Source organism: Nicotiana sylvestris, chromosome 2 (genome assembly GCF_000393655.2).
Source record: "Nicotiana sylvestris chromosome 2, ASM39365v2, whole genome shotgun sequence".
NCBI lineage: Eukaryota > Viridiplantae > Streptophyta > Magnoliopsida > Solanales > Solanaceae > Nicotiana > Nicotiana sylvestris.
The window spans coordinates 116,115,254-116,187,342 of NC_091058.1; the positions used below are offsets into that span (position 1 = coordinate 116,115,254).

Here is a 72,089-nt window from a genome sequence, read left to right on the forward strand (position 1 = left end):
GTCACCCAAAGAAGAAAAGAAACACATGAGTGCAAGAAACAGTGGCACGAAGAAATAGTTTGGCAATAAGGAATCCACTCGAAAGGTAAGTTTCCACGAAATTCTCTTTTACCTTTTACTAAAACAAGAAAATTCAAAAAAAAAAGAGGGTCAGTTAGTAAACTGAACTTTTTCTATTTAGTCAGCATTAGGGCTCCAACCCTAAACTGAACTTTTCCGTTTAGTCAGCATTAGGGCTCCAACCCTGAACTGAACTTTTTCATTTCCGCCAGCATTAGGGCTCCAACCCTGAACTGAGCATTTGTCTGTTAGTCAGCATTGGAGTTCCAACCCTGAACTGAACTTTTCCATTCGGTCAGCATCAGGGCTTTAACCCTGAACTGAACTCTTTTCATTTCCGCCAGCATTAGGGCTTCAACCCTGAACTGAGCATTGTTCTGTTAGTCAGCATTAGGGCTCCAATCCTAAACTGAACTTTTCCATTTAGTCAGCATCAGGGCTCCAACCCTGAACTGAACTTTTTCCATTTAGTCAGCATTAGGGCTCCAACACTAAACTGAACTTTTTCATTTCTGCCAGCATTAGGGCTCCAACCCTGAACTGAGCATTGTTCTATTAGTCAGCATTAGGGCTCCAACCCTAAACTGAACTTTTCCATTCAATCAGCATCAGGGCTCCAACCCTGAACTGAACTTTTTCATTTCCGCCAGCATTAGGGCTCCAACCCTGAACTGAGCATTGTTCTGTTAGTCAGCATTAGGGCTCCAATCCTAAACTGAACTTTTCCATTCAGTCAGCATCAGGGCTCCAACCCTGAACTGAACTTTTTCCATTCCGCCAGCATTAGGTCTCCAACCCTGAACTGAGCATTGTTCTGTTAGTCAGCATTAGGGCTCCAACCCTAAACTGAACTTTTCCATTTAGTCAGCATCAGGGCTCCAACCCTGAACTGAACTTTTTCCATTTAGTCAGCATTAGGGCTCCAACCCTAAACTGAACTTTTTCATTTCCGCCAGCATTAGGGCTCCAACCCTGAACTGAGCATTGTTCTGTTAGTCAGCATTAGGGCTCCAACCCTAAACTGAACTTTTCCATTCAGTCAACATCAGGGCTCCAACCCTGAACTGAACTTTTTCATTTCCGCCAGCATTAGGGCTCCAACCCTAAACTGAGCATTGTTCTGTTAGTCAGCATTAGGGCTCCAACCCTAAACTGAAATTTTCCATTCAGTCAGCATCAGGGCTCCAACCCTGAACTGAACTTTTTCCATTCTGCCAGCATTAGAACTGAGCATTGTTTGTTAGTCAGCATTAGGTCTCCAACCCTAAACTGAACTTTTCCCTTTAGTCAGCATTAGGGCTCCAACCCTAAACTGAACTTTTCCCCAGCTAGTCAGCATTAGGGCTCCAACCCTAAACTAAACTTTTTCCCTTTAGTCAGCATTAGGGCTCCGACCATAAACTGAACTCTTTCCATTTAGCCAGCATTAGGGCTTCACCCCTGAACTGAGCATTGTTTGTTAGTCAGCATTAGGGCTCTAACCCTAAACTGAACTTTTCCCTTTAGTCAGCATTAGGGCTCCAACCCTAAACTGAACTTTCCTCAGTTAGTCAACATTAGGGCTCCAACCCTAAACTGAACTTTTCCGTTTAGTCAGCATTATGGTTCCAACCCTGAACTGAACTTTTTCATTTCCGCCAGCGTTAGGGCTCCAACCCTGAACTGAGCATTGTTCTGTTAGTCAGCATTAGGGCTCCAACCCTAAACTGAACTTTTCCATTCAGTCAGCATCAGGGCTTTAACCCTGAACTGAACTCTTTCCATTTAGTCAGCATTAGGGCTCCAACCATGAACTGAGCTTTTTCATTTCCGCCAGCATTAGGGCTCCAACCCTGAACTGAGCATTGTTCTGTTAGTCAGCATTAGGGCTCTAACCCTAAACTGAACTTTTCCATTCAGTCAGCATCAGGGCTTCAACCCTGAACTGAACTTTTCCATTCAGTCAACATCAGGGCTTCAACCCTGAACTGAACTCTTTCCATTTAGTCAGCATCAGGGCTCCAACCCTGAACTGAACTTTTTCCATTTAGTCAGCATTAGGGCTCCAACCCTAAACTGAACTTTTTCCATTTAGTTAGCATTAGGGCTCCAACCCTGAACTGAACTTTTTCCGTTTAGCCAGCATTAGGGCTCCAACCCTAAACTGAGCATTCTTACCTTGTGGCAATATTAGTGATCCAGTCCCGGAATTGGCATTTTGTAGACTGAAATTTTCCAATTCCTTCATCAATTCTATAACTTCCTGGCAATTAACTCACGAAATTTTCCTAGTGAAACTGGGGCAGAAAATTTCGTTCGTTCATTTTTCCCCGCAGGTCTAACCTCGAGGCGCATGGATCGAGACGACCCACGAGATGAGTCTCAACCCAGAATAAAGAAAAGAAAAAAGAGAAGAAGAAGATGTCACGAGATACTGGAGAAAACGAAAGGCGGATCGCTCCAAGATTTGATCAAGGTCCCGAGCTCTGCCAATCCCGTCTCACTCAGTATCCCAGAAATAAGCGGGCACCTACAACTTGCAAGCATCAAGATTCAGATCGAAGTCTACAAGCAAAATCAGCTAAGACCCTAGATCAAGTTGCAAAAGAATCATAGATAGGAATCTTGTAACTAGCGGTTGACACACTTACGTAGTTAGTTCAGTTTCAATTTTCTTTTGGTTGTAATAAGGGAGTCGGTAAGCAGCAGCGGCAACGGCAACAGCAGTAACGGCAAGCATTGCAATCCAATGGTAGTCCTAGCTACCAAAGCTTCCCGAACTACATTGACCTGATTCCTGTTTAGCCCAGGATATGTAGGAAATCTTTGAAGCAAAGATTCGGTCAAACCTTTCAAAAAATGTGCTTCACACGGAGTAGTCCAATAGGCAAAAGTCGCTCATATCCGCTCACTTTATCTTTGCATGAAAACTCTTCGTGTTTCCGAACAAAGAGGGGCAGCTGTGAGCACGTGATTTTTGTTTACGCGACGATCACTCCAAAAGAAATAAAGACCAATTGTAAGGCAATTGGTCTAGCCTTACAATTTTTGGATTTTACGTGGCATTTTTGTTAGTTATCTGTGGTCTTGTCCATGTTTATTTTTATTCAAACAAAATATAAAAAAAAATATGTCGTGTGAACCGTAATCCGTTTATTAAAAGAAAAAATAAAAAAAATGCATCTTTCATTCTATTTTTGTCATTAAGTGATGTTAGTGTAATTAAATGTTAATTGTGTGATAATCGTTGTTTAATGTTTTATATAGTATTATTTGGCAATTTAATTTAAGAAATTAAAAAGAAAAAAAAAGAAGAAGGATTTTCGGATCGGGCCAGTCCAAATTAAAACAAAACAGGCCCAAAACTGAACCAAATCAAGCCCAAAACCTATGTTTTGCCCGGTCCAAACCAGCTGACCCCAGGGGCGTCCAAACGACGTAGTTTCGATATTTCTTGATCTGGGCCGTTGATCTCAGAGTGATCAACGGCCAATATCACATACACCTACCCGTTGTTTGAACCCGACCCATTCCACCCGGACCAACCCGACCCCAGTACTAAACCAAATGGCACCGTTTGGATTAACCTTTAGATCCAGGTAGTTGATCTCGAGTAATCTAACGGCCAAGACCCAACCATCTACCCCGTATAAAAGCCTCCACACCATACCCCACCCCCTATCCAAACACCCCTCCTTCGTCATCATCCCTCCACAGACCCAAAACCTTAGGAACCCTAGCCGCCCCCTTTCCCCTCACCATTAATCCCGACGGCATGGACGCCGGTGACCCCCACCTTCACACCATAGGACCGCCTCACCACCCTGAACATAGATTTGTTGTCCTTTTGCCTTGAATCAAACCCTAGCTTCTCGAATCTTCATTTGAAGATTTGAGCAGAATTTGTTCTACACCGATCTACCCCAGGTTAACACCAGACACTCCCCTGACCTCCCTCGTGACCAAACCATGCTTGGTTTGGTCCGAATCTAACCAGGGGAACCCGGATCCCAAATCCGCCCTTTAAGAACCCTAGGAGTCCTCATGTCTGATCTGTGTCCATTGAGCCAAATTATTAGGGTCTAATGGACCTTAATCGAAGTGTTCTCAGTTGAGAACACTTCGATTAAAGTCCGTTCAACCTTAAGAAAGATCGATTCAAATCCGAGCTAGGGTTTGCTGATTTTTCAAGATTTCAGGTATTTTTGTTTTCTTTTCTATCAGTTCATGAGTTTTGTTGTAATTAAATGTTTGTTTATTGCCCCAAAATGTTAGTTGATTTTATTTCTGAATTGTTGGTCGACTGTGTCCTGTCCACCTTGCCTGGACCTCTCTGTTTGATCGAGTCTTTCTTTCATTTACTGATAATATGTGTATGTGTAAGCTGTACAATCAAACGAATTTGAAATGGGTCGATTAATTAGTTCACAGGGTCATTTCTGTATTGACAGTACAATCTGAACCCCTTGTTCAATACTGCTCGATTCCAATCATTGGTTTCAATTGTATATGTTACAATTAGTATAGTCGAGTCGATATACGTCGCCAATTAGTTTGGCTTTGGAAGGATATCAATCTGATTCATATTGTGGATTTTCTGTTGAAGTGTGTTTGAATCCAATTAGGAACTGAGTATAGTTGTCTGTCAGTTGTTCAATTCAGAAACCTTTAAGGATGTTTGTTTATAGTTGCAGTTCAAACTTTGGTCTGAATTGGTGGCATGTGCACTTGTGCACAACATGTGCATTAAGGCCTCTTTAGAGACAGGATATATTCTTGCTGCCCATATCTTCTTTTAGTTTAATAAGGTGATTAAAAGGGCTGTCAGGGAATCTTATGGGAGGGTTTCTAATTTTAAATGTTTGAGTGGAAAAATAGCTGAAAAGGAATGGGTTCTGAGTTGTTTAATAGGCTGTGAAAGGCTGATGCTAGGCTATAAATAGGAGAACTTCCATTAGAAGAAGGGACGAAATTTGAAAAAAGAGGGATACCACAAAAACAGAAATACAGTAATACACATATACAAAGAGAACACACACAGACTGATAAGGGGGGAGAGATAGAAAACACAGAGACAAATCAGAAATTGTTCTTCCCTTTGCTGGTCTTGATTTCACCTGTTCGACCTGTTTTAATCAATACTGATCTTCCCAAGTTCCCAACTGAGTTTACTGGTTGTGTGTTTCATTGGTTTGTTCCCGGATTTGGTCTAGTTCGGATTTTGATTCTACTCCAATTGTTCTGCTGTTATTTGTTGCTACTACTGCTGCTCGTCGCTTTTACTTGTGATCACTACTGTCCCTTGAATTTGTTGCTGACTTGTTGCTTCCATTTTCCTCTTTGCATTTCAGCATCCAGGTACACATTTTGAATCTCATATTGATGTAACAATAGCAATGAGTTGAAATGAAAGACGCAAAGAATTTTCAGTCCTTCAGTATTGAACTTATAGTCTTATAAAGTGTTAATAAATTCATGCAAATCTTTAGATTGCAAACTCGATAGGAAGATACAGCAGGTAGTTTTGTATTTAATTGAAAACTGGGTCTGTTTAACTGTCTTAACTTACAATGGTTTATCTTGTTTAATTGTGTGTGTGATGTGATTACGCAATTCGTGGAATGCACGAGTAATTGGTATACGCACATAAGTCATTCTTAGTTATATCCTACATGTATAAAATGGATTGCTATTAACCTGGACAGATGCAACATTGGTTTCAAACTGTTCAATTTAACTCCGTTACATACAAACTTCATTAGGCAGTTTTGAATTCAATTAGTAGCAGTTTTTTTCTAATAAATAGTCGACTTCATTAATCAAGCCCAAACAAGCTAGTTTTAAATTCAAACTTGAAGGTTGTTTAGTGTAAGTTTAGTATATGTTATTAGTTTGCTTGCAATCTCCCTTAGAAAATTAACAAGCGTATTCACTCGTTGAAGATAAGGCATGAGACAATTCTCACCTCATAAACAACCAATCAGGTAATTAAACAAAATTCGTATTCGGCGAACATAGCAGAGATTTAGTATGTAGTCGCTTAAACAAGTAAATTTGGTATCTTCTTTCTTTTATTTTTAGAGACAAACATAATAGAAATGTAGTCACTTTAGGATATCCCTTTTAAAAAAAATGAGACGAGCCTCGTCAAATAAAGATACACATTGCGGGGCCCTCAATAATTGATCATAATAAACACATAGGATTTGGGATGGACTGTCTAGTAAAATTCACTCCTTCCCCAAAGATAATAACGCGTTAGGCTCTTTAGGCGCAACTTAATCGAATTACATTCTTAAACTCGGGTGCACATTGATGTGACCCAAATCCAAATCTCAACGGAGTCGAGATGTGTTAACAACTACGGGTGTATTGATTGTGACGTGGTTCGAGATGCATTTTCACGACGTTGCAATTCTATAAAAATAAATGATAATAATAAAAGCGGTTTAAACTTAATAAAAGCACATAAGTCATGACATGTATTTAAATCAGATATTTAGCCATTATAACAATTTAAGCGACCGTGCTAGAACCACGGGATTCGAGGGTGCCTAACACCTTCCCTCGGGTCAACAGAATTCCTTACTTAGAATTTCTGGTTCGCAGACTTCATTTGGAAAAGTCGAAAATTTCCTCGATTTGGGATTCAAGATAAACCGGTGACTTGGGACACCAAAAACCAAACCTTTCCCAAGTGGCGACTCTGAATTAAATAAATAATCTCATTTCGAATATTGTCACTTAAATTGGAAAAACTCCCCTCGCGCATTTTACCCTTCGGGGCGGGGCGCGCAAAAAGGAGGTGTGACAATGGGCCCTTGGGGAATGTCGGTCCCTCCAATAATCATATGAATGACATGCCGAGGAATCTTTTTTTGAGCCCAGGTTGGATTTTTCCAGGTTTTTCGTGGAACTTTTCGGTGCACTTTCTGGTGAATGTGAGGAGAGATGCCAACGCATTAGGCATTGCATGAGATCGTACCCTTGGAGGTTGGCCTCGATGCATTCACAGGGTTCTGTGGTGGTATATCGACACTTGGAACAGCCACACCATTCTCTCCTCGGTTCTCGAGGTAGTAGTTTTCATCTCTATTTACTAAGTTAGGCATTTTGACCTGAAATTTGATGATCTTGGATAAAAACAGGTGTGAAAGATAACTTGCGTTATGTGATGAAACCAACAAGAAATAATCACTATTAATTTTAGCCCCACGGTGGGCGCCAAACTGTTTACGGTGAAAATGGTAATAACAATTAAATTTGATTATGGGACTCTAAAAATATGCGATCTATTTTTATGCTTGTTGTTAAGAAGATGATGCTATGTGTGAGAATTAGAAACGAAATAGAAGTTAAGGATAAGGTGATAACCGAACTGATAAGTTAACAATCGGGGCCTCGAGCTCGTCGATTCGGGGGCCTCGAGGTCGATTCCGGAGCTCGGCTGTGAACTATCGAAGGTGGTTGAAGTATGGCAAACAATTATAATGAAATCAATGAAGGCTCTTTATGGCCAATGCTAAGCAATAAATGATGAACAATAATGAAGATAGCAAATGGAAGTAATAATCTCAAGAGAGTATGTTAGAGAGCAGAGAGAATGTTCTTATTTATTTACTATGGAGCAATCAATCCTTACAATGTGGTAAGACCCCCTTTATATAGAAAAATGTGGGATCCTATCATAGTACAAACGCATTTATTACAAAGATATGGAGATGGGATAGCTAGTCGACGTCATGATGTGGGCTTAGACTAGCCTGACAGACTTTGGGAACTCCCATTTTTTCCAATATAGTCGTTGATCTGCATTGCCCCGAGGTCGAGCATCGACAGCCCTCGAAGGTGAACCTCGACCCCAGTCTCGAGCCTTGGGAAAGTATGTTCGCGGGTCATCATAATGACGAGGAAAGTGGACCCTCCGATTTCACCGTGCACAATCACTTTCTTGCTTACTGTTCATGAGAGTTGCCTTATAATTTACTGTTCTTACTAGCCCACCTCGAGGCTGTCATAACTCGAGGTCGAGACTTCGCTTGCATACTGGTTTGACTTGCATTATATCTTCAATTTATATATTTAACTCCTTGTTTATCAATTGGTATTGGATTAAATCACATATATTTAAAACCACAATATAAGTTTATTTGTTACTTGGATTTTAGGGTAAACAGTTTGGCGCCCACCGTGGGGCTAAGGACAATAGTGATTGTTTCAATGTTGATTCTGATAACACACGTTATTTTCACACTTGTTCTTGTCAAGAATTTTTGTTCTCAGGTTAAAACATGTCAAATTCACAAAACCCGCACTTGGTAATGATGGTCTTAGATTTCACGGGGAAAATGATAGAATAATTGCTCCAGGAGCCGGGATGCCACAGACTAATCTCGGGGGAGTGTCGGTCGATCCAGTCGATATTAGTTTGCATATTGCTTTGAATGCGGATTTAGGTGCAGACCCCGAAGAGAGTGTACGTAGAGAAGGCTAATCTGGTAGCTAAGGAACATAGGGTGTAGGAGACAGGGGAGTTAGCCTTCAGGTAATATTCAAGATGCTACAGGCTCACCAGATTCCTATCACTCAGCTTTAAAGTCAACATAAAACTCTGAGTGTAGCCGAACCATAAATCACTCGACGTACTAAGCCGGTGCCAGAAAGGTCGAATGGTAATGGATCGGGGACTGATCCTGTAATTATGAAGATGCTCGAGGAGCTCAACAAAAGAATCGAGTCGGGAGAGAAAAAAAAGCAAAGATAATGACAAAAAAGTAGAAACATATAACTCCCGAGTTGATCAAATACCGGGGGCACCCCCAATATTAAAAGGTTTGGATGCAAAAAAGTTCGTGCAAAAGCCATTTCCTCAGAGTGCAGCTCCGAAGCCCATTCCTAAGAAGTTCCGTATGCCGGATATACCTAAATACAATGGGACAACCGATCCTAATGAACACATCACCTCATGCACATGCTGGATTAAATGAAATGACTTAAATGATGACGAGATCGAGTGGGTTTAGTTGAAAATTTTTGGGGAAACTTTGTCAAAGAGAGCAATGATTTGGTATCATAACCTGCCACCGAATTCCATCGACTCGTTTGCCATATTAGCAGATGCTTTTGTGAAGGCGCATGTCGGGGCCATAAAGGTCGCAACGACGAAATCAAACATTTTAAGATAAGATAGAGGGGTGATGAAATGCTGAGAGAGTTTGTATCCCGATTTCCAATGGAGCACATGGAGTTGCCGCTGATCATACGTAATTGGTTCGTTCAAGCTTTCACCCAAGGGTTGAATGAGTGGAGTTCGATAGCATCACGATAGTTGAAACAAAACTTGGTTGAATATACAGATGTAACCTGGGCAGATGTGCACAATCGATATCAATTGAAGATTAGGGTCGAGGATGACCAATTAGGAGCCACTTTTGGTTCAGTACATCCAAACAGATTAGTAGTTAAAACCCAAAGGGATATCGACAGGGATCCAAAGTCGAATAGGGAGTGATATCAACCATATACCTTGAATCGAGGGAACAATGGCTTGGGACACAACCCCCCGGAACGATCGAAGGAATGATCGAGGACAAAATTCTCGGGGACTTATGAGTAAAAGTGGCTTCGATAAGCATGTCGATCCTGTGGAGGCACCTCGATTGTCGAAATATAACTTTAATGTTGATGCATCAGGCATTGTATCGGCAATCGGAAGGATCAAAGATACTAGATGGCCCAGACACATACAAACAAATCCTTCCCAAAGAAACCCAAATTTGATGTGCAAATATCATGGCACGCATGGTCACAAAACCGAGGATTGCAGGCAATTAAGGGAGGAGGTAGCTCGTCTATTCAACGAGGGCCACCTTCGAGAGATCCTCAGCGATCGAGCCAGGAACCATTTCAGAAACAGAGACGTTAACAGGAAAGATGAACAGGAGGAACCGCAGCATGTCATTCGTATGATCATCGGCGAGGTCGATATTCCACAAGGGCCCGTATTCAAATGCACTAAGGTGCCGATTACTAGGGAGAAGCAAACCCGGGACTACGTTCCCGAGGGTTTCTTATCATTCAATGATGAGGAAGCAGAAGGCATTTCTTAACCACACAATGACGCTTTGGTAATTTCTATCCTATTGAATAAAGTTCAAGTTAAGCGTGTTTTAATGGATCCAGGTAGTTCGGCAAACATCATCCGATTGAGGGTTGTGGAGAAACTCAGTTTACAAGATCAAATTGTGCCCAAAGCTCGAGTCTTGAATGTCTTCAACATGACCAGTTAAACAACTAAAGGCGAGATTACTCTATCGGTAATCGTGGCTGGAACCATCCAAGATACCATGTTCCACGTGATCGATGGCGACATGAGGTACAATGCCCTATTCAGGAGGCCTTGGATCCACAACATAAGAGCAGTTCCTTCGACTCTGCACCAAATGATGAAATTCCCGACATTAGACAGCGTGAAAATAGTGTACGGGGAGCAGCATGCTACGAATGAAATGTTTGCAATTGATGAGGTAATACTGGTATCAACATTATCAACCTCGGAAATATTAAGCATCAAGGAAACCAAATAGAAATCACAACCACCAGCCTCGATAGAATCGGGAAAGCAGGAGATAGAAGAAGAAGAGGACTTTCTGACTCCTTAAACCTTTATTGTACCCAAAGACTCCGACGCCACCAAATCAACGGTCGAGGAGCTGGAATAGGTTATATTTATCGAGTATCTTCCCGAGCGAAAGGTATACCTAGGAACAAGGTTAACCCTCGAACTCAAAAAAAAGCTTATTCAATTTCTTATCGATAACATGGATTATTTTACTTGGTCCTATTTAGACATGACAAGGATCCCACCGGAGATAACAACGCATCGGTTAAGCCTTGACCCCAGGTTCAAACCGGTGAAACAAAAGAGAAGGCCCTAGTCCAAAGTAAAGCATGCATTCATCAAGGACGAGGTAACTAAACTTCTCAAAATAGGGTCCATTCGGGAGGAAAAAACCCCGAATGGCTAGCCAATGTAGTCGTAGTTCCTAAAAAAGGGAACAAACTTAGAATGTGTGTAGATTACAAGGATTTGAACAAGGCATGCCCGAAAGAATCTTTTTCACTTCCTAACATCAATCGCATAATCGATGCCATGGCTGGCCACGAGACCCTTACCTTTCTCAATGCCTATTCCGGGTACAATCAAATTCAGATGAACCCGAAAGACCAGGAGAATACCTCATTTATTACTAAGTATGGAACATATTGTTACAATGTAATTCCCTTTGAGATAAAAAATGCAGGAGCTACTTACCAACGCCTAGTGATGTTCTAAATGTCAATACCACACAAGATGGGGGGGGGGGATTTGTGTGGTACCCAATTTTTCGATCTAGAAGAACCTGGTTCTTCTAGGTGTTCTAACTGCTACTGTTGCGGAATTAAAAGTACAGAAAATAAAGAACACAGAGATTTTTACGTGGAAAACACCTGGATCAAAGGTGAAAAAACCACGATCTACTACTCAGTAGGATTTTCCCAAACATCCACTAAAATCACTGAGCCAAAACAGCATTTACAAAACTCTTTGTAAACCTAAGGATTAACCCTAATACCTATGTAGCACACAGCCTCAACTGTTGCGACACCTTCAAGTTAGCCTATAACTTGAACACTCAAAGTACCTATTACAAATGCTTCTATGAAAGCTGAAAAGGTTCAACTTTAAACCACCTACTACAATTGAACTAGAATAAGAATAAACATAACGGAACTAGTTCTTCTATCTCGTTCAAGTAGCTTCAGGTTTGCACACTTGAATTACACACGAACTGCTTGCAAAAAGCGTTGCTATTTTGCTCCCTATTCAAATTTAACTTCTGCATATGTGCAACACCTGTAAAAGAGAACAATCACTATTATTTAATGAGTTAGTAAATCAGAGTTTGATTGAGACTAAATTGCTGATCTTTCATCGAAGTTGAGTCCTTGTTCAATACAAACTCCAACCCTATCATTTATCCGGATTGTGTGATTGTGTCCTTTTCCCATAAGGAGACTTTCTCTCCTCATCCAATATGCAATCTTTTCAATCAGTTCAGGAGATATTGTTGCTTGATTACTGAGACTTATCTCTTTCACATGTATCTCACATGTCTAGGTTGATAAATACTATGCCTCACATGATGAACCTGGTCTATGACTAAGTTCATTTGTCATTCTTCAAAACATCACCTGAACTTGGGCTAACAAATTCCCCCTTTTTGATGATGACAAACTCTGTACTTTTACTAATCAAAGATCCTGTAGGAACTCAGCTTGACCATCAACACATTAACTTAGAATTTTAACTTATCATCAAGGACTAGATTTAATTAGGTTATAAATAACACATTATTCAGAATAAAGAGTAAAGCGCAATATCTCTTCCCCCTTTTGGCATCATCGAAAAGTTGCATGCATTGTGAATCCCAGATTTTAGTAATTACTCATGGCCACTTGGGCAACTACAAGTGAAAACATGGATGGAATCATCAATAATCAACAAACATATTCAAACTATTAAGAGCAAAATCTTCATAGAACAAGAGAAACAGCAGCTATCATTGATAAGATATATTTCCACCAACAAACCACAAAAAGAAAGAAAAACTTCCAAAGCATGAGCAAAACATCGCAAAAGTCCCTAATCTGGGTCACTGGGGGTACTAGTTTGGTTCAGAAGACAACAACTGGACATCCTAAGGCTTGGAGGAACTAGAGGGCTGGGTTTGGAGAAGGTTGAGCATATTCTGAAGCATCCCATCACTCTTCTCCTTTTCTTTTGCTAGCTCAGTTCTAAGGCCATCTCTTTCAGTTTCTAGTTCAGCTATACGAGCCTGGAGCCAAGCAATTTTAGCATCCTTAGATCCACTCTTGAACCAAAGCCCTAACCTTGCTGTTCACAGGTGTCTTCAGGGATGAACCAGGTTCAACTGGGGTGGCATTGACTGGATAGTCACAAGCCAGAAGAGTCTTGACGCCAAAGTGTTCCTTGCTTGATGCCATCTCCAATTTCTTCAAAGGCACATTCAGCCTATCCAGAATAGTAGTCAATATGAACCCATATGGGCTGGCATGAGTCTTGGAGCCATTTATGACCCTGTCCAGTAATTTGACAATAAAGGCAGGCCAATTGATCTGCATTCCTCTCACAAGGCACTCCATAAGAACCAGGTCCATGTAGTTGGCAGTGTGCCTCCTCTCATGTCTGGGCAGTAGGCACTTGTTAACAAATTCAAACAAGACCTTGTGCTCAGGTCTCATCTCACTTTTCTGCACAAACCTGGCTTCAGGAACATCTTCAGCAGTTGTGTCATCACAAAAATTCCTAGTGATTTGAAGAACAATAGGGAGAGAATCTAGACATGGCCACCTTTGCCTTGTATAATCATCATACCCCTCACTAGGTATATCTAGAATCTTACCTAATTTGAGTGCATCAAACTACACCCTTACTCCTTTCACTATACTGGTGACTACCCCATTCTTCACTGTGGCATTGGCCATAAACTCAACCAATTCTTTCCTAGCCAGCCTCCCATCCATTTTAAGGACCATGTCCTTTCAACCTTGTGCAGATAGGGCATCCACCATTCTTCTCATTCCTAGCTCATCCATGTCTCTCAACAGTCTTCCTTTCAAAAAAATTCTTCTGCCAAAGATGGCAAACATATTTTGTTCCTTTTCAGATTCCTCTTCTTCTTCTTGTCCACTCCATTCTTCTTCTTCCTCAGTAGTTTTTACCTGCTTACCTTCCACTGTAGATCTGGTTCTTTTGGCTAAAGAGGGTTCATCAGATATAGGTTCAGATGAAGACTTCTTGGAAGAAGCCTTGGCCATTTTTGGTTTGGGTGTAGAAACCTCCACAGTTGTTCCCCTTTCTTGATGGACCAGTTCCATCTCCTCTTCTTCTTCTTCTGCAACCTCACAACTCTCTACAGCCTTTGCTTTTCCCTTCTCCTTCTTTTTCTTCTTGCTTTCTTCTAGAGCTTTTTGTAACTCAGCTTCACTTTGTCTGACCCTACTTCTAGTGGCTCTTCCCTTAGGTACTAAAGGTACAATAGGTTTTGGGGATGACATTTTGCTTTTCTTTGTTGGCTTGGAAGTAGTTGGAGCCTTTTGTGTGGAAGTTTTACGTTCCTTTGGATCATAACTGGCCCCAACCCTCTTCAGAAGATTAGCCAGTGTTTCCTCAACAGATGAACCAGGTTCATCTTATTGCTTGCTTAGATGCACAAGCCCTTCAGCCGCCTCCCCAGAACCACTTCCCCCTGACTTGTTGCCACCTTCTTCAACACCTCCACAGATAGCCAAGACTTTTTCTTTCCCATTTCCCCTCTCATCACCACTTGCTCCCTCTCTCTCTTTTTCTTTCTTTTTACCTCCACTTCTACTAGATTCAACCCCCTTTACATCTTTGACAGGACCAACCAATACAAACCTATTTTCTACATTTTCAACCACAGTAGAGAGTACCACACAAGAACTTACCTCACCAGGGGTTTCTTGAATTTTGGCAGTGTCAGAAGACCCATGTTCTTCTCCTTCGCTGGCATAAATAAAGGTTTCAGACTCAGAGCTTGAGTTAGATTCTTGAGTAGGACTTTCCTTCCTCTGGCTAGCCTTCAATTTCTCATTTAGAACTTTTCTTAGAGCTCCAGAAGCTACAATTTTTCTGGCCAACATTTTCTGCCTACGAAACCTAGGTTTTAGGGTTTCACTAGGGGGTGTAGATGAGGATGTATTCAAAGGGGATACTGGTGGGGGAGTGCCAGGATTATATTGGGGGTTAGTCATGGTAGATTGTTTCTTAAGAAGAATTTGGGAATTTTGGAGAGAAGAAGGGCGATCAGAACTTGAGAAGAGTTTTGACGGTTATGGACGAATGAAGAAGTGGTGTGGCGTGTATTTAAAGATGATTAGACTTAAATGTAGTAACGACAGCTTTTTCAGAGGTCAATTAGAAGTCTAATCAATATGTAATTCTGGTCTTCTAGTGATTATTAGGCATCGCTAGATTTTAGGCAAAAATCCCGGTTTTTAGAGTTCTAGGGTAACGAAACTGGTTCTAGCTCAACGGATAGAATTTCTGGGAATTTGATGAATGTAGGACTTTTGCTCATGATTGGAAAAATAATCTTTCTAATTGTGCAGAGTATAGAAAACATACCTGAGCTTTTCATATGAACACATACTGATGAACCGGGTTCTTTATATAGAACTCTCTTGAACATGCTTCAAATGCCAAAATAGAAGAAACTTTGTAAGAGATCAGTGAGTCATACACATGTCACAGGATTATACTAATTAAAGTATGAAACTGAGTAAGAATTGATCTAGATATTTACACAAAGTTAGAACTCCTAACCAAAAAATATATATATATTTTTTTTATTGTGCATTCTGAACTGGACCTATTAGGTGATCTTAATCATCCCTAACTCCAACCTGTTCCTCTCAAAGTTTTTTCTACTTAGTGCTTTAGTGAAGATGTTAGCTATTTGTTTATTAGTAGCACAGAATTCTACTAAAATCAATCCTTTCTCATAGTTATCTCTTAAGAAATGGGGTGTAACATCTATGTGCTTAGTCCTCTTATGATGAACAAGGTTCTTTGTCATACTTATAGCACTAGTGTTATCACAGAATATTGGAATACATCCCACTTCAATTCCAAAATCGACCAGCTGTTGTTTGATCCATAGCAATTGAGCACAACAGGAAGCAGCAGCAACATACTCAGCTTCAGCAGTAGATAAGGCCACAAAATTTTGCTTTTTGGTAGCCCATGACACAAGACATGAACTAAGGAAATGTGCCATACCTGAGGTGCTTTTCCTGTCTACTAAGAAACCTGCATAATCAGCACCAGCATATCCAACTAGATCAAAATTACTACCTTTAGGATACCAGAGACACATATCAGTGGTGCCTTTCAGATATCTCAATATCCTCTTTACCGCAGTCAAGTGGGACTCATTTGGATTTGCCTGAAAACGAGCACAAAGCCATACACTAAAAACGATGTCAGGTTTGCTTGCAGTAAGATACAAGAGTGAACCAATCATACCCCTAAACAACTTTTGATCAACTAATGAACTAGGTTCATCAACATCTAATTTGGTGGCAGTTGCAATGGGTGTGTCTATTTCTTTAGATTCCTCCCTTTTAAACTTTTTGATTAGCTCTTTTGTATACTTCTGCTGATGGATCATGGTTCCATTTGGACTTTGTTTGATCTGCAAGCCTAAAAAGAAGTTAAGCTCACCCATCATGCTCATTTCAAACTCACTGCCCATTAGTTTTGCAAAGTCCTTACTCAGCCTATCAGTGGTAGCCCCAAATATGATACCATCCACATATATTTGCACAATAAGGAGATCTTTACCTTTTTCCCTTAAAAATAAGGTACTTTCAATTTTACCTCTTTTGTAACCATGCTCCAGTAGAAATTTGGATAGTCGTTCATACCAAGCTCTTGGGGCCTACTTGAGCCCATAGAGAGCCTTGTCTAATTTGTATACATGCTCAGGACATTCCTTGCTCTCAAACCCCGGAGGTTGTTTCACAAACACTTCTTTCTTTAGGTAGCCATTCAGGAAGGCACTTTTGACATCCATCTAATGAAGAGTGAATTCCATGTGTGCTGCAAAGGTTATGAGGAGTCTGATTGCCTCTGGTCTTGCAACTGGAGCAAATGTCTCATCATAGTCTATGCCCTCCTCTTGGCTGTATCCTTGTACCACCAGTCTTGCTTTGTTTCTTGTAACTATTCCATCTTTATCAAGTTTGTTTCTGAAGACCCATTTTGTACCAATGACTGATCTGTCCGTGGGTCTCGGAACTAGATGTCAAACTTGACTTCTTTCAAATTAGTTGAGTTCATATTGCATTGCATTCACCCAATCTGCATCTTGCAAAGCCTCAACAACATTTTTAGGTTCAATAAGAGATAGGAAAGCATCAAAAGCACACAAATTCTTTAGCTGTGATCTAGTTTTGACTCCAAATGTTGGATCAGTAATAATGTTCTCAATGGGATGAGAACTTTGATACTTGTGAGTTTTCACAACCAACTGGTTTTTGCTAGATGTCTCTCCCATGTTCTGTTGCTGAGGAACATGTTCATGAACAAGTTCCTCTAGGGGGTTTGATTCAATTTCTCCTTGATTAGTTCCCCCTGTCAGGTTGCCCTATTTTGAAGGACCTATTCCATCACATGTTCCTTCTTTTGATGCCACTTTGGCTTGTGCTGGGGATTCAGTCAATTCCTTTACCAATCCAATGGCTTTATCTTCATGTTCCTGTCTCTCAGAAAGAATGTTAGTTTCATCAAATACTACATGTACACTTTCTTCTACACATAGAGTTCTTTTATTAAACACTTTATATGTTTTGCTATGTGAAGAATATCCCAAGAATACTCCCTCATAACTTCTGGGATCAAACTTACCTAGGGAGTCTTTTCCATTATAGTGCGTATAGCACTTGCAACCAAATGCCCTAAGATGGGATATGTTTGGTTTTCTCCCTTTAAGTAACTCATAGGGAGTCTTCTCTACCGGAGGTCTGGTCATGCATCTATTGATTATGTAACATGCAGTGTTTATGGCCTTTGCCCAGAAGCTGTGGGGCAATTTACTAGAAAGCAGCATGGTTCTAGCCATATCCTCCAAAGTTCTATTCTTCCTTTTAACTACTCCATTTTGTTGAGGGGTCCTAGGGACAGAGAAATTATGATCTATACCATTTTCATCACAGAATTCAGCAAACTTGGAATTTTCAAATTCAGTTCCATGATCAGACCTAATGGATGCAAGTTGATTTCCTAATTGTTTCTGAGTTTTTCTAACAAATGCAATAAACATGTCGAATGTTTCATCTTTGGAGGTTAGAAATAGAACCCAGGTAAATCTAGAATAATCATCGACAAGCACCATTACATATTTCTTTCCACCTCTGCTCATGGTTCTCATTGGACCTCATAGATCCATATGGACCAGTTCCAACGACTTGGTTGTACTTACCATTTTCTTGCTTTTGAAGTATGATCTTACCTGCTTCCCCCTTCCACATGCCTTACAAACTTTGTCTTCCTTGAACTTGATATTAGGTAACCCTATCACCAAGTCTTTAGAGACTAATTTGTTTAGCTGATTTAGACTTGCATGACCAAGTCTTTAGTGCCACAGGAGGGGATCATTAACCAACACACTTAAACAAGTGAGTTCATTTTCTGAGAGAGTAGACAAATCTACAATGTAAATATTGTTAACTCTTTTTCCCTGCAAAACAATCTTGTCAGTGGTAAGGTTAATCACAAAGCATTTGGTGGAGGTAAAAGCTACAAGATTACCTCTGTTACATAATTGTGACACACTTATTAGGCTATATTTCAAGCCATCTATCAGGTAGACATTCTCTATGGAATGAGAACCTGTTTTGTCTACCTTTCCAACCCCAATGATCTCACCTTTCTTTCTATTACCAAATGAGACATTACCTCCTTTTAAGTCCTCAAGTGAAAGGAACTGGTCCTTGTTCCCAATCATATATTTTGAGCAGCCACTATACATATACCATATTTGGCTTCTCCCTTTCACTTGGACCTGCAAAAAGAAATCAGGGGTTAGTTTTAGGAATCGAAACTAGTTTGGGTCCCTTTCTATAGGCAAAAGGATGAATCAGATTCCTTCTTGCCCATCCAGGCAGCTTGTTTTTCTCTTGAACAAAGACTTTGTTCTTTTGACTGGCCTTTTCTTTTGCATTACATTCATTTTTGTAATGGTCAGCCTTGCCACAGTGTGTGCAGATTTTATTTTTAGGAAGAGTGAGGTACTTGCTTCTAGAGTCCCATTTTGGAGCTTGAGTCTCATAGCCAAGTCCTCTTTTGTTGCTACTATGATGCTCTTGCAGCCAAGAGAGTGCATCAGAAGCCTTGTTCCACTTGCAAGTTCTATCTAGTTCATGTTTCACCTTTCCTATATCTTCCTTCAGGACTTTGATGAGTTCATCTTTCTTATACAATTCATCTTTCATTTTTCCCAAGTTTTCTTCTAGAGTGATATATGTGTTATCAACTTTCTTCTTTCCTGTTCCTAGTTTCAGTTTTAAGTTTTCAGACCTAAGTTCTAGGACACTGTTATCAAGTTCAAGAACCTGGTTCTTCAACTTAGAATTTGTGTTATCACTCTCATTATCCCTAGACTCTAGACTTTTGCATTTTGCTTTTAGGATCACACATTCCCTAGATAGAACTTCTTTCTCATTGTTAATTATCTCAGACTCATCAATGAAGTCTAGTAGTAGCTCAGCCAACTTTTCTTTAGACAAAAATTTAATCTTATTTTTGAGATGAAGGATACTTACCTCTTGTTCATCATCTGATTCTTTGATGGCCATCAGTGCTTGCTCTTCTTCAGTTTCATCTTCCGAATCTTCATCTGAAGTTTCTCCCCAAGCAGCAACCATAGCCTTGGTTGAACTTTTGTTCCTTTTTGGTTGAACCTGTTCCTTCTTCCTGTTCCTTCGTTCAGCCCTTTCTTTCTTCCACTCAATTTCTTATTGAGGGCAGTTCTTGATCATGTGATCAGTCTTACCACACTTATAGCAACCCTCATTGGTCTGTTTCTCAGGAGCTCTTGACTTGTTGAAGGTTGTACCTCTTGAAGAACCCTTTCCTCTCATCAGGTACTTTTTGAATTCTCTAGTGATCATAGCCATCTCATCATCTTCAAGATCTGAACCTTCAGCAATTCTGAGAGCTAGGGTTCTCTTCTTCTTGGGTGTATCCATCTTCATGGTTTTCCTTCTCAGTTCATAAGCAGTAAGATTTCCAATCAGTTCATCCAGTCTGAGAGTAGCAATATTATTAGATTCCTGAATGGCTGTGATTTTGCTTTCCCATGAGACTGGCAGAACCCTTGTCAGGATTTTCTCAACCTTGTCTTCTTCAAGAATAATCCTTCCAAGGGACTTAAGTTCATTTGTCAGTGTAGTGAACCTAGTATACATCTCTTGGATAGTTTCTCCTTCCTTCATAGTAAAATTCTCATATTGAGAATATAGAAGTGTTCCTCTGGATCTTTTCACTTGAGGTGTTCCTTCATGAGCCACTTGCAAAGTGTCCCATATCTCCTTGGCAGTAGTACAACTTTGGATCCTACTGTACTCATCTGGACCTAGTCCATACACAAGCCATTTCTTGGCCTTAGCATTTTTCTCCCAATTTTTTAGGTCTTCAGCAGTGCAGTCAGCCCTTGTCTTTAACACAACCACTCCTTCCTCATTTTTCATTATAGTTGCCAAATGACCATTAGTGACTATGTCCCAGAGTTCATAGTCTTCTCTTATGATGTGATCCTTCATCCTGTTCTTCCACCAAGAGTAGTACTGTCCATTGAACAGTGGAGGCCTGGCAGTGGATTGCTCGTCCCATTTCCCAGGGGGTGCACTCATGTTGATCTTTTCATAAAGTGTTAGCCTCTTCAAGGATAACCTTCTCTGATACCAATTGATGTTCTAAACGTCAATACCACACAAGAGGGTGGGGGGTGATTTGTGTGGTACCCAATTTTTCGATCTAGAAGAACTTGGTTCTTCTAGGTGTTCTAACTGCTACTGTTACAGAATTAAAAGTACATAAAATAAAGAACACAGAGATTTTTACGTGGAAAACACCTGGATCAAAAGGTAAAAAAAACTACGACCTACTACTCAGTAGGATTTTTCCAAACATCCACTAAAATCACTGAGCCAAAACAGCATTTACAAAACTCTTTGTAAACCTAAGGATTAGCTCTAATCCCTGTGTAGCACACAACCTCAACTGTTGCGGCACCTTCAAGTTAGCCTATAACTTGAACACTCAAAGTACCTATTACAAATGCTTCTATGAAAGCTAAAAAGGTACAACTTTAAACCACCTACTACAATTGAACTAGAATAAGAATAAACACAACGGAACTGGTTCTTCTATCTCGTTCAGGTAGCTTCAGGTTTGCACACTTGAATTACACACAAACTGCTTGCAAAAAGCGTTGCTATTTTGCTCCCTATTCACGTTTAACTTCTGCGTATGTGCAACACATGTAAAAGAGAACAATCACTATTATTTAATGAGTTAGTAATCAGAGTTTGATTGAGACTCAATTGTTGATCTTTCATCGAAGTTGAGTCCTTGTTCAATACAAACTCCAACCCTATCATTTATCCGGATTGTGTGATTGTGTCCTTTTCCCATAAGGAGACTTTTCTCCTCATCCAATATGCAACCTTTTTTATCAGTTTAGGAGATATTGCTGCTTGATTACTGAGACTTATCTCCTTCACGTATATCTCACATGTCTAGGTTGATAAATACTATGCCTCACATGATGAACCTGGTCCATGACTGAGTTTATTTGTCATTCTTCAAAACTTCACCTGAACTTGGGCCAACACCTAGTAAATAAGTTGTTTGAAGAACAAATAGGTAAGTCAATGGAAGTTTATATTGAATGACATACTAGTTAAGTCCCTGCGCGCAGAGGACCATTTGGCTCATTTATAGGAAACATTCAAGATTTAGAGAAAATATAACATGAAACTCAACCCCGAGAAATGTGCTTTTGAGGTAGGCTTGGGCAAGTTCCTAGGCTTCATGGTGTCAAATTGGGGGATCGAGATCAACTCTAATAAAATCAAGGCCATCGAAGACTTTACATCATGGATAGCATAAAAGCCGTGCAGAGGCTAACTGCGCGGATAGCTGCTTTAGGCCGATTTATCTCGAGGTCATCGGATCGAAGCCATAGATTTTTCTCTCTACTCAAGAAGAATAATGATTTCACCTGGACCCTGGAGTGTCAACAAGCATTAGAGGAATTGAAATGATACCCATCGAGCCTACCATTGCTTCACACTCCGAAGGCGGATGAGAAACTCTACTTATATTTGGCGATGTCGGAAATTGCGGTAAGCAGTGTCCTAGTTTGATAAGACCAAGGTACATAATTTCCCGTTTACTATGTAAGTCGAATCTTAGGGGAAGTAGGAACTAGATATCCACACTTAGAAATATTAGCACTCACACTAATAAGTGCTTCTAGAAAGCTGAAACCATACTTTCAGTGTCACCCCATAAGTGTGTTAACCACTTACCCACTTCATAATATTTTACACAAGCCTGAACTTTTGGGTCGATTGGCCAAATGGGCCATCGAACTCAGTGGGTACGATATTGAGTATCAACCCCGAATGACCATCAAGTCTCAAATTTTAGTAAACTTCGTGGCCGATTTCATGCCAACCCTCGTACCCAAAGTTGAAAAGGAACTCTTGTTAAAATTAGGTACATCATAGGGGGTATGGACCCTTTTCCACAGACGGTGCTTCTAATGTGAGGGGGTCTGAGCTAGGCATCATTTTAAAGCCACCCACAGGTAATACTATTAGGCAGTTTATCAAAACTTCTAGGTTGACTAACAATGAGGCCGAGTACGAGGCCATGATTGCAGGTCTCGAGATAGATAAAAGCTTGGGGGCAGAAGTCATTGAAGCCAAGTGTGACTCTTTGTTGGTGGTGAACCAAGTAAACGAAAGCTTTGAAGTTCGAGAGGATAGGCTGCATAGGTATTTTAACAAGCTACAGGTAACTTTGCACCGCTTCAAGGAGTGGACTCTAGACCACGTACCTCGAGAACAAAACAGTAAGTCTGATGCATGATAACTAGGGAATATGGCTTATTTTACACTGCTTCTTACTTGAGTTTTGATTAAAAATATGTACAAAATAGTTCCAAAGGCTTACATGTTGTACTTGTTTGCAGGGTTTGGTAAAAAAGGTGACAGTCAGTCAAAACCAACTCAAAAAGGAGTGAAATATGCACAAGTACCAAGAACAAGTCCAAGCATAGTGCAACAGATCCACTGCGGCCGCACTCTATTTGGTGCGGTCCATAGTGAGGAGATTCAGAGGGTTGCATATTTTGGAAACTCAAGCAATGCGGCCACAAAACATTTTGTGCGGACCGCAGTGGACTCACCGCAGCCGCAATCGATATTGTGCGGTTCACAAAGATGAGGTTCAGAGAGTTGGGAATCCTAAGGATAATGCCAGTGCGGTTCGCGATCCTTTTTGTGCGGACCGCAGTAGAAGCCACTGCGGCCGCGGTGCATTTTATGTGGCCCGTGGTGGCCAAGTTTAGAGAGCAGAGTTTGAAGCCAAAAAGCCTCACCGCGGTCGCACTCCATTTCTTGCGGTCCGCGGTACCCCCGTAGGGGTATTTTTGTCCAGAAAATTCGGCCTAGTATAAATACTTTCTTTTCTCATTTTAGGTCATCTTTTGTAAGTTGATTTTGGGTTGAGCATGTGAACAGCTGTGCTTAACCATTTTGTGTAATTTTATAGTGGTTTTATCATTGAATCTTCAATTATTAGCTTGTAATTAAATATTATAGGTTTTTCTTCATCTATTTCTTTGTTTTCTTCCATTATTATGAGTAGCTAGACCCATTAGCTAGGGTTGTGGCTCAACCCTAGTGTGGATATTTGATGGGTCTTGAGTTTTAAGGCTTGAATGTCTATGGGTGTTTGATATTTGGACTAATTTGTGTTTTCCATGTTGAATTAGTGGTTGCAAACACTAATTTGTGCCTTTTTGACTTGGGCTCTTCTTGAGATAGAGAGCTTGAGTCTAGAAAAATTAGTCCAACAAAGAATTGGGGCGTATTCAAGAGATTGATAGCCCCAATTAAAGGGTTAAACCTAGAGATAGTAATACCCAACTTGAACCTAAATTGCTTGCACAAATTATCATACCCAATTGGTCTTGAGAAAGTCAATAGGGCAAAATCACTCAAACTACCGAGAGGTATAGAGTGAGAAGTTTCATGCATTGGTTATATTGTAATCCCCAACATGACGACCTTGCCTTAGATTCGAGAACCCATCAAGTATTCACCTAGGAGAAAGTCACTTCTCTAGTGCCTCTTTAACTATTTAGAACACCCTACAAGCAATCATTCTTAGTTTAATTTAGCATATTATTAGCATAAATATTAGAAGTAAAAAACCCAACCAAAGATGATTGGAAGAGTAATTAAGAGTAAAACGCATCTCTAGTTTAGATAGGAATCCAATTCCCACTTCTAGCTCCCTGTGGATTCGATCCCAACCATCTCGGGTAAAGGTTTCATCGACCACTATCTCCACTCCGTAGTGGTGTAGGGTTGGCACCGATCAATGCACTTTCAAATTTAGGATCATCAGTCGAAAAAGATGATATTATCCCGGGGAATGTCGTCCAATTATTGAGATATATGGTCGATGAGGGTCATGCCGGGATAAATTCTACAAGTTTAACTTGGGATTGGAGGAACAAATATATTGAATATTTAAAGAATGGAAAGCTCCCATTGGACTATAAAGAGTTGAGGGCCCTACGAATCAAAGTTGCTCGGTTCACATTGGATGAAGATGGAACATTATACAGAAGGACATTTGATGGACCATTGGCGGTATCGTTAGGGCCCGGGGACACCTATTATGTTTTAGGAGAGATCCATGAAGGCACTTGTGGAAACCACTCCAGCGCCGATTCTTTGATTTGCAAAATCGTTAGAGCAGGGTATTACTGGGATAACATGGAAAAAGACATTAAGGAGTTTATTCGAAAATGTGATAAATGTCAAAGGTTTGCACCGATGATTCAATAGACCGGAGAGCAACTTCATTCAGTCCTATCCCTATGGCTATTCATAAAATGGGGGATGGACATCGTTGGCCCTCTGCCAACGGAGCCAGGTAAAGCTAAATTCATTTTGTTTATGACTGACTACTTTTCTAAATGGGTGGAAGCACAGTCCTTCGAGAAGGTAAGAGAAAAAGAAGTTATAGACTTCATCTAGGACCACATCGTGTGTCGATTTGAGATACCTGCCGAAACCGTATGTGACAACGAAAAGCAATTCATTGGCAGCAAGATAACGTAGTTCCTCTAATAGCACAAAATAAAAATGATCTTATCAACGCCATATCACCGAGCGGAAACAAACAGGCCGAATCGACACATAAAACTATCATTCAAAACTTAAAGAAAAGGTTAAACAATGCTAAGAGGAAATGGAGAGAAGTTCTACCCGAAGTTCTTTGGGCGTATCGAATGACATCAAAGTCCAGCACGGGGGCAACCCTGTTCTCCTTAGTATATGGCTCCGAGGCCTTAATTCTAGTCGAGGTGGGGGAACCCAGTGCCAGATTTTGACATGTAACGGAGGAATCAAATCACGAGGCTATAAATACTACCCTCGAACTATTGGATGAAAAATGAGAAGCTGTACTTGTTTGGATGGCTGCACAGAAGCAAAGAATCGATAGATATTACAATAGAAGAACCAACCTTCGCCACTTCGGAATCGGGGACTTAGTTCTAAGGAAAGTCACCCTTAATACCTAAGACCAAACGAAAAGAAACTTGGCCCAAATAGGGAAGGACCATATCAAGTTATTCGCATCATCCGAAAGGGATCTTACAAACTCGGCACAATGGAGAGCAGACAATTGACAAACAATTGGAATGTATCACTACTCAAATGATATTATTGCTAAGGTATGACTTTCTCCCTTTTTCTATTTGTATTTGACACTAACTTATTGCAGGTGTTCGATCGAAGACGTCAAGAAAACTCCTCAACACGAAGACCTTAGTTCTTAAAGCACGCATTGCACTCTTTTTCCCTTATATCGGGTTTTATCCCAAATGGGTTTTTCCAGCGAGGCTTTTAATGAGGCAACAACTATGTCCTACCTAAGGAACATTCAACAGTATCCAAGTCTTCTTTTTAATCAACCTCGAATACTAGGGGGCATCACCCTCGGAGGTTATATTTTCGAGAAAAATACTTCATGTCAAATGGTCTCGATAGAAAAACCTTGTAATGGGCCAAACGGTTGGATGAACCGTGTCGATATAGAATAGTCGAGTCCCAATGGAAAAACATGTACACATGTATGAATTATTCAAAGAAGCATTCTTTACCTATCAAATGCTTTGTGTCTCAAAGAAATTTGCTACTACACGAGCTCCATACTTGTGAATTTGTGAGAAATGGCTCAAGGTCCAAAAGCCAAATACTCGGGGACTGTCATTGACAGTCAACACATTTGAGTCATCTAAACTCGGATTCATAAGACCTCAAAGAGGCACCCCTCGACATATAGGCCAAGGCCATTATACTCGGGGACTCACATTTCGAACAAGTTCAAAATGTAATCGGGGAATAAGTCCAAGAGGCATAACCGAAGGCTACGACCATGTTGAAGGCTACGGCTGAAATAACGCGGCTCGGAGACATCCGAATCCTGCAATAAACAATAGGCCTTAAAATACTTTGAAAAACCGGTTAAAAGGCTATTGCCAGCGAAATGATTAAAAAAAGGCTTCGATAAAAACAACCCTCGAAAAACCTTAAGAGGTATCAAATTATCTTAACACAAATGTGCTAAGGCACAAAAAGCAATGGGGTCTTAATCGGCATCGGACCCTCAAAAAACCCAATGGGTAAAAAATACATGCTAAGGCATAAAGAAATTTTTACTATGTCTTTTAAGCCGAAAAAGGTAGAAATAATAGCCATCTTTTAAAGGCCATATCGGCCCAACCTAAAAGAACCTAAGGGCCAAAACATTTAGAGTTTGAGACCTTATTCTCACTCAACTCGGACTTAAGGGTCCCATTATTCCAAGCTCTAATAAAGTCGACTTGAATATAGCTCGAGGATTCATTGTAAAACCTTAAGAGGTATTCTATTATAAGTTCAAAACTTGCCTATTATTTACTAAGGTTTGTTTTACTCTGTGTTCGAGCTAATGCTCACCCGATTATTGAAGTTGTAACAACAAAAAAAATTGCAAGGAAAAAACAAAGCAAACTTTACGGCGAATTAGAGATAAAGCGTAAAAAAGGAGATTTTTTATACATAGAAGGTATTTACAATGCCCACGAGGGGCTTTACACAAAAACAAATATCCTAACTATGCCCGGGGCTGGTTTCTCCCTCGGGAGAAGCTTCCTCTTCGGCCCCTAATCATTATTAGACTCGCCTTGGCTGCCTTCATCATCATCGTCGTCGAAGGGGGAGATGAGAAATTTGGCATCAGCTTCGAGCGCCTTTGCCTGAGCTATCTCTTCAGTGAGGTCATAACCTTGAGCGTGGATTTCCTTGAGGGTTTCCCTTCAGGATTGGCACTTCCGTCGCTCTCGGTCGGAGGCTACCCTTAGTTGCATTTGAGTAGCCTTAGCATCCCTTAAGTATATGGCAATGGTTTTTTCAGTGGTGACATTTGTCTTCTCGACCTCAGCCCTGGCCTCAGCAAGCTTGACCTCGAGCTCGTCGATCCTTTTGTCTTGGTCCCAACTTCTCTTTAGCACCCTGGAGTTGGGCCTTAGCCGATGTCAATTTGGCTAAAGCAACCTCCTTCTCCATAGCAAGGCGGTCTATATTCTCCTTCCACCGATTGCAATCGTCCTTGCCTTGATCGACCTCCCTGCGAAGCTGCTCGATCCTATCCAGTTTTTGCTGCAGCTGAGACACTGAAGTATTAGCCTCCATAGTTGGGTCGAGTAGACTAAAACTCTTTCAAAATGACAGTTACTTGCTTGTCTAGCTCGGCCTCATCCTTACGAGCCTTGGCCAAGTCTGCCCGAAGATCCTTGAGCTCCTCCTCCGTTTGACTGCAAAGGAGATTCAAAGCATTCCTTTCATCCGAGGTCTTCTGGAGCTCGGTCTTGCATTGGCTCAGGTCGGCCCTAAACTTGGTGAAAGCCTACACTGGAAAAAAGATATCAGTTAGGGTAAAGGGAGAATAAGAAAAAGAAAAATGCAATGATAAGGATTAATGCTTACTCAGGAGAAAAGACATTGAGCCTCTTCGAAGAGGGTAGATGCATCGTTGAGATCGGTGGCATCATCAACCCTAGTAAAGAAATCCCGGAAGGGATCCTCTTCGCTGGGGACTCCACCCAAGTCAGGCGTCTACAGAGACCGAGCCTCCCTTATGGCTTCTTCAGAATAAGCTGGTAGAGTGGGAGAGTAACCTATTGTCATGGACCCTAGAGAATCACTCGGGGCATTCTATTTAGTACTGGGTATTTTGGAACTCGCCCCCTCCGGTGTGCTCGTTGATAGACGAGGAACAATCTCGACCTCGAGCGATTCACGGGTTTTTCGCGCATTTTTTCTCGAATCCTCTTCATCACAAGGCTGAGTTTTCGGCTCAGAGGGCTTGTCGACTTCAATCGATTTCCTGACCCGAACCATCAGCGCCGAGTCTTCGCCCTCGTCTTCTTCTACTTCATCATTCAGCTGGTGGATTGAGTCAATATCCACACGAATGAGATTCCTCCTACATCTTCAAGCTGGAGCCTTTATCTTGGGGGTCTCCGGGCTTCGAGACCCTTTTCCTCTTATTATCTTTCCCTGATTTCGGAATCGGGGACTCAGTTTCTTCCCCGGGCAGGGCCGGCTTCATTTCAAAGACATCTCCAATGCCTGCATGAAGGAGAATTAGGTATGAGTAAAGAAATATTTCCGATAAAGAGGGAAGCACCAAAAGTTTACAAGATGAACTTACCATGATGTTTGGCTTCCCATCTGCCCTTCGCCAAGTCACACCAGTGGTGCTCGTTATACGAGGAGGTTGCAGCTAGTTTTTGGACCCAGTCTTCGAGATCAGTAACCACATGGGGCATCCAAGAGACCGCTGCAAAAAAGATGGAGGCATCACACAATGCAAAAATGGAATACGAAGGGCTATTGAAAAAAAACTTCACTTATGCTCGGGGTTCCACTTCTCTAGGAACGACATTTACTCCTCTGGGATGATGTCACAGGTCCTCACTCGAACGAACCGACTCATCCAACCACGATCTTTATCCTCATCTAGCAAAGAAGGACTTGGCCAACCGGCGTTTGAGCTTGATAAACCTTCGGAAAAGCTGAGGCCAATACAATCGAATAAGATGGTTGAGGATAAACTCTAGCCCCTCGGCCTTACTGGATAAGTAACAGAGCATGATCACTATGCGCCACAAAGAAGGGTGGATCTGGCTGAGGGTGACCTGGTACCTCTTGCAAAAGTCGATGACGACTGGGTCGATGGGACCCAGTGTGAAGGGGTAAGTATAGACACTCAGGAACCCCTCCACATGAGTAGCGATACTCTCCTCGGGGGAGGGGATCTGTACCATGACCTCGTCCCCCCGGCCACAATCTTTCTTCTTGTCCTCGAAGTGTTTCTCCATTATCGAGCATATATATCTCGATACATGCTCGCACCGTCCAGGAATCGCGAGGAGATTCTTGACTTTGAAGTCGCTCTTTATGACACAGGGTCAGGGACAATCTCGGGCTTTGTCGCCACCAGCCGGGAAGAAGATGAGGTAGCTTTCTCCTTTTGAGGAATGATTTTGAAGGTTTTCACCATCGTTTCAGGTTAGAGGAAGTGGAAAGCGGTGGAGTTTTGATATCTTTTGGTGCTAAAAAGGTAGGAACAACAAGTAGTGAAAGAGAAAGGTGAAGAGAGGGAGAGATCCAAAAAGTTTGAAGTTGGGAGCAAAGTTCTTGAGTCGAATATAAGCCCTATATTTATAGGTACACGGTGACGGTTCAGCGGCGCTAGTGGCCTACCACCACTGGCAAGTATTTAATGTTTTGGGGAAGCGAACCGACAGGACATTTTGCTTACCTCGAGTGCTTATGTCACGGGATTATATCATCATCAAAGACTCCGAAAAATCGAAGCTCAAGTTATTTCTTATCATTTATTCTAAAAAACGAGGGGACTATCTGTATACAGTAAAAATCGGGGCTACCCGATTTTGTTCTCCAATGGAAAAGGTTATACCACGTCGAGAGGTCAGGATGCCGAGATTGGGGTTGAGGCTCCTTTCCAATATCGAGGTCGAGGTCGATAACTTTAATTCGAGGTCGGAAGAAGGCTCATTTCGAGATAATAGTGTTAGGGTTCAATAACAGAAAGAGCAAGATTCCCACAATGGCTCGAAGATCACAGCGTAATTTCCAGAATTGATTTGTCTGTGGTGGTTAGATAGCTGTCCAATTAGATTCCATACTATAATTAGAAGTGTACCTTATTTAGGATTCCCCTTGATGTTCTAAACATAAATACCACACAAGAGGGGGGTGATTTATGCGGTACCCAATTTTTTGATCTAGAAGAACTCGATTCTTCTAGGTGTTCTAACTACTACTGTTTGCGGAATAAAAAGTACATAAAATAAAGAACACAGAGATTTTTACGTGGAAAATACCTGGCTTAAAAGGTGAAAAAACCACGACCTACTACTTAGTAGGATTTTCCCCAACACTTCACTAAATCACTGAGCCAAAACAGCATTTACAAAAACTCTTTGTAAACCTAAGGATTACCTCTAATCCTGTTGTAGCAACCAGCCTCTAACTGTTGTTACAACTTCAAGTTAACTCTAACTTGAATACTCAAATACCTATTACAATTGCTTCTAGATAAAGCTGAAAGGTACAATATGAAAACACATACTACAATTGAACTAGAAATAAAGAAAGATCCATAAAACTCTTTATGGAGCTGGTTCTTTGATCTGGTTCATGTAGCTTCAGGTTTGCACACTTGAATCACACATGAACTGCTTGAAAAAAACCTTGCTATTTTGCTCTCAATTCACGTGTAACTTCTACATTTTTGTGCAACACTTGTACTATGAGAACATCCTGAAATTTATAGAGTTAGTAGATGAAGAAATAACTATAGTTTTGATGCAACTCTTCCTTGGTGGAAGAGTTCTAGTTGATTTTAACTTCTAACTCCTTCCCTATCTTGGATAGTGTTCTCTTTGACTAAGGAGTCTTTCTCCTTATCAATTATGCAACCTTTTCGATCAGGAGTTATTAAATACACCAAGTTAAGCTTATCTCCTTCACGTGCAACCCACATGCTCGAATCTACCCGTTTTTGTGCACCTGAGGGATGGACCTGGTTCATCCTAAGTTCCTTTGTCAGTCTTCAAAACTAACCTTTACTTGGGCCAACAAATTCCCCCTTTTTGATGATGACAAACTCTGTACTTTTCATAAGCTTAGGCCCTGTTTTAACTCAGCTCAACATCAACACAATGTTAGAAACATTTTTCCTTTTTATCACTTATCATCAAGGACCAGGTACATTAGGTTATAAACATCACTATTCAAAGTGTAAACATCACTTGTTTCAAGCACAACCTTTTCCCCCTTTTGGCATCATCGAAAAGTTGCGTAAAAAATGTGAGATAACCAGATTTTAAAACTTACTCATGGCCACTGGGGCTACTTCAAATGCAATTATGGATTAATCATCATAGATCAAGCTAATAATTTTAACCATCAAAGAAATATAAACAAACAGTTAGAGCAAAAACAGTGAATTTCATTGATGATTGATAAGATTCTACCACAAAGCATAAGAAGAAATAAAAATACTGAAAACATGAGCAAAAGAAACAAAAAGTCCCGAACTGGGTTACTGGTTTATCTACATTAGGCTAGGAGACTTAGGGCTGGGAAGAACTAGGTGCTTTGTTTTTGACTTGGAGGAGTTTCAGCATACCTTGAAGAATGCCATCATTCTTCTCTTTTTCTCTTGCTAGCTCAGTTCTGAGAGCATCTCTCTTAGTCTCCACCTCAACCAACCTCTTCTTCGGCCTTTCAATCTCAGCATCCTTAGCCCCACTTTCTTGCACCAAGGCTCTGGACTTGCTATTCACTGGTACCCTTTTGGATGAACTAGATTCTTTAGGAGTGACATTAACTTCATGATCGTAAGCAAGCAGAGTATTAACCCAAAAATGATCCATGTTTGTACTAACCTCCCACTTTTTCATAGGTACATTGAAATGTGCAAGCACAGTTGTGAGAATGAAGCCATAGGGAATAATATGAGTTTTGGTGCCATCGATAACTCTATCAAGAAGCTGGATTATAGCTTTCAGTCACTTTCTTCAGCAGGTCTGTGGGGGTTTCCTCTACAGATGAACCAGGTTCATCTCCCCAAACAACCATTGCACCTACGTTTTTGGTTAAACTCACAGGAGTGGGTGAAGAATCAACCACACTTGTCCCCTTTCCCCTCACAGTACTCCTATCACCCTTGCGCTCCTTTTTTTCATTTTCTTTTTTACCACCAACTTCTCCAGATTTTGTAGTCTCAACACCTGCTATAGATCCTATAAATCTATTTTCTAAATTTGTAGAAACTTTAGAAATCGTCTCAGGAGAAACTTTAGAATTAGAAGATACTTCTTCAGTTTTGGAAGAGCCATTTTCTTCCCCCCTGAGTAGCAAATTTAAAAGAATCTAGGTAGTTTGATATGGTCAGGAGTCTTGAACGTAACTGGTTCACTTGTAAAGGATAAGTTCAAAAGAACTTTGGTATTTTGTAGGACTTTGCTCATGATCCAAATATAGTTATTTCAAATTATGCAGAGTATAGAAAACATACCATGTTATCTTGATGAACCAGGTTCTTCACTGATAATTCTCTTGTGTAAGTCTAAATTTACCAAAATAGAGAAAATATCATTAGAGATTAATAAGTCATTTTAACACATGGCAGAAGAGTATACTATGGAAAGTATGAGACTGAGCAAGATTTAATCTAACTATACACAATTTACAGACTTTCTAACCAAATATATTTTTTTCAGTTTTTTTTTTTCGTTTAACCTTGAACTGGTCCATTTAGGTGATCTTAATCATCCCTAATTCCAACCTGTTCCTCTCAAGGTGATCTCTACCTAAGGCTTTTGTGAAGATGTTAGCAATTTGCTTGTCAGTAGCACAAAACTCCACAGTGATCAAGCCTTTTTCATAGTTGTCCCTCAAAAATGGTGTCTAACATCGATGTGCTTAGTTCTCTTATGATGAATCGGATTCTTACTCATACTAATAGCACTAGTGTTATCACATAAAATAGGTATGCAACCAACTTTAATACCAAAATCCATCAACTGTTTCTTGATCCAAAACAATTGAGCACAATCATGAAGCAGCAGCATCATACTCAGCTTCATCAGTAGATAAGGCCACTGAATTTTGCTTTTTAGTAGCCCATGACACAAGACATGAACCAAGGAAGTATACCATACCTGAGGTGCTCTTCCTATCCACAAGAAAACCTGCATAGTCAGCGTCAACATATCCCACTAGGTTAAAGTTACTACCTTTTGGATACCAAAGGCAAAGGTCAGTAGTGCCTTTCAAGTATCTCAATATTCTCTTCACAGCAGCCAAGTGGGATTCCTTTGGATTTTCTTGAAATTGATCACAAAGCCCTACACTAAAAATAATGTCAGGTCTGCTAGTAGTAAGATACAAAAGGGAACCAATCATTCCCCTATACAACTTCTGATCAACAGATGAACCAGGTTCATCTATATCCAATTTCGTGGATGTTGCAATAGGAGTGTCAATTTCTTTGGATGTTCCTTCCTAGTTTTGTTACTGAGGAATAGGTTCATAGACAGGTTCCCTCGATGTTTGAGGATCAGTTCCTCTCTAGTCAGTTCCCCCTGTCATGTTGCCCTGGGTAGAAGGACTTGTTCCATCACTTGTTGTTTCCTGCGATGCATCTTCAGGCTGGACTGTGGTTTCACCATTTGAATTTCTTATCAGCCCAATCTCTTCATTATCTTGTTCCTGCCTCTCAGAAAGAATGTTAATTTTTAAAAAATAATATATACATTTTTCTACACATATAGTTCTTTTACTGTATATCTTATAACCTTTACTATGTGAAGAATATTCCAAAATACTCCCTCATCACTTCTGGGATCATACTTACCTAGGTAGTCTTTGCTATTGTTGTGCACAAAGCACTTGCATCTAAATGCCTTAAAATGGGATGTATTTAGCTTTCTCCCTTTAAGTGACTCATAGGGAATCTTCTTAACAAGAGGTCTAGTCATGCAACTATTTATAATGTAGGATGCAAAAATTCAGCAAACTTAGCATTTTCAAATTCAGTTCCACGATCAGACCTAATTGATGCAAGTTGATTACCTAGTTATTTCTGAGTTTTTCTAACAAAAGAAGTAAACATGTCAAATGCTTCATCTTTAGATGTTAGAAATAATGTCTAAGAAAATCTAGAGTAATCATCAACAAGCACCATCACATATCTTTTACCACCTCTGCTTAATGTTCTCATTGGACTATAGAGATCCATATGGACCAGTACCATCGTTCTGGTGGTGCTTACCACTTTCTTGCATTTAAAAGAGCATCTTACCTGCTTCCCCCTTGCACAAGCCTCATAAACTTTGTCTTCCTTGAACTTGATGTTAGGCAGCCCTATCACCAGGTCCTTGGAGACTAATTTGTTGAGTCGACTCAGACTTGCATGTCCAAGTCTCTTGTGCCAAAGGAGGGGATCATTGTCCAACATACTTAAGCAAGTGAGTTCATTTTCTAAAAGTGTGGGCAAATATACAATGTATATATTGTTTACTCTCTTTTTTCTGCAAAACAATCTTGTCAGTGGTAAGATCAATAGCAAAACATTTGGTAGAGGTGAATGCTACCAAGTTACCTCTATCACATAATTGTGATACACTGATTAGACTGTACTTTAGGCAATCTATCAAGTAGACATTCTGAATAGAGTGAGAATCAATCTTACCTACCTTTCCAACCCCAATGATCTCACCTTTCTTCCCATTTCCAAAGGAGACATTACCTCCTTTGAGGTCCTCAAGTGAAAGGAACTAGTTTTTGCTTCCTATCAAATGCTTTGAGCAGCCACTATCCATGTAGCATATTTGGCTTCTCCCCTTCACTAGGACCCGCAAAAAGAAATCAAAGGTTAGTCTTAGGAACCCAAACTAGTTTGGGTCCCTTTCTATAGGCAAAAGGGTGAATCAGATTCTTTTTAGCCCAACCTGGCAGCCTATTTTTCCCTTGAACAAATTCTTTATTCTTTTGACTAGCCTTTTCTTTTGCAATACATTCACTTTTATAGTGACCAGTTTTACCACAGTGTGTGCAAATTTTGTTCTCAGGAAGTGTGAGGTACTTGCTTTTGGGATCCCACTTAGGTGTTTGAGCCTCATAACCAAGTCCTCTTTTGTTGCTACCATGATGTTCTTGTAGCCAGGAGAGTGCATCAGAAGCCTTGTTCCATTTGCAAGTTATGTCTAGTTCATGTTTTACCTTCCCTAGATCTTATTTTAATACTCTTATCTGCTCATCTTTCCTGTACAGCTCATCCTTCATTTTTCCTAAGTTTTCTTCTAGGGTGAGATATGTGTGATCAGCTTTCTTCTTTCCTGTTCCTAGTTTTAGTTTTAAGTTCTAGGACACTAGTGTCAAGTTCAAGAACCTGGTTCTTCAACTCAGTATTTTCACTTTCACTCTCATTAGCCCTAGACTCTAGGTTTTTGCACTTGGCTTTTAGGATCATACATTCCCTAGACAACTCTTCCTTTTCATTATTAATTATCTCAAACTCAAAAATGAAATCCCGCAATAGCTCAGACAACCTTTCTTTAGACAGGAATTTAATCTTGTCTTTGAGATGAAGAATACTTACCTCTTGTTCATCATCTGATTCTCCTATGGCCATAAGAGCTTGTTCATCTTCTGATTCCTTATCTGATGTATCTCCCCAGGCAGCAACCATAGCCTTTGTTGATCCTTTGTTCCCTTTTGGTTGAACCTGTTCCTTCTTCCTACTCCTTCGTTCAGCTCTTTCCTTCTGCCATTCTATTTCCCATTGAGGGCAGTTTTTGATGTGGTGATCAGTCTTCCCACACTTGTAACACCCCTCATTGGTTTGTTTTTCATGAACCCTTAGTTTATTGTAGCTTCCACTTCTGGAAGGACCCTTTCCTCTCATTAGGTACTTCTTGAAGTTCTTTGTGATCATAGTGATTTCATCTTCCTCTAGATCAGCACCTTCAGTGATTCTGAATGTCAGGCTCCTTTCCTTCTTGGGTGCATCCATCTTCATGGTTTGCCTTCTAAGTTCATAGGCAGTGAGATTTCCAATTAGCTCATCCAACTTAAGAGTGGCAATGTTCTTTGATTCTTGAATGGCAGTGATTTTGCTTTCCCAAGTGACTGGCAAAACCCTTGTCAAAATTTTCTCAACTTTGTCCTCTTCAAGAATAACCCTTCCAAGAGACTTAAGTTCATTTGTCAGTGTGGTGAACCTTGTATATATCTCCAGGATGGTTTCCCCTTCCTCCATGGTGAAATTCTCATATTAAGAATATAGCAGTGTTCCTCTAGACCTCTTCACTTGAGGTGTTCCTTCATGATCCACTTGCAAAGTATCCCAGATTTTCTTAGTAGTGGTACAGATTTGAATTCTACTATACTCATCTAGACCAAGTCCACACACAAGCCATTTCTTCGCTTTAGCATTCTTTTCCCATTTCCTCAAGTCCTCAGCATTGCAGTCAGCTCTTGTTTTTGGCACATCTACTCCTTCAGCATTCTTCTTCATGGTAGCCAGGGGACCATCAACGATAATATCCCATAGCTGATAGTCTTCTTCGATGATGTGATCTCTCATCCTATTTATCAACCAAGAGTAGTAGTGGCCATTAAAGAGTGGAGGCCTATCAGTGGATTGCTCTTCCCAGTTTCCAGGTGGTGCACTCATCTTGATCTGTTCCTAAGGTGTTAGCCTCTTCAAGGATAACCCGCTCTGATACCAATTGATGTTCTAAACGTCAATACCATACAAAAGGGGGGGGGGTTATTTGTGTGGTACCCAATTTTTCAATCTAGAAGAACCTGGTTCTTCTAGGTGTTCTAACTACTACTATTTGCGGAATAAAAAGTACAAAAAAAAGAACACAGAGATTTTTAGGTGGAAAACACCTGGCTCAAAAGGTGAAAAAACTACGACCTACTACTCAGTAGGATTTTCCCCAATACTTCACTAAATCACTGAGTTAAAACAGCATTTACAAAAACTCTTTGTAAACCTAAGGATTACCTCTAATCCCGTTGTAGCAACCAGCCTCTAACTGTTGCGCCAACTTCAAGTTAACTCTAACTTTAATACTCAAACACCTATTATAATTGCTTTTAGATAAAGCTGAAAGGTACAATATGAAAACACCTACTGCAATTGAACTAGAAATAAAGAAAGACACATAAAACTCTTTATGGAGCTAGTTCTTTAATCTGATTCATATAGCTTCAGGTTTGCACCCTTGAATCACACATGAACTGCTTGCAAAAAGCCTTGCTATTTTGCTCTCAATTCACGTTTAACTTCTGCGTTTTTGTGCAACACTTGTAATATGAGAACATCCTGCAATTTATAGAGTTAGTAGATGAAGAAATAACTAGAGTTCTGATGCAACTCTTCCTTGGTGGAAGAGTTCTAGTTGATTTCAACTTCTAACTCCTTCCTTATCTTGGATAGTGTTCTCTTTGACTAAGGAGTCCTTCTCCTTATCAATTATGCTACCTTTTCATTCAGGAGATATTAAATACACCAAGTTAAGCTTATCTCCTTCACGTGCAACGCACATGCTTGAATCTGCCCGTTTTTGTGCACCTGAGGGATGGACCAGGTTCATCCTGAGTTCCTTTGTCAGTCTTCAAAACTAACCTTTACTTGGGCTAACACCCCTATTATATAAAAGGGAGCCTATTCATTTGTAAGACACGATTCATTAACAAGAGAATATACATTCATCACTTTCTTGCTTACTGTTCATCAGAGTTGCCTTATAATTTACTATTCTTACTAGCCCACCTCGATGCTGTCATAGCTCGAGGTCGAGACTTGGCTTGAATACTTGTTTGACTTAATTTATTTCTTCAATTTATATATTTAGCTTGTTTATCAATTGGTATAAGATTAAATCACATATCTTTAAAACCACAATATAAGTTCAATTGTTACTCGGATTTTAGAGTAAACAACTGGAAAGTATAGTTTTGTTGTTTTATTTCTCTTTACACATTTTCCACCAACCACTATCTGAATATGTTATTCTCCTTTCATTAACTCTTCATTCTTCTTCTTCTTCTAACTCGGTCGAGAAGCTTTCTCAGCTCAATTTTTGTCCCTAGATAAAGTTTTAGGCAATAAGTAGAGGCAATTGGGGTGGAAATTTTACCAAGGTGATGGGTTTTCAATGTCTTTACCTAATGTTTTGATGATCTAACAAACTTACTGTCAAGAACCAGACAGCGAACCTGACACACTTAGTACACATTACATATGAACGGATTCCATCCAGGACTCCAACCAATGTGAACTGCTGCAAGTATAGAAAATAGAGAAATAAGATAAGGACATGATCCCTTGTGTTTCCCTGACAGCAGTACGAAAGTCAATTGTGTACAGTTAGAAAGTGACTACTACACAAACAGTGCACACAGTACAACAGTTTTGTAATCACTTGCCTTTGACCAACCAAGTGCTTACATCATTCAAGTAATGTCATCAAAGGTGTATTAACAAGAGCATTATACAAAACATCACTTGAACACTTGAAAATTCATTTCAAGCATTCAAGTCTTCTGTAACAGTGAACTTAATTCTCAAAAGCTTCAAGAACAAAGTTAAATGCTACTACGGACCAGATCCTAAATACAGTATTTTATTGTCCTTAGTTGAGTTGTAACTTTGTGATTGTTCTTATTGTAATCCCTAAATTTCTTAGCTAGAAGAGTTGCTTAGGAACCCCTGTGTAAAATCATAAAATTTCTGAGTTTGTGTTGTGACTAGAATTAGTCATAAGTTAAAGTCTTTGTAACTAGTGAGTGACAAAGTGGCTTGTGGTAAGTGTATCACAAGTTAGTTGAGTTGAAGTCTTTGTAATAGAGTCATTATAAAGTGGCTTGTAATAGTGTGTTTATAAGTTAGTGAAGTTGAAAGCCTACAAGTGTAGGTCATGATTTTTGTCCCCTTGAGTTGGGATTTTTTCACGTAAAAATTCCGTGTCTCAGTTACTTACTGTTTTATTAGCATTCTTAGTAGAAACTCATAGAGGACCAGGTACTCTATAGTTTGGTAGACTCATATAAACTAACAATTGGTATCAGAGCGGGTTCCTCCTATCAGGATAACACCTAGGAAGGATCTGTGTGGCTGCTCCACCAAACTTTGAAGAACGTCATTCCACATACAGACCACCCAGGTTCAAAGGTCAATACTATGGATGGTGGAAGACAAGAATGCATGATTTTATCATGGCTAAAGATTCTGAGTTGTGTGATGTCATATGTGATGGTCCTTACATCCCAACAAAGGCAGTTGGAGACCTTCCATTGACAATGCCAAAAACCAGAAAAGAATACACTGACACAGACAGAAAAGTTGTGGAGAAAAGTTTTCGTGCCAAGAAAATTTTGTTATGTGGAATAGGACTTGATGAATACAATAGAATTCTGCTTGTGAAACTGCAAAAGAGATATGGGAAGCTTTGCAAATAGAACATGAAGGAACCACTCAAGTGAATCAATCCAAGATTGATATGCTCACCATCAAGTATGAACTATTTAGGATGAAGGACGATGAATCTATTCAAGATATGCACACAAGATTCACCTCTATCATAAATGAGTTACACTCGCTTGGTGAAATCATTCCCAGAAACAAGCTAGTGAGGAAAATTCTTAGTATCCTGCCTGGGAAAGCAAGGTGAATGCCATTACAAAAGCAAAGGACCTGCAGGAGCTGACCATAGACGAGCTGGTTGGAAATTTGAAGACCTACGAGATGAAGAGGAAGATAGACGTTGAAAGAAGAGAACCAAAGAAAGAAAAGAACCTGGTACTCAAAGCTGAAAGCAATGACTCGAGTGAGGAGGACAGTGACATGGCTTACTTAACTAAAAGATTTCAGAAGATGGTCAAAGGAAATGGAGGAATACTAAAAAGGGGCAACTCCCGCAAACCAAAGAGCTATGATCTTTGCCATAAGTGAGGAAAGCCTGGGCACTTCTTCAAAGATTGTCCTCTCTTGAAGCAAGAGTACTCTAAGTACAACCCTGAGAAAGCAGCCAAGAGGAACCCAGTTCCTCACAATGTGGTGAAACAGGCTCTTGCAGCATGAGGAGACTCCTTTAGTGAGTCTGAAGATGAACTGATGCAGGTGATAGCTCCATGATGGCAGTTGAAAGTGAGGAAAATAATATGATTCAATATTTGCTTTGATGGCCCAATCAGATGATGACGAAGACGATAACAATAGTGAGGTAAATTTCAGGGATGTTCAAAGAAATCTGAAATCCTACTCTCCTAAGAAACTCATGTCTTTAGCTAGTGTATTGATTGATGCCTATCATAGTCTTGTGGAGGATAAGGATACCTTGAACTTAGAGCTAGGAGAAGCTGAACAAACTAGAGATGATCTGGTAGTATATGTAGTTGATCTGTAGGAAACTATTTGTGAGCTGGAGAAAGAGAAAATTGTTTTAACCAAAGAAATTGCTAACATAGAACATGAAAGAGATGACTTAGTAGTTGTAGTTGTTGACCATAAGGAAACCATTGAAAACTTCAGAAAAAGAAAGAGAAGCCTTAATGAAGAGAGTGACTGAGATTGAGGAAGAAAGAGATGTTCTCTTGGTAGTGATCGCAGACTAAGGGAAACAATAGAGGGACTAGTGACTAAGTCAAAACCTAGAAATTATGGAAATGGAAAAGAGGTAGCCAGTGAGGAACACATTAGGCTTGAAAATGAGTTGAAGGCAGTGAGAACTAGTCTATGTACTGAATCTGAGAAAAACAAGCATCTCCAGACTGAACTCGAAAGATTAAAAAATGATCTTGAAAAGTCCCTAAAGTGAACCTGGTCCTCAGAAGCTATCACTGCCATATACGTTAATAATGGTGGAAACATGCAGGGAATAGGGTTCCAAAGGGAGAAATTCCTTTACAATCCCCATAGCAAGTATGTTACTGTACTAGATAACTAGTGTGTACCCATTATGGAAATAATGGGCATTTCAAGGAAAATTGCCAAGCTAGGGTCCAGTCCATTCAGAAAAACAAAGTGTTTGCTAAAAATGTAACTACTAGAAAGGGACCAGGTTCCACCCACAAAAAACGCATATTACCTGCATGGACTAAGAGAGCTCTTATTTATCCTCTTGCCTAATACAAGGGACCCAAACTTGCTTGGGTTCCTAAAACTAACTCTTGATCTCCTTGTGCAGGGAACAGTGAAAGGAAGCACTCAACAATGGTTCATGGATAGTGGATATTCAAAACACATAACTGGGAACACCATGGACTTTCTTTCACAAAAAACCCTGCAAGGAGGGAGTGTATCCTTTGGCACTAGAAAAAAGGGGTACATTCTTGGAGTTGGAAAAGTCGGGAAATCACTCACTCACTCTATTGAGAATGTGTAATATGTCAATGGTCTTTAAGTACAGTCGCTTGAGTGTCTCTCAGATCTGTGAAAAAAGGAAACAAGGTGGAGTTCTTATCCAAGATATGTACAGTTACTAATCTGGTAATTGGTGAAGTGGTACTTGTGGCCAAGAGATACAAGAACATTTATGTTGTTGATTTCGAGTCCATACAAAGTGGTGATCTAAGGTGTCTGAAAGCTGTTGATGATGATGCTAAACTCTGGCACAGAAGATTGGGGCACGCAAGCTTCTCTCTTCTGAACAAACTAATTCAGAAGGACCTGGTCCATGGTCTACCCATGTCAAAGTTCAAAGTATAGAAAGTATGTGATGTCAGTGCTAGAGGAAAGCACGTAAAGTCCTCTTTTAAGTCTAAAAAAGATGTAAACACCTCAAAGCCACTCGATCTTCTGCATATGGATTTATGTGTCCCTATGAGAGTGCAAAACATGGGAGGAAAAAGATACATTTTTGTGATAGTGGATGACTACTCCAGATTCACATGGACTCTGTTTCTTAGAACTAAAGATGAAACTTTTGAGGTGTTTGTGGCTTTTGTGAAGAAACTCTAGATGAAAATGAAGTCTAGAGTCGCGTGTATTAGATCAGATCATGGAACAGAATTTGACAATGCCAAATTTGATGAGTTCTGCAATGAAAATGGCATTACTCACAACTTCTCAGCTCCAATAACCCCCCAACAAAATGGAGTAGTGGAAAGGAAGAATAGAACTATTGAAGAAATTCCAAGAACAATGTTGATCGACAGTGGGATTGCAAAGAACTTCTGGGCTGAAGCTGTTAACATTGCCTACTACTTGGTTAACAGGTGCATGATCAGATCTCTCCTGAACAAAACCCCCTATGAGTTGCTGAATGGAAGGAAACCCAAGCTGACTCACCTAAGAACATTTGGGTGCAAATGCTATGTTCTCAACAATGGAAAGGATCAGCTTGGTAAATTTGATACTAAGAGTGATGAAGGAATCTTTCTGGGGTATTCTTCTCAAAGCAAAGCTTACAAGATATACAACAAGCAGACTCAATGTGTTGAGGAAAGTGTTCATGTTATCTTTGATGAGTCTTATCCTTCCTGTGAGAAAAGTGCTAAAGATGATCAAGATGGAGAGCACTTACTGGTTCTTGGTGAAGTCATTGACATGACAAATGGAAAGGCAGATATGATGAGCCAAGTGAAGGAGATGAGTGGAGACAATGCTACCTCTTCTTCAATGGAACCAGGTACTTCAGTTACAACTACTAAAGCTGAAGAAAGAGTGGTTGATGCAGTACAGGGTACTCCACTAGTACCTGATAGAAGAACACAAGAGAACCAGTTAGATATACCCAGCTCCTCTACAAATAAACCTCAAATGCCCAACTGGAAATAGAAAAGCTCTCATCCTCTTGAAAACATAATTACTCCTCTAGATTCTGGAGTACAAACCAGGTCAAAAGCTAGAAATTAACTTGCCTTCTCAACCTTTCTCTCCCAAATAGAACCCAAAAATATCAAGGAAGCCTTGAAAGATGTAGATTGGATTACATCCATGCAAGATGAGCTGCATCAGTTTGAAAGGAATAATGTCTGGCACCTAGTACCTAGACCCTCAAATTGAACCATTATAGAAACCAGGTGGGTATTCAGGAATAAGCTTGATGAACATGGAAACACTACAAGGAACAAGGTCAGGTTAGTAGTTCAAGGCTACAATCAGGAGGAAGGGAATGATTATGATGAAATATTTGCTCTGGTTGCTCGCATGGAAGCTATTAGAATCCTAATCACTTTTGCATCTCATATGGAATTCACCTTGTTTCAAATGGATATCAAAAGTGCATTTCTGAATGGACTTCTTCAGGAAGAAGTCTATGTGAAGCAACCTCCAGGGTTTGAATGTCATGAACACCCTGAATATGTGTTTAAACTAGACAAAGCATTGTATGGGTTGAAGTAGGCTCCTCGATTTTAGTATGAAAGGCTGTCAAAGTTCCTCTCAAAAAATGGTTTTACAAGAGGGAAAATTAACAACACCTTGTTCCTAAAGAAACGGGGAAGGAACCTGCTCATTGTTCAGGTCTATGTTGATGATATCATTTTTGGGGCAACAACTGATTCTCTGTGTGAAGAATTTGCAAAACTCATAGGAAGTGAGTTCGAAATGAGCATGATGGGGGAGCTGAATTTCTTTTTGGGTCTTTAAGTGAAGCGGTCCACGAAGGGTACATTCATTTGTCAGTAAAAATACATCAAGGAGCTCTTGAAAAGATTTGATATGGAAGCATCAAAAGTGATAGACACTCCCATTGTTACGGCTATTTGACTGGACATGGATGAAACTGGATCTCCTGTAAATCAAACAATATATAGAGGCATTATTGGGTATCTTCTCTATCTCACTACCAGCAGACCCGATATTATTTTCAGTGTGGGTCTATGTGCAAGGTTTTAATCAAATCCCAAGGAATCTCATTTGAAGGCTGCCAAAAGAATTTTGAGATACTTTAAGGGAACACGGGACTTGGTCCTGTATTACCCCTCAGGTGACAGTTTTAATCTTATTGGATATGACTGACTATGAAGGTTATCTTGTGGACAAGAAAAGCACTTCTGGAATGGCTCACTTTCTAGGATCATATCTCATCTCTTGGGGCACAAGGAAGCAAAACTCAGTGGCTCTTTCAACAGCTGAAGCAGAATACGTAGCTACAGCATCCTGTTGTGCTCAACTCCTATGGATTAAGCAGCAACTAGAGGATTTTGGGGTATTTACTGAGTGTGTGCCTCTTCTATATGATAACATCAGTGCACTCAACATGGCCAAGAATCTAGTTCAACATAAAAGAACCAAACATATTGATGTGAGACATCATTTTCTGAGGGACAATGTGGAGGAAGGGCTGATCTGTATGAAGTTATGCAGCACAGAAGACCAAATTGCAGATATCTTCACCAAAGCATTAAGTGGGGAACATTTTGAAAGAAACAGGGTGAAGTTGGGGCATTGAAGCCCAATTAAGGACCTGATTCCTCGTCAGTTGGCTATAAAAATCACCTTTAGGTAAAATTAGCTAAAGCTTTTTCTGGCCAAGTCTAACTCACTTCAATATTGTTACAGGTAAACACGCATGATGATTATAGAAATTTGTAGATGAATTGCATGGATGATAAAAGAGGATTGAAATTTTCAATGATAGGTCAAGAACTTGGTTCTTGTACCAAAGGTTAGTAGATATGTACATTCTTTAATACACGTCTTGAAAAGGTACAAATATCAATTGCCATGTCATCCACCCTTTTAGACCCTATTGTCACGTCCTTTCACTTCAAATCATTCCATATCCCTCTGAACCATTGCATCTCTCCAAGCACAACCACCGTTTCAAAACCAATTCATATCTCTCTCTTCATAATTATCCTCTCTCATTAAAACCCTCTCATTTCTTCACAAACCATAGTCCTTCATTAGAACTTCTCCAATGACCTTTCTCTCTATCTCTTCAATGGCTGACATAAACTCCAAAATTCCTACCTCAGTCGTCTCTAACATTAAAAACCCCATTGAGTCATCCGTCCCCAATGAGTATTCTGTAACCATTCATGTTCTTATCACTGAAATCACTCCTAACCCAGATTTCTCGTCTCCCTCCAGTTCTAAGACGATTATCTCAGAAACCCCTAAAATTGTTGATCCTTCTTCTCTATCTTCTGAGTTTCCCGTTGATTAAGGAAAAAGTGGAGAACAGGGTAAAAGTCCTGAGATAGTAGAGGTTTCCGCCATTGTTGCTTCAGATTCTGTGGTGGCCATGGAGCCTATTGAGGAAGAAAATGTCACGACCATCTTTGTGGTATCTACTGATGGTGTCTTACATGAGATAATTTCTAGTGCTTCCATGTCTCAGCGGAACGAGACACAGGGTATGGGGGAGAAGGAGCCATGGTGGTTGTTGAAGGCTCTGCACTAGCAGAAACTACTAGGCCCTCTCGTGAGGAACCTAACCCCTCTCAAGAGGAAACAGGTTAGGGTTCTCACTACCAGGTCAGTTCTGCTCCTACATTTGTTGTTGAGCCCTTGGACATTCAAGTCCCTAAGATGAGGTATAGTGATGGGGAGTATCAATACAACATTCCTCTTGATCCATTCATAGTCAAGCGAATGAGAGTGTCCACTCCTGAGTCTTCTACTAAGCAACCTACTACTAGGTTGCAAGCAAAGGTAGCCTATGACTCTGCCTTTCAAAAGAGAAGAAAAAGCAGTAAGAAGAAAAAGAGGTGACTAGTGAAAGACAATGTAATAGTGTGTGATAAGGATATCCCTGTAGTGGAGGTTGAGGCGAAAATAACAGAGGAACCTAGTTCCCTAGTGAAAATGTCCTAGAAGAAGAAGCAATCTGCTTCCGTAGAGAATGTTACAACCCCCAGTTCAAAGTTGAAGGATGTTATGAGTGAGCCCTCGGTTTCTGATGAGGATGTGTTACTCAATCTAAGAGAAAAGAAAAATCAAGTGGTGTGAAGTTTGTCAAAAGAAAGCTGGAACCTGTTAAGGAACCCGTTTTCGCGAAGAGGATGAGAAGTGAAACCAGTTCTGCTTTAGAATGATTAAGGCACCAAAAGGTTCTGTTGGGTCGTACTTTTGACCCTACAATTTCGGATATGGTTGGTATGAGACAAGTCCTAGAAATGGTTGAGTTTCAATGGTGGGGGTATCTATTCCAAATGGATGCACCCAAAGTATATGAGGATGAGGTTCAAAGCTTTTATGCCAGCCTCTTTCCCGTTAATACCGACCATATTTGTGCCTTGGTGAATGAGGTGGACATTGTGTTTGACGTGAGTCTGCTTAAGGATATTCTTAAAGTCCCTACGGTTTGTGTGTCTAGTGTGAAAGATGCGTATGGGCATAATTTTCGGAATGTTGTGGTAAAGGATAATGCGAACCAAAAGGGGGACCAGATTCACAAGAAGGCAATACTCCCTGTTTATCAGTTGCTCTTCGAGTTGGTGAACAAAGTTCTATTGCCTCGTGCTGAGAGGAGGTCCATGACTTCTAAGTCTGACCTGTTTCTAATGGAGCAACTGGATGGCTTTAACCCTGTCAACCTGACTACTATCATGATCGAACACATGCAAAAAGTAGCAACCTTCAAGAATGGAAATCATGGTCTTCCATATGGGTTTCTACTTACGCAAGTGTTTAAGTTTTCAAGGTACCAATGGGACAAGACAAGCTAGGAACCAAGAAGCAGACCTTCTCTCAAACAACTTTGGAAGAGTGTGAGTGCATCGAGAAGAATGGGGGGTTAGGCAGTACATCAACAATCTCATAGCTCATTAATTCTCAAAATAGTGCAACTGAGGAGATTCGAAGGATGAAGGCTAGGAATGCTATCCTGGAAGGTCAGCAGGCCCAAGGGGCTCCGGAGTCAAATGAGGAAGTGGTTCATTTGACAAAAGAAAATGCTGATCTTAGTGCACAAGTGAAGAACCTGAAAGCAGAACTGCTCAATGAGAAAAAGTCGGCCAATGCCCGAATAGACCTAGTTCTCCAAACTCTTGCTGCAGCTTCCAAGCCCTCTACTCCTAGTGCCCCCTAAGCAACCCCTTCAGTGACCAGTTTCTGGATTGTCTCTATTAGTTTTTCTGACTTGGCAGAAGTTTTTGTTTCTTTTGTTTTGATGTGGTGGGGATGTATCAGTACTGCTCCTATTTTCAACAGTCCAATTCTGCCTTTTCTTTTTAAGCAAAGACATATGTTTTATATATATAATTTATCCTCTTTTGTTATTTCAATGCTTGTATTCTCTGTTTTTCTTCTTTATCATGTTGTATGCACATATGTGGCATGCGTTTGCTAGGCTAGACTTCTTTATGCTGTTTTCCTGCTTGTGTATTTCTAATGATGCCAAAAGGGGGAAGTATAATTGAAATAGGGATCTGATTAAGGGGGAAGCATAAAATCAGGGGGAACTGGTGAAGTTCCTGTTACTTCATCTGGTTAATTTTTGCTCTAGATACATGTTATCAATGTCTAAGTTTGTCATCATCAAAAAGGGGAAAATTGATGGGTTTTCAATGTCTTTGCCTTATGTTTTGATGATCTAACAAACTTATTGTCAAGAACCAGATAGGGAACCTGACACACTTGGTACACATTACATATGAACGGATTCCAGCCAGGACTTCAGCTAATTTGAACTACTGCAAGTATAGAAAATAGAGAAACAAGACAAGGACCTGATCCCTTGTGTTTCCTTGACAGTAGTACGAAAGTCAACTGTGCACAGCTAAAAAGTGACTGCCGCAGAAACAGTGCACACAGTGCAGCAGTTTTGTAGTCACTTGCCCTTTGACCAACCAATTGCTTACATCATTCAAGTGATGTCATCAAAGGTGTATTAACAAGAGCAATATAACAAAACATCACTTGAACACTTGAAAATTCACTTCAAGCATTCAAGTCTTCTGCAATAGTGAACTTAATTCTCAAGAGCTTGAAGAACAAAGTTAAATGCTACTACGGACCAGTTCCTAAATCCAGTATTTTGTTGTCCTTAGTTGAGTTGTAACTTTGTGATTGTTCTTATTGTAATTCCTAAATTGCTTAGCTAGAAGCGTTGCTTAGGAACCCCTGTGTAAAACCATAAACTTTCTGAGTTTGTGTTGTGACTAGAGTTAGTCATAAATTGAAGTCTTTGTAACTAGTGAGTGACAAAGTGACTTGTAGTAATGTATCACAAGTTAGTTAAGTTAAGTCTTTGTAATAGAGTCATTACAAAGTGGCTTGTAATAGTGTGTTTACAAGTTAGTGAAGTTGAAAGCCTACAAGTGTAGGCCGTGGTTTTAAACCCCTTGAGTTGGGATTTTTCCACGTAAAAATTTTGTGTCTCATTTACTTATTGTTTCATTAGTATTTTCAGTAGAAACTCATAGAGAACCAGGTACTCTATAGTGTGGTGGACTCATATAAACTAACACAAGGGGAGGGTGGAGAGTGAAGAGGGAGAAAGAGAAACCTTCTCTGGTGGTGAACCTCTAAAGTCATTAGGTTACATTTGTTAGAATGTACCAAAATTGGCTAACTTCATCATTAGTAGAAGTATATATGTATATATACGACAGCCATTTTAACTGCCATATGAGATTATTAATTTGAGCTGAAGCTTGTGAGTTCTCTTCATCATGCGATGGAGAGTAAATATGCCTGCGTTCATATGTTGTAATCTGGGGATCTTCTGCTAATGTTTCTCCCCGTTTCAACAATTATCTTCTGTACAACAATAATAGCTCCTGCGAGAGTTCCTAGCATATTCTAACAGATTTTGGCATAGACTCTAATTATTTAATTTGTTCAGTATAGGATAACAAGAGAATTGTTGGATTTATAAAGTGATTCGTAATGTGCTCAACTCAAGAGCGACGTGTTTAATTTACATATCTGGCTTAGGGCGTTATGTTGTTCAACTCAGCATCACCTGTCATTTCTGCAAGTTGGCCGTAGAACTCCAATATAGAAACTAGGCACAAGATATCTGCTTAAAGAGTTAAGATTGATCGACAACTTTCTATTCTTGTGAAGAATCAGAGAAATGTCGTTATTACTGGAATCTTAGTTGGAGAATCAGGAGCCTTTGGGTTGATTACTCTTTTTATCCAAAGAAGACATGTTTATTTTGTGATGCTCTAGGAACATCATTTTTCTTTTCAGATAATTGATTTTTTGTATACTGTCTTTTTGAAAATTGAGTATTGCATCTTTCTAAAGACCCTTTGCCTAGGAACGGGAAATCACAAAGAAACATATCTCTTCCTTTGTGTAAATTCAATTCAACGGCATTGAAGCATCCCAATTTTATATTGACAACATATCCTTTTTTCAAATAGGTGCAATACTACAGAGCCACAATGATGGATTGTGGTTCTGTTTCTGCGCATGTTTTTACATATAATCTGCTCTTGTTTCTAATACAAAGACCAACCAATACAAAGAACATATTGCTCTTGGTTCTCCCGGAGTGATGTTTGTCATAATGGGTTTTCAATGTCGTTGTCTTATGCTTCTTATGTTTTGATGATCTAACAAACTTATGTTAAAAACCAGATAGAGAACCTGACTCACTTGGTACACATTTCAAATGAACGAAGTCCAGTCTGATTTCCCGCAAATTAACTACTCCAAAAAGGAACACAACAGGGACATGATCCTTTGGTGTTCCCTGACAGAAGTACAAGTCAACTATACAGTTGGAACGTAACTACAAAAAGTGACTGTCTGTAACTGTACACGCGACAGTGCAGCAGTCACTTCTCATTGGGAAGAAGCGTGTACCAAAAATTGACATTACTATTGTGATGTCTTTTGTAGTATAACAACCTGGTGCAAGGCACAAGACATTCACTTGAGTATTTAGTGATATTCTCTCAAGCAGAAAAGTGTTCTAAGTCACAAGTGTGTCAAGAACAAGAAGGTAACTCCACTAAAGGATCAGTTTCACAATGAGTTTATGTGAATCCGTAGTTGAGTTGTAATCTTGTTATTTGTTCTTCATTGTAACTTATATCTTGCTTTCTTAGAAGCTGTATTTTAGGAAACCCAAAAATCACAAACCCTCTATGTTTGTGTTGTGACCAGAGTTAGTCATAAGTTAAAAAATTTGTAACTAGAGAGTGACAAAGTGGCTTGTGGTAAGAGTATCACAAGTTAGTTAAATTGAAGTCTTTGTAATAGAGTCATTACAAAGTGGCTTGTAATAGTGAGATTACAAGTTAGTAAAGTTGAAAGCCTACAAGAGTAGGTCGTGGTTTTTGTCTCCTTGAGTGGGATTTTTCCACGTAAAATCCCGTCTCTTTTACTTACTGCTTCATAAGTGTTATCAGTAGAAACTCATAGAGGATCAGGTGCTCTATAGTTTGGTGGACTCATATAAGCTAACATGTCAGAAAGCTTCTCTAAGGTGTAGCAAAACGTGGAAACAACTCTTCTCAATCAAGATCTCAAGGCCTTGATCATAGACGGAGCCAGGATTTGAAATTTATGGGTTCAAGATTCTAATCTTTTATGTTACTGATTATAGATTAGAGCTACAATTCTCACAAATCCATAGGAAAATATTTTGTGTCATCGAGTTTGGAATTTTTCTTGTTGTTTCCCGGTAACATAATGCTACGGAGATTTGATCTCTCTGGTAGTCTGTAAGTCGTGCCAGTTTTCTTTAGTCTATGTTTTTATTCGCTGTAAATGTGCTCGTTTACTGAGGCAGCTTCTGCAGATAAGTAGTAGTGTAACGTACTCCTGCTGTCTCAATGTCGGTCTACGGATTTATACAAATAAGTTGAGGAACTTTTTAAAGATTATATATATATATAGATAATAATTGGTGCATCCACTTTCATTAAATTTTGCAGCTGCCTCTTTTTCTTGTAAGACAACTTATATAAGGGTGTTTTGGCGTGCATTGAAAAAGAAATCATCTGAGTGATGAAATACCCCTTCCAAACCGTTCAACGCTGAAAGGAGATAGCAACTATCACATAACGCCAACTAGATGTTTCTTTAAAAATTGGTCAATCGAGGCTCGTTCGTCTGCAGAAATTGAGCCTCTTAAGAATATTGGTTGGATCAGTCTAAATCTTTTAATCTAGTAGATTGTCTCTGTATTGGAAGACTTCTTTCTGTTATGATTTCTTCAAAGTTGCACATATTCTCTAATGTAGTTTGGAGCGTTATGATTTTAAGAGTCAGTGGAGATGTTGAGCATGGTCTTTAAGGTCTCATAGATTGATAAGACTACTTGTTAGCTTAATTATGCAGGCCAGTTCACTGACAATAATATGTGCTTCTTTCTTTTTCAGGGCGAAAGTTCCCGGGGGATTACTGAAGCAGCACCACATGGTAAACAATAGAGGAGACCAAATCTGTTTGTGGCGATACCTTCCAAATCATCGGATACCTCCAATCAAGAGTTTGTGCAGGTTAAAATGCTTCCAACGCCAACACCTACACCAAAAAGCTGGTGAATTTCCTTTTGACGCCTAGTCCTTCTAATTCAAGAGCAAATGCGTTTCCTAGTCCCTCCTCAAATCATCCATCAAGAATCTTTTGCCAAATATGAATTCAGATACAGAAAAGACAAGCATACCAGATTCAGGTCCTTTGGTCACGGTGCCACATGAGAAGGTGTCAATTTCAAGGTCATGATCATTCTCTAAATTATTTACACCACGGTGTGAAGAGGACTTCATCGTTACCCGTTACACCAATCGAACATCCACATCCAGTGTCTGCTAGTGGAAGTATCAGCAGAACCTTCACATTTGGTGTAAGTTGTCCGTACAAAGTTGATTGACTAATTATATGTTGTGTTATTGTGTAACTTCTGGTTCTAATATTGAAAGTTGACCAACGACCACGAGCTTCTGCAAAAGAACAAAAACTGAAACCAAGTATCTTGTCTCATTTGATGACCTCTGTTGAAAGAATATTACTTATGGAGATTCATGTAGCAAATCTCTCCCAAAACTGCACACTGTTCAATTAATAGAACCGTAGCAAGGTTCTCAGACCTGTCAAGTTTCATGGTAACAGCTTCTTTAGCTCTTGAAAAAGCCCATATAATGGTGAGCTATCAAAAGACCCCAACAATCACAAAACAAAATAAGGAGGAATAATAAAACTTTTATCTTCTACGCTCATACCCGTCTTGGATGTACACTGAGGTTATCTGTAGAATGTTTCATATCGATCGTACTTGCATATCTGCTGATTTTCTTGGAGATGATGCTGTTATTTTCTTAATTTAAGAATCAGGGCATCCATCTAGCAAGATACTGTTTTTTAATCTAAATATCGTTAATGTGAGCTATATGCGGTGACTGGGAAAGAGTTCTTACATGTTTAAGGCCTGAAGTTAATTACTGTCGTTTGCACTCAGCGATTTTATGCAATCATTTGAAATATGATTTGTTGTTATTGTAGACAAAAGAAGCACATCTGCGAATTTCTAGATCACTTTCTCTCCCGGTCATTAACAAAGAACGAAGGACTATATAGGAGGGTAGAATCTTTCTTTCGAGTTGTTCCTTCAACCCCTCAAGTGAAGGATGGAGTTCCAGCTGCAACTCCAACCAAACTATCTGGTAAACAATTGTTTATATCATCCAATTTATTATTGGGATAATTGCCTTATCGGGCCACCCTCCAAAACAATAGCTAGAGAATATGTGTGTGCGCGCACTAGTTTCTAAGCACACACTTTGTGCGTGTACCCTATCTCAATGAAATATATATATAATTTTAAAAAATTAAATATAGATTATTAAATGAGTTATAAAATAAAATAAAAAAGTATAAATTTGTAAAAGTGATGAATAGTGATCTTATTTAATATTGGCATGGGGACTCAATTTGCTATTAAACTTTTTGGAACGTCTCTTCATTTTTTTCATCTTACAGATTGATTGCTATGTCTTCAAGTCATGCGGCTTTCATTTTCAGATTCTTCTCTTTCTGAACAACAACAAATAACGCAATATATAAGTTTTATAATTTAACGAAAATGCAGTGTATTAGTAACATCGTCACAATGTATTTCTTTCTTTCTTTCTTCTTCCTCAATGCCTCCTCCTCCTCAAGGGTATTTATTTACAAATCACGCCATGATTTGATTGCATATAAGTAGGAGATTGTTTATAAATTAAAAAAACATATTAACTGAAAGACAAAATAATTTTTGTAGATTGAACAATGGCATGAACCTTTCCCAACATGTGTACTTATCTAGTTACCTAGAGGCTAGAGGAATTGTAACACTCCTCAAATTTACAAAAGTTTCGAGACACGCTAACTATAGAACTAAATTATTACTATTTTTATTATTTTTATTTTACCTATAGTAAAATATATACATATATATATAAAATTGAATATACAGTTAGGAAAATATTAATAATTTTAATATTATTAATTATTAAAAGTGGGTATCATTAATTATTAGGTAAGTTAAAAAAATAAAAAAATAAAAGAAAACAAAAAGGGGGAAAAGGGCCTAAAAGCCCATAAAAGGTATATTGAAAAATAAAAGGCTCCAAGCCTTAAGAGAAACAGAACCCACGTTCTGATTCATCAAAAAGGGCGGAAGTCTTTTGCCTTAGACGAAAAACAGAACAGTACGAAACAGAGGCTTCTTATCATGCAGGCAACGGAAAATCTAGGGTTCTTCACAAATCACTAATTCTCAAACTCAGGTATATAAAATTTCCTATTATCAATTACCCTACAGTAGTAATAGGTAAGAACTGAATAGTTATTCCCTTCTTTCTCTATATCAACAGTAAAGTTCCGTGTTTAGATGCGAAATTGTAAAATTAATTAAAATGCACTGGTTGTTGTAGAATCCATTATTTGACTGGTGTCAATTGGATTGGAACCTACGTATTGGCTCGAGAAGTTTTGAGGTGAGTTGATACAACCCTTTACTAAAGTGGTTTAACTCACAAAAGCGCGCATACAAGGTGTTTGATGAATTGCTTAAAAGAGTTTATATTTACTTAATTGGAGCGAGTGAATACCTATTAACTTAGAATTGTTCTACCAAAAGTTTAGACGATTTATTATGATATACGTGCATTTCAGATTTTTGTGTTATTCTTATATGTTATTTTCATGTTGAAAATTTATGAAGAAGCAAGAATCTTTAGAAATACTTTTACATGTTTATTTCATTCTTATGTCATGCTTTACATTTAAGGATACCAGCATGAACATGTACATGATATTCTATAAAGAAAAGATATAGACTTGAAAAGTCACAAGAAGAAGTTTTAGAAAGAAAAGATTTTTGGGAGTATTCTTTATTCTGAGAAGGAGTCATCGTCCAGGTCGAGGGTCCTGACCAAGGCGTTGACTTTCTGAAACTACTTGTGCCAAAGTAAGGAGCACACGAGCCGAGGGTCTCATTGTTGAGAATTTACTTAGCCATGCTAAGGTATGATACATGAGCGCTGAGAACCATGAAGGGAGTGGCACCTCGTCGATTGGGCCTATTCGACCAGGTTGGGATTTAACCCGTGTCGATCACACGGTGACTGAAACAGAATTAAGTCAGGATAGTTGGAACTCCCAAAGTATAAAGTGAAGTATTTATTTATAAGAAAGAAAAAGAAAAGAATTTCTTTGGAATATTCATAAACTGCTATTATGCAATTATTTTAGAACTATTCTTATAAGCTTTATGTTTTACATGCATTTAGAACATTTGCTCGTAATGTATATGTTATTAAAGTTTCGACCATGTTGTTGAGACTGTCGCACCTCCTTTTTACCGCGCCCGCGGGGCGCGTGGGGAGTTTTCTCCAATTAAAGGACAGTCGAAACGGGATTTATTTAATTATTTAAGAGTCGCCACCTGGGAATTTTAAGGCGTCCCAAGTCACCAATTTCAATCCCTGAATCGAGGAGAATATGACTCTGTTTATTATTCTGCGAACCAGAAATCCTGAGTAAGGAATTCTGTTAATCCGGAAGAAGGTGTTAGGCATTTCCGAATTCCGTGGTTCTAGCACGGTCGCTTAACTGTTTTTATTATTGGCTTAATTATCTTGATTTTTATTAAATATATTGATGTTACATGATTTTACTACCGCTTATACTTATTGTGATTGAAGACCCTTCTTTGAATCGAATTACGCGTACGTATATTCGTGTTATAAATTTAAAAATGCGGAATTGTGTCACGCGTACGTGTACACGATAACTTTTGGTAAGATATTTATTAAACAATCATTTTTCGAAATTGTGTCGAATCAAGAATATTTGTTTTTTTTAAATAGTGAACCGTACATCTCGGGTTTTTATGAAATTGATTTAACGCCTTTGGAAAAATCCTTTTATTAAATATTCGCTCGAAATTGCGCGTACGCATAATCCGAATTTTTTTGCTTTTAAAAATATAATCAGGGTACGCGAACGTATCCCTAATTGCGCAAAATATTTGTAATGATATTAGGGATTTTTCCACAAATTGTTTATTATATTATGAGAAATCTTCATTTAAGATACCCTTTAATTCTTGAAAAAGAATTCACAATTTATTGAATGTTGCCCGTTGATTATAATTTCCGCATATAACATGTTCATCCAAGACTATTCAAATTCAAAATAAAGAATAAGAACATGATTAATACTATTCTTCACAAATACAACATATATATCTACATGCCCAATAATGAATTGTATATGAAACTAAAAATGATTTATAAAGGGAAGAATATTTTTTTAAGAACTTTTATTATTTCTATTTAGTGCAAGTCCTATTTTTAATTGTCGTTGATAAAAGTGTTGCAATTTGTATATCTCATCTTATTCTCATATACGTGCTTTTAATCTAATAGGCCTAATTATTTATTTAGGATGGTAAATAGGCATCAAATTGATAATAAAGGGAATTATTGTACAAATTAATTAACAACATTGCTTTACATGCCACCTATTTGTATGTCTTGAAACATTCGTAGCACTTTAACATCGTAATGAGCCATAACAACTCAACTCACTATCCACTAATGGTTCTATAAATACCTGTTATCATACCACATAAGAATGTACAACTTATATCATTCCATCCATAACTAAATCAAGTATAAGAATAAACTAGCAATATAGTTTTGATATTTTTACTCCATTCTAACAATGCCATAAGGCCTAGTAAATAGCCAATCTTTATGTCATGTTTCTTGCCTTGACAGTTCAAATATAATTAAACTAATGAGATGAAGGACTAACATTATTACAAAGCTTTATACGAACTTTCAAAGTAAGACAATTAGCTCATAGCTATCAAATTGAATTCACTACTAATTAACTAACATGAAACAAAAAAATGAAATTTAAACTGATGAACTTGGACAAAATAAAAAAAAAATTCAATTCAAGCTTCATTGATGAGTCATGTTGAATCTCTTTCCAACTTAAAATTTAAAAGACATGTACCTGAAAATGAAGGTAGAAGGAGTAAATTTCAGCAGTAGCAACAGTAACAAAATCAATGGAATAGCAGTCTTTCCACAGGTTTGAGCAACAATAAGACCCGAAGAACCCAGATGCACAGTGACAGTACTTTTTAGGAAGTTTCAGGTTTTTAACTGAACAACGATATTGAACAAATCCGGACAGATTTAATGAAGAGAATGATATTTCTGATTCTGAGACTTGGAACAAAACCGACTAAAAAATTTCAATTTTTAAACACAGAATCAATTTCAATACTAACTTCCGATGTAGAATTCTGTTTTAATGTTTCTGTTTTCCTTTCTTTCTATCTTCCTTTTCAGATTTCTGTTTCTGCTTGATTTTCCTCTTTCAATCTCCTAAAATCTGCCCAAGATCTCAATTTTCCTTGTTCTAATCTCTCTGAAAACTGAACTTTAAAATTTCTGTCTGAAAACTGATTTCTCTCTTTCTGAAAACTCTTAAGGTCTGTCTAAATTCTGTTCTGAAAAAAACTCTTAAACTCTCTTCAAGTTTTCTGAAAAAACCTCTCTCCAAATAAGTCCCCATTCCCCTCTATCTTATACAGGTCTGTCCCCCCTTTTTAAGTGCTGCCCGGACCCCCTTTTATCTTTTAAAAACAGAAAAAATTCCATTAAAATCTGCCTTTACTACTTTAAATCCCATCAAGTTAACTTTTTCCTGATTTCTAGCAGCCCATTATCCCTTGTTCCCCATTAGTATCATTAACTAATAGCCATTAACATACCACTTTCAGCCCTCTATTATATCATATTACCTCACTGTTTCATTACCAGTAGTACCCCTGAAAACCTACTGTTATTACTGAAAAATCAGAACCCACTGTAAAACAGATTCTATAATCTGTATAAACTTAATTATCCTTCTGATTTACAGCTATAACCAATCCTATGATTTTGAGACAGTATATCACATTTCTAATAACTGATTGACAAGAACTGAATTTAAACAGGGGATTCTCAACTGAACACTGAATAAAACACCCTTAACATTACACAGAACATGCAGGATTATTTCAACTGAAATTCAAAACTGAACTAAAAGCAAACAAATACAGGAGCATTGTCAATATACTGACAATGCCCTGTTCAGAAAACAATATATACATACCATTGACAAACTTTCTGAATTATTAAAAGAGAATCAATTAATTGGGAAGAACTAATTGACTGAGTTCAATGACAATAAATAATTCCAAACGGATAAACAGGGTATTACAAACAGCATTAATGGCAATAAGAATTTACAAAACAACTAATCGACGAACTTAATCGAGTCGATTACACATATTATGACCATTCGTAAACAATAGTATGATTCTGATGCAATAGACGAGTATGAGACAGTATAACAGAATTGACTAAAAAAATATGAAAAATTAAACAAACTAATGAAAACAAACATAGAATACTCATAGAATGCTCATAAGAAACAGAAATTACCTCTGAACCTTTAAATTCAAATGAACTCAACTCGACTTGGATTTGGACTTTGTTTGAAATCAAACAGACCTTAGTCGAAGTATTTTCCACTGAAAATACTTCGACTAAGGTCGATTAAACCTTCAATCTTTATTCAATCTGGACAGAATCCAAAAGTTTGGTATTTTAGGGTTCTTGAAAGTTCGATTTGGGACTTACTCATTTCTGGTTAGATTCGAGGGAAACCAAAGATGTTCTAGGCACGAGGGAGGTCAGGGGGTAACTGGTGTGGGTTTGAAGTAGGTTGGGATAAGGTCAGGTTGTACTCGAATCTTCAAATGAAGATTCGAGTAGTTCCAGTATGATTCGAACCATGCAACTAACAGATCCATGATGAAGGTATCTAGGGGAAGTTGTGGTGTTATTTTGGAAGCCATCGGAGAAGATCAGGTTTTCAGGCCAACCTTCGAATTTAAGATTCGAAGGGTTGGGGCCTGATTCGAAGGAAACTAAGGTCATATTCGTGTAGAGGATGTTCAGGGGATCTTAGGGTGTTATTTTGGTGACCGGCGGCGTTGATGCCGCTGGGTTTCAGGCTTTGGGGTCTTAGGGCGGCTAGGGTTAGGTGGGAGGGTCTGAGGAAGATGGTGAACAGTGAGAGGAGGGGGGTGTTCAGTTAGGGGCCGGGGTAGGGCTTGGGACTTATATAGGGGTGTGGTGGATTGGTATTGTCCGTCCGATCAAGTAAGATGAAGGGCCAGGATCAATCCACTAATCCAAACGACGTCGTTTGGTTTAACGTTGGGGTCGGACTGAGTCGGGTCACTGGATCGGGTTACGGGTTACGGGTAAAGGTGATGAAATCGCGTCCGTTGGTTGGATTTGATCCAATGGTCCTTGATAAATGTGGCCAAACGTCGTCGTTTGGTCTTGGCTTTGGACTGGACCGGACTTGGGCTGCCTGGATTGGGCTAAAGGGGGTAATTTGGCTTGGGCCTGGATTTAAATCCAGGTCCGATTTTTATTCCTTTTTCAACTATTTCATTTTTCTAATTTAAATTTCCAATTTTAATTATAAAACAATTTTAACTTCACAAAAATATATTAATTACTCTATAACAATTATTTAACACATAGACAAAACATCAATCACACAGTGAAATATTTAAAATAGAACTATCGCATATTTTTGTGATTTTATTTAAATTATCTTTTAAATGCATAATTAAATCCTATATGCATGCAACATGTATTTTATTTTATTTTTCATTTTATTATGACAAAGTAAACATTTACGGACATAACACAAATATTTAACACCACGCAAATTCAAAAATTACACAGTAAAAGAAATTTATTTTATTTTTTGATTTATTTTGGAGTAGTTTTCGTTAAGGCAAAAATCACGTGCTCACAGCTGCCCCTCTTTGTGCGGAAACTCGAAGAGTTTTCGTGCAAAGATAAAGTGAGCGGATACGAGCGATTTTTGCCCGTTCGAATACTCCGTGGAAGCATTTTTTGAAAGATTTGACCGAACCTCTGCTTCAAAGGTTTCCTACATATCCTTGGCTATAAAGGAATCAGGTCAATGTAGTTCGAGAAGTTTTGGGTAGCTGGGACTACCGTGGGACTGTGATGTTACTGCTGTTTCGTGCTGTTTTTACTGCTTGCTGACCTCCTTATTACACCTTACTTCCAAGGTAATACAAAAAGCTAAACTAGACTATGGTACATGAATTATAAAATCTTATCTAGATTATGCCCTTGCGTTTCTTGTTGTCTTGATTTCTTGGTGACTCTTGGGCGTTTGGCTTATTCCGTATTCCTTTTCATTGTGTCCCGTATTTCTTTCATCTGTTTGGGACTCTTGTTGTTTCTTGCTGGGGATTCTGTTGGACTCCTCTGCTTTATTGATTCTAAGTGTGCTCCTTTCATATGAGCGGGCTTTTGATTTCAACACTTCAATTGCATTCCCTTGTTCTTCAGGTGGGTGCCTGACTGCTTCTTTTCTTTCTTCATCCTCATTCTCTAGGTGGACGCCTGACTTCTTTTTAACTTATTCATCCTCGTTCTCCAGGTGGACGCCTGACTTCTTTAATTCTCATCCTCATTCTCCAGGTGGATGCCTGACTTCTTCTTTTCTTTGTCCTCATTCTCCAGGTGGACGCCTGACTTCTTTAATTCTCATCCTCATTCTCCAGGTGGACGCATGACTTCTTTAATTCTCATCCTCATTCTCCAGGTGGACGCCTGACTTCTTTAATTCTCATCCTCACTCTCCAGGTGGATGCCTGACTTCTTCAATTCTTCATCCTCATTCTCCAGGTGGACGCCTGACTTCTTTAACTTCTTCATCCTCATTCTCCAGGTGGACGCCTGATTTCTTCAATTTCTTCATCCTCATTCTCCAGGTGGACGCCTAACTTCTTCAATTCTCATCCTCATTCTCCAGGTGGACGCCTGACTTCTTCAATTCTCATCCTCATTCTCCAGGTGGACGCCTGACTTCTTCAATTCTCATCCTCATTCTCCAGGTGGACGCCTGACTTCTTTAATTCTCATCCTCATTCTCCAGGTGGATGCCTGACTTCTTCAATTCTTCATCCTCATTCTCCAGGTGGACGCCTGACTTCTTTAATTCTCATCCTCATTCTCCAGGTGGACGCCTGACTTCTTTAATTCTTCATCCTCATTCTCCAGGTGGACGCCTGACTTCTTCTTTTCTCATCCTCATTCTCCAGGTGGACGCCTGACTTCTTTAATTCTCATCCTCATTCTCCAGGTGGACGCCTGACTTCTTTAATTCTTCATCCTCATTCTCCAGGTGGACGCCTGACTTCTTCTTTTCTCATCCTCATTCTCCAGGTGGACGCCTGACTTCTTCAATTCTTCATCCTCATTCTCCAGGTGGACGCCTGACTTCTTTAACTTCTTCATCCTCATTCTCCAGGTGGACGCCTGATTTCTTCAATTTCTTCATCCTCATTCTCCAGGTGGACGCCTGACTTCTTCAATTCTCATCCTCATTCTCCAGGTGGACGCCTGACTTCTTCAATTCTCATCCTCATTCTCCAGGTGGACGCCTGACTTCTTCAATTCTCATCCTCATTCTCCAGGTGGACGCCTGACTTCTTTAATTCTCATCCTCATTCTCCAGGTGGATGCCTGACTTCTTCAATTCTTCATCCTCATTCTCCAGGTGGACGCCTGACTTCTTTAACTTCTTCATCCTCATTCTCCAGGTGGACGCCTGATTTCTTCAATTTCTTCATCCTCATTCTCCAGGTGGACGCCTGACTTTTTCAATTCTCATCCTCATTCTCCAGGTGGACGCCTGACTTCTTTAACTTCTTCATCCTCATTCTCCAGGTGGACGCCTGATTTCTTCAATTTCTTTATCCTCATTCTCCAGGTGGACGCCTGACTTCTTTAATTCTCATCCTCATTCTCCAGGTGGACGCCTGACTTCTTCAATTCTTCATCCTCATTCTCCAGGTGGACGCCTGACTTCTTCAATTCTCATCCTCATTCTCCAGGTGGACGCCTGACTTCTTTAATTGCCCCTATTTTAAATCAAAGAAAACTTCGTTAGTTTAAAGCAGGGTGGTTGGCTGTGGTATTCTTGCAGATGGTGATGCTTCTCTTCGTCTCTCTTTATTGCCTTGGAATGGTTGAAAAGACTGTTTTGTCCTTGTAATTGATCCTTGACTATAGGATTCCCCTCTGTATGTTTTCCTTCAAAAACCTTTTAACTGTAATCATATGCCCCTTCTGACTTTGCTGATCCACTTTTGATTTCACCTTTCTTACACCCATATTTTATCTCCCACCTTTCGTGGCTGTATTTTGTAACCTTGAATCTTGGTAGTATACCTTGACATTCCTTCTTATTTGTTTGGAATAAAACTTATATCAAAGCTTGGAGAAAGTAAGATTATTAGTAGCGAAATACGTTGATTTCGACAATTATAGAATGAAAAGAAGAATCCAATTTTTGGATGACTGTTGGAAAAGGAATAAAGGACTTATCTGATTGGAATTACTGGCACCAATGATCAGGGTATGCATTTCGGATTACTCAACCCAGCCTTTTAATCAATCTCCTTTCAATTGTCTCAAGGAGTTTTCATCGATAAATTTTCCTCATTTTTCACTTCTTCACTTCTTTTTCGCCTTATGGTGCCTACGAAGGTTTTCACCAATAAGACTCTCTCATTTTACCTTTCTCTCAACTTCCGTCGCCTTATGGTGCCCGTGTGGGTTTTCACCTATAAGACTCTCTCATTTTTACTTTCTTTTCTTGTTTGTTCCAGAGTGTTATGAACCACTTCATTTCTTGCCTCAGCATTTTTCTAAGATTGATCGAAAGGTCTTTTTAGTACGGGGTTAGAAATGGAAAAGGTATTAAAAGCTAAATAGCTTTGGTATGGGTTTACAACTCTTGGAATCTTTTCTTATTTCCAATACGATTCCTGCCCCAGTTTTTGATTGGGGTCTCTTAATGTTTCTTTTTCGTGCACATTGTGTATATTGTGCACCCTATGACCGAGCCGTGAGGCGCCTACGTATCCTTCTTTGAGGAATCAGGTCAAACGTAGTTCACTAAATAATAGTTTTTTTTTTAATTATTTCATACTTGATTTTTTTTATTGATTCCAAGAGAGGGTAGGAAAGAAACAAGTATGGCTCAAAGGGAAAGCAAATGGTATAGTGTTTGGATAGCAGAATAAATTGCCTTTGTCATTTCAATCTTCGAAATAGTGCTAAATACAAACATTCAAAAAGTTATGCATAATATCTCTTTACCGCGTCAGAATTGATCGCCATATCTATGCATTTGCCTTCAATATCTGTTAAACATAGTGCACCATTCGATAATACTCTGGTCACAATGAATGGTCCTTGCCAATTCGGGGCAAATTTGCCTTTTGCTTCAACCTGATGTGGAAGAATACGTTTCAGCACATGCTGACCTACTTCAAACTTCCGGGGACGCACCTTTTTGTTGTATGCTCTTTCTATTCTTCTTTGATATAATTGACCATGGCATACTGCGGTCAATCGTTTTTCATCAATCAAGTTTAACTGTTCTAGACGGGTTTTGACCCATTCATCATCATCAATCTTTGCTTCGGCGATGATCCGAAGGGAAGGAATCTCAACTTCTGCAGGAATTACTGCTTCAGTGCCGTATACCAACAAATAAGGAGTTGCTCCTACTGAAGTGCGAACAGTAGTGCGGTATCCCAATAATGCAAATGGTAATTTTTCATGCCATTGTTTTGATCCTTCTATCATTTTCCGAAGTATTTTCTTTATGTTTTTGTTGGCTGCTTCTACTGCTCCATTCGCCTTTGGCCGATATGGGGTAGAATTACGATGTGTAATCTTAAACTGTTGACATACTTCCTTCATTAAGTTGCTGTTAAGATTAGCACCGTTATCTGTGATGATCACCTTCGGGATTCTGAATCGACATATGATATTTGAGTGGACAAAATCGACCACAGCTTTCTTGGTCACTGATTTGAATGTCTTGGCCTCAACCCATTTGGTAAAATAATCAATAGCTACCAGAATGAACCTGTGTCCATTGGATGCTGCCGGCTCAATTGGTCCAATCACATCCATGCCCCAGGCAACGAAGGGCCATGGTGCCGACATTGTGTGCAACTCGGATGGTGGAGAATGAATCAAATCTCCGTGTATTTGGCATTGATGACACTTGCGCACAAAACTGATACAATCTCGTTCCATGGTAAGCCAATAGTAACCGGCTCGGAGGATTTTCTTTGCCAATACATATCCACTCATGTGAGGTCCGCAAACTCCTGAATGTACTTCAGACATGACAGCTGCAGCTTGTCTGGCATCTATGCATCTTAATAATCCAAGATCTGGTGTTCTTTTATACAAAACTCCTCCGCTTAAGAAGAATCCATTTGCCAATCGCCTAATGGTCCTCTTTTGATCTCCTGTGGCTTGTGCGGGATATATCCCCATCCTGATATACTCCTTGATGTCGTGGAACCATGGTTCACCATCAAATTCTTCTTCAACCATATTGCAATAAGCGTGCTGATCGTGGACTTGAATATGTATTGGATCTACATAAGCTTTGTCCGGATGGTGCAACATTGATGCCAGGGTAGCCAATGCATCGGCAACCTCATTATGGATTCTTGGAATATGTTGGAATTCCACTGATTGAAACCGCTGACAAAGATCATGTAGACATTGTCGGTATGGGATGAGCTTCAAGTCTCGGGTTTCCCATTCTCCTTGAATTTGATGTACCAAAAGATCCGAATCTCCCATGACTAAGATTGCTCGAATACCCATGTCTGCGACTAGCCTTAACCCCAAAATGCAAGCTTCATATTCAGCCATATTATTGGTGCAATAAAATCGTAATTGAGCCGTAACAGGATAGTGATGCCCTGTTTCAGAAATGATTACAGCTCCTATTCCGACTCCTTTCATGTTGGCGGCTCCATCAAAGAAAAGTTTCCAGCCAGGCTTTTCAATTTGCTTCACCTCGTCGATATGCATTGTTTCTTCATCAGGAAAATAAGTTTTTAATGGCTCATATTCCTCATCGACCGGGTTTTCGGCTAAATGATCGGCCAGTGCTTGAGCCTTCATTGCAGTTCGAGTCACATAGATGATGTCGAATTCTGTGAGTAATATCTGCCACTTTGCCAGTCTTCCCGTTGGCATAGGCTTTTGAAAAATGTATTTCAATGGATCCAACCGAGAAATGAGGTAAGTAGTGTAGGATGACAAATAGTGTTTTAATTTTTGAGCTACCCATGTTAGGGCGCAACATGTCTTTTCCAGATGAGTATACTTAACCTCATAAGCTGTGAACTTCTTGCTAAGGTAGTAGATGGCCTGTTCTTTTCTGCCAGTGAGGTCATGTTGCCCCAATACACAACCAAATGAATTTTCCAAAACCGTTAAGTAAAGAATCAAAGGTCTTCCTGGCTCTGGCGGGACCAACACGGGTGGTTTCGACAAGTACCCTTTTATCTTATCGAACGCTTCTTGACACTCATCGGTCCATTTGACCGCAGCATCCTTTTTCAACAATTTGAAAATTGGCTCACAGGTTGTTGTGAGCTGAGCAATAAACCTGCTGATATAATTCAATCTTCCCAACAAACTCATTACTTCAGTTTTGTTCCTGGGAGGTGGCAATTCTTGGATGGCTTTGATTTTTGATGGGTCTAGCTCGATGCCTCGTCGACTGACTATGAATCCCAACAACTTTCCAGATGGAACTCCAAATGCACACTTGGCAGGGTTAAGCTTGAGGTTGTACCTGCGAAGTCTTAAGAAGAACTTCCTCAAATCCCCAACGTGGTCGGCCTGATGCTTTGATTTTATGATCACATCGTCCACGTATACCTCAATCTCCTTGTGTATCATATCATGAAACACTGTGGTCATTGCTCTCATATAGGTTGCTCCGGCGTTCTTTAAACCGAATGGCATTACCCGGTAGCAATAAGTTCCCCATGGTGTGATGAATGCCGTCTTTTCTGCATCTTCTTCATCCATTAGAATTTGATGATATCCGGCATAACAATCCACGAAAGACCCTATATCATGCTTGGCACAATTGTCGATCAAAATATGGATATTGGGTAATGGGAAATTATCCTTTGGACTTGCTTTGTTGAGATTGCGATAGTCGACGCATACTCTAATTTTGCCGTCTTTCTTTGGTACAGGAACGATATTAGCCAACCAAACAGGATATCGAGTGACTCGAATGACCTTTGCTTCCAATTGTTTGGTGATTTCTTCCTTAATTCTCACACTCATGTCAGGCTTGAATTTTCTCAGCCTCTGCTTGACAGGAGGCACTGTTGGATCGGTGGGCAATTTGTGAACCACTAAATCAGTGCTCAAGCCCGGCATGTCGTCATACGACCATGCAAAAACATCTTTGAATTCTATGAGTGCTTTAATTAACTCCTCTCGGATCTTTGGCTCCAGATGGACACTTATTTTAGTTTCTCGGATATTACTCGTGTCCCCTATATTGATGTCCTCGGTATCACTCAAGTTAGGTTTGATTTTTTCCTCAAAGTGAATTAACTCTTTACTAATCTCTTCAAAAACCTCATCTTCATCATATTCTGATTCATAATCACAATATATTTCTTGAATTAATGTTTCGGAACCAGATTGATTTTTAAGACTGGGCTGAGGATTCCTCATGCATGCCATATCACTAGAGCCAGCGTAAAAGGAACTGTACAGGAAAGAAGAAAAAGAAAAGAAAACTATCAGGAATGATAATAAAAAGGAAACTGCTTTTTATTGGATGATGAAAGATAACAAGGTTTGCACACTTCAAACAAACTGTAAGATAAGCTTTGGGATTACAACCCTGAAGTAACCCAAACAAACTGAAAGAAAATCAAAATAAACTACCAAGACTCCTTTCGAATTGGGAGAGGAGTGGCTTTCCAATTATTGAGCTTTGTTTCTGGCCCAACGAATTGAACTTCTGCGTTGCTACACCCTTCTCCGCTTTCCAACATATTCACATCACTAAACAATTTCTCGAACCTTTCAATTAATTCCTTCTCAGGATTGACCCGGGATTTAGGAATTGTTGTTATCGGGCGATTTTTAGCGCCGGTCTTGACAAAAGACTTTGACAGATGTGGTACTGGTTTTGGAAGAACCCATGCTTGGTGTTTCAACTTCCTGGCCCTTATCACATCATTGGCGGTGGGTATGAACCCTAAACCGAATGTTCCCCAGTTCTCGGGGAGAGATACTGGTTGTATAATTCCTTGCAAAGATAAACCCAGACCTTTGCCGGGTATAAAGCCATTTTGTAACATTTCATAAGCTACCATGACTGATGCAGAGGATATCTTTGGATTTGGAAGATATTTCCCCTCTGGAATTTTCTCTATTGACACTGTGTCGGTCACTTGGTATACCCATGGTCCCTGGTCATTTTCTGTTCCCTCGACCGGTACAATGGTACTGCTGTGAGCATTTAAACTTTCTTCTCCATACACGACTACTTCTTGATGATCCCATTCAAACTTGACAGCCTGATGTAGTGTTGACGGGACTGCTTTAGCAGCATGGATCCATGGTCGACCCAACAACAAGTTGTAAGAAACAGTCATGTCCAACACTTGGAATTCCATTGTGAATTCAACTGGCCCTATAGTTAGTTCCAACACTATGTCGCCAAATGAATCTCTGCTTCCACCGTCAAATCCTCGTACGCAGATACTATTCTTTTGGATCCTCTCCTCTTTAATTTTTAATTTGTTTAAAGTGGAGAGAGGGCATATGTTTGCACTGGACCCATTGTCAACCAATACCCGGGTTACTACGGAGTTTTCACATTTCACGGTGAGGTAAAGAGCTCTGTTGTGCTCGGTACCTTCCACAGGTAATTCATCATCAGCAAATGTAATTCTGTTTGTCTCAAAGATTCTGTTGGCTATTTTTCCCAAATGATTTACAGAGATCTTTTCAGGAACATGAGCTTCATTCAGGATTTTCATCAACGCCAGACGGTGTTCCTCTGAATGGATCAGTAATGACAACAATGAAATTTGAGCGGGGGTCTTCTTTAATTGATCCACAACAGAATAATCATGGAGTTTCATTTTTCTTAAAAACTCCTCCGCCTCTTCTTCCGTCACAGCTCTCTTTGTTGGCATTGGATTGTTTTTAGTTTTTCTCAGCTCTTCGGGAGTAAAACATCTTCCCGAACGAGTCAAGCCTTGCACCTCACACACTTCTTCCTTGATTTCTTTTCCCTTGTACATTACAGTCACTCGTTCGTAGTTCCATGAGATGGCTTTGTTGTTGATGACCGGCAGCTGGATTACAGGTGCAATAATAACCCGATCTGTACGGGCTCCTTCCACGAATACAATGGGTTTGTTAGCAACCCCTGGTACTATCACTTTCGGCCTTTCTTGTTTTGCGGCAACTTTGCTCGATGATCCCTCATCGACTATCATAGACGGTTCATCACCATTTTTGTTCTGCTTAGACACCGGCTTCTCCTCTATTAACTGCTTATCTGGATTGGTTTCATGAGATTTGATCATCATGACAGTTTGTGACGGCTTCTTTGTCTTCCCATCAGCTTGTATGATTTCTATCATATTAGCCTCTTGATGGGCTGGCATTGGATTTCTATTGATATTTGGGGCTTCGGGGGTTTGAACCTCGATTTTATTAGTATCAATCAGCTCTTGTATTGCATTTTTCAAATGCCAGCATTTCTCCGTATCATGGCCTGGTGCACCGGAGCAATATTCACAGCTAATGGTGTAATCCAGATTCTTTGGAGGAGGATTGGGTAGCTTGGATTGTATTGGTCTCAGCATGTCTAGCTGTCTCAGCCTGTGGAACAGACTAGTGTAAGACTCTCCCAATGGAGTGTAAGTTTTCTTTTTATGTTCCCTTTCTCCCCTGAATGCTGGCCTAGGCCTGAAACCTGATCCGGGATAGGCTCGTGGGTAAGTATTTGGTGTGACAGGAGCATGCCAATTGGTGTGAACAGGTGGCTGATTGTATGCTTGAGCATGGTTAATGGAAAAATGAGGCTCTGAAGGGTGATAGTAGTGTTGGGATGAATCATGGTGGTAAGCTAATTGGCGAGGTCGTTGTTGATTATAGTAAAGCGGTGAACCTCTGGGTCCCGGCCAAATTCCTGAATCAACTACTGCTGCTTCCTCCCTCTTCTTTCTTCCGATTCCTCCTACCCCGCCTTGAATAGCTTGAGTAGTTGCCTTAATTGCTGAATAGCTCATGATTTTATTTGTCTTGAGGCCTTCTTCCACCATACCTCCCATCTTCACTACTTCGTTGAATGATTTCCCAACCGCTGAAACCAAGTGGGCATAGTAAGTTGGTTCCAAGGCTTGGAGGAAGTAGTCTACCATTTCGCTCTCCTTCATAGGAGGATCCACTCTTGCTGCCTGTTCTCTCCACCGAAAGCCATACTCTCTGAAACTTTCATTGTGTTTCTTCTCGAATTTTGTCAAAGATAATCAATCTGGGATGATTTCCAGGTTGTATTGGAAATGGTATGCGAATGCCTGTGCCAGGTCATCCCAGGTGTACCATCTTCCATGGTCCTGGCGTGTATACCACTCCAAAGCTGATCCGCTTAGACTTTGACTGAAGTAAGCCATCAATAATTCATCCTTTCCCCCAGCTCCTCGCATCTTGCTACAGAAACCCCTTAAGTGGGCTACTGGGTCGCCGTGCCCGCTGTATAGGTCAAATTTGGGCATCTTGAAGCCAACTGGCAATTGTACATTAGGGAATAAGCATAAATCTTTGTATGCTACACTGACTTGCCCACCTAATCCCCGCATGTCTCGGAACGACTGTTCTAGACTTTTGACCTTCCTGAACATCTCTTCTTGTTCAGCATTTTTGGCTGGCTTGTCAATTTCGGTTGGGAGATCAAACCGAGGAGCAGTTGAATTGATTTCGGAGGCTTTGAAGGTGGGCTCCGGGGGGTAATATTGGTTGTCTTGGGCCTGAAATGTAGGCTCACTAGGAGATTTGTGAAATGTAGCAGGGGGAGGTGCTACGAAAACAGGAGTCATAGGTGGAGGAAGGTACGGAACTGGTTTTGGAGGTGGAGACTGTGGTGTCTGAGAGGTGGTGCCTCGGTAGTGCTGATAAATGGGGAAACTTGGGGATAATTCAGTGGTGATATTATCCTGAGTTTGGGTCATTGATGGAGCAGGGTTATTTGGGTAAGATGGGGGTAACTGTCCTGTAGACCAAGCTTGGTACATCTCAGCCATTTGCTGCTTGAGCTTAAACATCTCTTCTTTCATTTTCCCGACATCCATCTCTTCTATCTCCATACCTGTGTCAACATCTGGGATAGACATACTTTCGGGTATTAGTCCTTTTGATCTTGTGTGATAGTGATAATATGCCAGTATACTCTTTAGAGAAACTAACTGCTTGAATTCTGAAAATGAACAAACTTGTTAGTTTTGAGAGTTTAACATATATATAATCACACGTTGAGATGCAATGCTCCTAGACAAATAATCCCTTTCTATTATGCATTTGCTCGGCTGCTTGTGTCGTCCCAGCTTTCTTGAAATTGAAAATTGTCATTCACTTTTATTTACTATATATATCTTTTATCGTGGTGGTCGAATCTTAGAGATTGCCTACGTATCATGCCTTACATGAATCAGACCTTGCGTAGTTCGGACCAAAGGCAATCACTTTTATTTATTACACAAAAGATGGAATTACATTTGAAAACTTTAAGAAAATGGCTTGAAAACACACACTTAAATCAAAATAAAAGATACAATTCTTAACACCTCACAACATGCCCCACTTTCCACTTTTGTTGTCAAATATTGGATTATCTGCTCAATGTGGGGCTTGACCTGGATGGCCTCCCAGCGTACGATACATCCTTTCCAACTCCATTGCTAGATGACGAGCAAAAGTGGGCGCATGCTCTGTAAACCTTTCATAATCCATTCCTTGGCAGTTTACATAACTTTGAGATGTGAAGACTGCCAAGTCGTGGATTTGTGCCCTGAAACCTTGGAGACGTTGGTCTTGGTCTTGCAATTGCTGCTGACGAGTGGTGGCTATATCTCTGACACGGTTTTCACGATCTAGAGCTGATTCTAATAGAGCTCGGAGTCTGGCCTGCTCTAATCTTGCTTGCGATCTTTCCCTGTCGAGGTCTGCTTGTTGATATTCTCTGTTGCATCTTCTTGCCTCTTCTAGTTGTGCACGAAGCTGGTCTTCTGATCGCATCCAATAGTCTTTTTCCTTCTTGAATTGGGCCTTGTCTTTTTCGGATTGCCTATCTTGGCGTTCTTTGTTAGATCTGGCTTCTTCGTTTAATTGTTGGATCCTTTCTTTTGCTTTGCTCAATGCCCTTTCGTTTTCCGCAAGAATGGAATCATAATCTTGCATTTTTTCAAAGAGATTGGCGATGGTTTTTTGATCCTTCCAGCTCCTCTTTGGCGTTTCAGAAACTCTTTTCATTTTTTGGAATCGAGCATGAAGATTTTCATTCTCACAAGCTAGACTCTTTTTCTCGCCTTCGGCTTCTTGTTCTTGCAAATCTTTCTCCAAACTGAGGCTTCTTAGATTTTCTTTTAGGGCATGGATAGTTGCTTTGTACCCTTTTTCTTTTTCTCCCCAGATCAACCGCTCTTGGATTTTATCATTGAAGTTTTGAACATGGGGTCTTTTTGTTGGCCTTTTTAGCTCAGGTTCTGGTACATCATCCACGCGAGACCGTTTTTCGAACCACCTTGCATATCCAGGATTTATCTCACCCTTTGTAGCGTCTAGGACTTGAGTATCACTTTTCAAGTATCGGCACCCATTCCACATCTGCTGAAGTAGAGCTTCGGGAATAGTGGCTTCTGGGTGTAATTCGATTACTTGCATACTCAAATCTTCATCATCAGGAACTATTTGATATCTCCCTAGTTGCCTTAGGACTCTTAGTGGTGCATACGGCTGAATGCTTCTCAATCCCAATAGTAGTAGATAACTATTTGAGGTTGACATATGTATTGCTTCCCTCATCGGGAGCCATCCCAGGGTCCATTCAATTTGATTTGCCGTTAAAGCCTTTAGATGAGATACCCATGCTTCTATCCCTTCTGGAACCTGATAATTTTTTGTTCTTTCCTCATAGCTTTCGATGCAATTATCATTGTTTGACCCATACTGTATGATCTTGGGCTGTTGTTGGAGATGTTCAATCACCCACATTTGCAACAAAATTTTGCATCCTTCGAAGACTTTTGCTCCTGATTTGCATAAAGTCAAAGCCCGATAAATATCTGATAGAATGATGGGGACAAGGGTGTGATTTTCTTTAGTGGTGAGGATTTGCACAACTTTTGCGGTGCGAATATCAATTGTTCGCTCTTTATTTGGGAAGACCATGACTCCTAGAAAAGCCACCATGAAAGCAAATCGACGGTGCATCTGCCAAGTGTCTTTGTTTTGCTTATTAGTAAGGCCTTTCTCATGAATTTCGAACCCATCTGACTTTCCGAACCTTGAATACAAAAAGTTGAAAGAACAACATCCATTGATGACATTGCTTTTCCTGATTTGACTGCTGATGTTCAGAAGACCGA

General features: G+C 39.7%; 3 protein-coding genes across 3 annotated transcripts; 1 reads left to right on the forward strand and 2 right to left on the reverse strand.

The window, feature by feature from the left end:
- Positions 1-16,952: 16,952 nt before the first annotated feature.
- Positions 16,953-20,538, reverse strand: LOC138885452 (intracellular protein transport protein USO1-like). The gene is made up of 9 exons (XM_070166403.1): positions 19,743-20,538; positions 18,781-19,622; positions 18,531-18,689; positions 18,288-18,365; positions 18,138-18,199; positions 17,887-18,039; positions 17,534-17,799; positions 17,358-17,419; positions 16,953-17,273 (listed from the first exon to the last, which is right to left on the reverse strand). Exons 1-9 carry the CDS (start codon positions 20,536-20,538, stop codon positions 16,953-16,955), a joined length of 2,739 nt encoding a protein of 912 aa, XP_070022504.1.
- A 3,843-nt stretch (positions 20,539-24,381) lies between these two features.
- LOC104226319 (uncharacterized) lies at positions 24,382-25,775 on the forward strand. The gene is made up of 2 exons (XM_009778285.1): positions 24,382-24,755; positions 25,721-25,775. The coding sequence occupies exons 1-2, from the start codon at positions 24,382-24,384 to the stop codon at positions 25,773-25,775; spliced, it is 429 nt and encodes a 142-aa protein (XP_009776587.1).
- A 10,580-nt stretch (positions 25,776-36,355) lies between these two features.
- LOC138885453 (uncharacterized) lies at positions 36,356-36,757 on the reverse strand. The gene has a single exon (XM_070166404.1). The coding sequence runs from the start codon at positions 36,755-36,757 to the stop codon at positions 36,356-36,358; it is 402 nt and encodes a 133-aa protein (XP_070022505.1).
- Between the last annotated feature and the right edge of the window lie 35,332 nt (positions 36,758-72,089).

Bases quoted from the DNA above. Each gene is read 5' to 3' on its own strand.
- LOC138885453 (XM_070166404.1), bottom strand. From the start codon at position 36,757: ATGAGTGCACCACCTGGAAACTGGGAAGAGCAATCCACTGATAGGCCT.
- LOC104226319 (XM_009778285.1), top strand. From the start codon at position 24,382: ATGGTCGATGAGGGTCATGCCGGGATAAATTCTACAAGTTTAACTTGG. The intron at 24,756-25,720 runs GTTTGCACCGAT...AACTTATTGCAG, and splicing joins AAATGTGATAAATGTCAAAG to GTGTTCGATCGAAGACGTCA.
- LOC138885452 (XM_070166403.1), bottom strand. From the start codon at position 20,538: ATGAGTGCACCCCCTGGGAAATGGGACGAGCAATCCACTGCCAGGCCT. The intron at 19,623-19,742 runs GTACAACCTTCA...AGTGGAAGAAAG, and splicing joins AGGAAAGGGTTCTTCAAGAG to AAAGGGCTGAACGAAGGAAC. The intron at 17,420-17,533 runs GTAAGTTTGATC...GTGTACATGTAG, and splicing joins TAATGGAAAAGACTCCCTAG to TATTTGATGAAACTAACATT.